Raw genomic sequence first — 72,089 nt, 5'->3', positions numbered from 1 at the left:
TTCCCAGATAGAGTAAATTTATTATAAAAATCAAGTGGATTTGAGTAGCACAAGGGATGGACTATAGTGCACACTAAGGCACTCCACCCACATCCCCTCTTCAGGATGAACACACTCACGGCCCAGCTGCTAAGAAGGCTAGGTGCTGGTGACTCACTGCTGAGTTCCTCCCTGGGAGCTGCCCTCCGCTGCAGGGATCTCCCTCATCAAGTATCACAGCCCCTCCAAGGGGATGACCTACGGTCAATGACTGGCTTATGAAAGGAAACAAAGGTCTGGTCCCCATGCCTCAATATGGGACAACGTTAAAGGGCCATCCAAGCTCCAGAGCTCCCTGTAGCATCAGCCGGGGCCCCGTTGCCACAGAAGTACAGGTCGGTTTCTTTCTTTTTTACTATTTCTAGGTTATTCCTTTATTATTGCCTTAATTGTAGGGGTTTTTTTTAACATCTTTATTGGAGTATAATTACTTTACAATGTTGTGTTAGTTTCTGCTGTATAACAAAGTGATTCAGTTATATGTATACATATATCCCCATATCCCCTCCCTCTTGAGTCTCCCTCCCACCCTCCCTATCCCACCCCTCTAGGTGGTCACAAAGCACTGAGCTAATCTCTCTGTGCTGTGCAGTTGCTTCCCACTAGCTATTTTACGTTTGGTAGTGTATATATGTCCATGCCACTCTTTCACTTCGTCCCAGCTTACATTTCCCCCTCCCTGTGTCCTCAAGTCCATTCTCTACATCTGCGTCTTTATTCCTGTCCTGTTCCTAGGTTCTTCAGAACCATTTTTGTTTTTTTAGATTCCATATATATGTGTTAGCATACGGTATTTGTTTTTCTCTTTCTGACTTACTTCACTCTGTATGACAGACTCTAGGTCCATCCACCTCACTACAAATAACTCAATTTCGTTTCTGTTTATGGCTGAGTAATATTCCATTGTATATATGAGCCACATCTTCTTTATCCATTCATCTGTTGATGGACACTTAGGTTGCTTCCATGTCTTGGCTATTGTAAATAGAGCTGCAGTGAACACTGTGGTACATGACTCTTTTTGAATTATGGTTTTTCTCAGGGTATATGCCCAGTAGTGGAATTGCTAGGTCATATGGTAGTTCTATGTTTAGTTTTTTAAGGAACATCCATACTGTTCTCCATAATGGCTGTATCAATTTTACAGGTAGGTTTCTCCCTCAGCCCAGTCCTGCCTTCCCCACTGCCTTACAAATGTCTCTCCTGAATACATTTGCAATAAACTTTCTGCATGAAACTCTGTGTCAAAGTTTATTTCCAAGTACCGAATCTAAAATAGCTATGCTCACACACATCATAACATGGCCGAAACAGACTGCACTGGAACAGATAACGGGAGAAGTTTCTTATCTTGGGTCCATCTCCTTAAGAAAGTTCACCACTTAATCAAATCTACCTGCCCTCTTAAAATCTGGAGGAGTAATTCCCCTTCATGTCTCATTCTGAATCTATGAGGCTACACAGATTATTGAATAAATCCACTGCATAGTATCCTACTTCTTCCAACATAAAATGTTGTACTTAGATATAAAGATATAAACCAAGTGTTGGTATAAAGATAGTACATTAAAGACATTTAGTGTCAGAAAGTTCACATGCTGGTATCATTGTAGACTAGTCTATGAGAAAAGGTTAAGAAAGACTAGGTCATTAAGGTCAAATAACCCTAAGGAAGTCATTTAACCTCCATGAGCCTGTCTCCTAAACTATGTTAAAATGTTCGGACTACCATCAGAACTGCCATGAAGATCTTATCCGTGAAGATAACATTTCCTGCCTAATTCTTAGAATGAGGATTCTTAGAAAGATTAAATGAGATAATATTTTATGATATCTGGCACATAGTAAACACTCCATATATGGCTAGTATCAAATGAAAAGAAGCTTGCAAAACTACTTTGAAACTGTGACATGGTACAAAAATGCCAGCAATTATGATTACAGAACAATATATTTAATATGTAATATTTCATTTTTTTCAGAGATTTGGCCTTGTCTCCTTAACAAGAACAGGGTCCTTCTCTTCCATTTCTTTCAACTTCAAAGCAACTAGTGCAGTGTTTGCCGCTGGGCAGATGCTTAAAATATTTTCCCTGACGTTCAAGACAGGAATCTGTAATACCAGGCCTTGGCACCCTATAAATACTGGCGAGTATAAATGCTTCTATAATACTCTGTCAAAGAGAGGTATTTTGGGGGGGGTATCAGAGTACAAAAGGAAAGGAGACACTACATTTCTCCAATCCACATGGAAAGTCACCCAAAGATTTCAAGTGTATTTCTGTTTGTCTGAAAGTACTCCAGTCAAGTTATTTCTAATCATCTGCTCTCTCAGGGTTTTGGTGTGTGCACCCATTTCCCTTTATATTTTATTAAATGAGGAATCAAGTATTACGTCTATCCTGTGCTCAGAATTTTTAATGGAACCAAAATCCTTTGAGGATTATCTTAAACCTGGGTAATATTCTTAAGTGGGACCTGAATGTAGCCAAATAGCTGCAAGGTTGGAAAGCCATCTATCCGTCTCCTTAAAGTGAGTCCATGAATTTGGATCCCTGAGTCACTGAACCACTTCAGTATTGGCATATGTATTATAAGGAAACACACAGATCAAAATTCAAAAAACACTCAAACAAACGCCAGATCAGGATGATCAATCCAACTCCATCAATCCGATCCATTCCATTTAATCTCACCTTTAAACAGCCCTAATCTCTGTATTCCCTTCCTATGAGTAAGGCTAACTTTTGTCCTTACCCCTCCTCTCCTTCTCTTTATCTATGTTAGTACCCCCAGTCTATGAATCAGCTTTCTCTCCCAGAGCCATTTCAAATCTTACTTCCTATTTATGCCTTTGTAATATGCATTAATTTCTAGCACGCCCTTTGTGAACCCCGTTTGTGAAACTTGGAATTTCCACCCCCCACCCCCATGTAAATGACCACTCCAGATGCCAGGCCAGGAACTTTGTTCAGCAACAGCTCCTCTCCACAGGACTGAGCCCATGGCATGAGCAGCCACTGGCTATCATGGAAACAACTGTTATAGTTCTCTAAGAATTCCCTAACACACCGCGTTGCATTTGGTGTTTGAATGACAGGTCTCCATTTCACAGAGGAAATATACTACAGAATTTAAAAACTCATTCTAATTATAAAATGTTGTTTCTTCACATTAATGATCTACATTGATATCACACCAGAAGACTCATAAAATTCACTCGTGCTTGACTAAGCTGGGACACTGACTCCCATAAATCTCAGAAGCCATGCCTTAACTCGGCTTTTGTTCAGTACCTGAAAACACCCTTGGTGGGCTCCATTCACTCAGTTGCCGCTCCACGCTGGAACAATACTATCGAAGCACTAGTGCTAAAGTCTCGGTGGTGGGTTAAGCACATATGTGCCTTTTCAGTGTGGCACCGCTTTTTTCACAAGGTCACTGGTGGCTGAACCTAAAGAAATGAGAAGAGATGGAAATTTCGGATGCCGTGGTGAGCCAAGAAAAGAATAATTGTTGAGCAAAAAGTTCAGAAACTATCAGTCCTTCAGATAATACCATGTAGATGGTCACTTTTCTGTCAAGCATATTCTGCATTAATTTAAAAATGTATAGATGTTGACTGTTCCTAGTCCTGTCCCTGACCAATGAACTGTATGCCCTTAGACAACTGAGTTAGCTTCTCTGTAACCTATACACTTCATTTGTAAGATGGGGATAATTATATTTTCCTTCTTAATGCAGAAAGCTAGGAGGGAGTGTAATCTTATTTTCTAGCTGAAAACAGACACTGAGGATAAGTGACTTAATGGCATAAAGCTGGTAAAAGGGGCAGGGCTAGAACCTATGATTTTAGGCTCAAATCTCTACCTAGTCTGCTGATTTATTCCAATACAACAAGATCTAAAATGATATGAGATAAGTTGGGTATTATAATCCTATTTGACGAAAAGATACAAGCAAGGCATGAAGAGGTCATGTGGTTCAACGGCAGAACATTGATCAAAACCCAGGCATGCTAATGTCTAAGCCAGTCTTTCTATACCATCCAGCCAAAGTGCTATAACTTGACTTCATTTATCTGATTGAAAAAATAAATGTAAACTTGCCCCCAAATAGGTATATCTTGGTGTAGCAAACATCCTAGAAGGCCAAATCTGAAACCTATTTCGATGATTTCTTCTTGTATTGTTTTAGTCCTTCCCCTTTATTTGAGCTTAATTTCCTGTTATTTTTGTACTATCTTGAGATGGATATTTATTTTTTAAGTTATAGTTGATTTAAAATATTATATTAGTTTCAGGCGTACAATATAGTGATTTGATATTTTTATAGATTATACTCCATTTAAAGTTATTATCAAATACTGGCCATATTCACTATGCTGTACAATATACACTTGTAGCTTACTTATTTTATATATAATAGTTTGTATCTCTGAATTCTCTACCCCTATTTTGCCCCTCCCCCATCCCTCTTCCCACTGGTAACCACTAGTAGTTTGTTCTCTATATCTGTGAGTCTGTTTCTGTTTTTGCAATATTCACTGGTTTTATTTTTTAGATTCCACATAAAAGTGATAATATACATTATTTGTCTTTCTCTGACTTATTTCACTAAACATAATACCCTGCAAGTCCATCCATGTTGTTGCAAATGGCAAAATGCATTCTTTTTTTATAGCTGAGTAATATTTCAGTATATATATATATATATATATATATATATATATATAAAATTTCTTCTGTATCCATTCATCTTCTGATAGACACTTAGGTTGCTTCCATACCTTGGCTATTTTACATAATGCTGCTATGAAGATAAGAGTGCATATGTCTTTTTGAATTAGTGTTTTTCTTCATATATATATACAGGAGTGGAATTGCTGAATCATATGGTAGTTCTATTTTTAGTTTTTGAGGAACCTCCATACTACTTTACATAATGGCTGCATCAATTTACATTCCCCCCAGCAGTGTACTAGGGCTCCCTTTTCTCCACATCCTCACCAACACTTGTTATTTGTAGACTATTTGATGATAGCCATTCTGACAGGTGTGAGGTGATATCTCATTGTAGTCATTGTGATTCTGATTTGTATTTCCTTGGTGATCAGCAACAATGTGGAGCATCTTTTCATGTGCCTATTGGCCATTTGTATGTCTTCTTTGGAAAAAATGTCTATTCAGGTCTTCTGTCCACTTTTTAATCAGGTTGCTTGGGGGTTTTTTTGATATTGAGTGTATGAGCTGTTCATATATTGATAGTTTGGATATTAACCCCTTATTGGTCATATCATTTGCAAATATTTCCTCCCACTCAGTAGGTTTTTATGTTTTGTCAATGGTTTCTTTGCTATGCAAAGCTTTTAAGTTTAATTAGGTCCCATTTGTTTACTTTTGCTTTTGTTTCCTTTGCCTGAGGGGACTGATCCAAAAAATTATTGCTAAACTATGTCAAAGAGTGTTCTGCCTATGTTTTCTCCTAGGAGTTTTATGGTTTCTGGACTTATATTTAGTTCTTTAATCCATTTGGAGTTTATTTTTGTATGTGTTATGAGAAAATGTTCTAATTTCATTCTCTCATATCTAGCTGTCCAGTTTTCCCAGCACCACTTATTGAATAGGCTTGCCCTTTCCCCACTGTATATTTTTGCCTCTTTTGTCATATATTAATTGAACATAGGTGCCTGGGTTCATTTCTGGTCTCTCTATTCTGTTCCATTGATCTATGTGTCTGTTTTTGTACCAGTACCATACTGTTTTGGTGACTATAGTCTGAAGTCAGAAAGCGTGGTACCTCCAAACTTTGTCCTTTTTTCTCAAGATTGCTTTTGCTATTTGGGGTCATTTGTGATTCCATATAAATTTTAGGATTATTTGTTCGAGTTATTTGAAAAATATCATGGGTATTTTGATAGGATTGCATTAAATCTGTAGATTGCTTTGGAAGTAGGAATTTTTTAACAATATTAATTCTTCCAATCCATGAACACAGGATATCTTTCCATTTCTTTGTATCATCTTCTATTTCCTTCATCAGTGTTTTATAGTTTTCAGAGTACAGGTCTTTCACCTCCTTTGTTAAGTTTATTCTTAGTTGTTGCATTCTTTTTGATACAATTTTGAACAGGATCATTTTCTTACTTTCTCTTTCTGATAGTTCATTATTAGTGTATAGGAAAGCAACAGATTTCTGTATATTAATCTTTTTTTCTAAAACTTTACTGACTTCATTTATTACTTCTAATAGTTTTTTGGTGGAGACTTTAGGATTTCCTATATATAGTATCATGTCATCTGAGAATAGTGATGGTTTTACTTCTTCCCTTCTAATCTGGATGGCTTTTATTTCTTGTTCCTGCCTGGTTGCTGTGGCTAGGACTTCCAATAACTGTGTTAAATATAAGTGGCAAGACTGGGCATCCTTGTCTTTTTCCTGATTTTAGAGAAAAACTTTTCAGCTTTTCACCATAGAGTATGATGTTAGTTGCGGGTGTGTCATAAATGGCTTTTATTATGTTGAGCTATATTCCCTCTGTACCAACTTTGATAAGAGTTTTTATCATGAATGGATGGTGAATTTTGTCAAAAGCATTTCCTGCATCTTTTGAGATGATCATGTGATTTTTATCCTTCATTTTGTTAATGTGGTTTTTCACATTGATTTATTTGCAGACCCTGAACCATCTTTTCATTCTTAGAATAAACCCCACTTTATCATGGTGAATGATATACACCATATATGGTTATGTCATATATGGTTGAATTTCATTTGCTAATATTTTGTTGATTATTTTTGCAACTATATTCATCAGAGATATTAGCCTGTAGTTTTGTTTTGTAGTGTCTTTGTCCAATTTTGGCATCAGAGTAATGATGGCCTCATAGAATGAATTTGGGAGGGCTCCCTCCTCTTCAAATTTTTGAAATAGCTTGAGAAGGACAGGTATTAGCTCTACTTTATATTTTTGGTAGAATTCCCTTGTGAAGACATCCAGTCCTGGACTTAGGTTTGCTGGGAATTTGCTGATTGTTAAAAGATTGCTGATTCAATTTAACTACTAGTGATCAGTCTATTCAGATTACCTATTTCTTCCTGATTTAGTCTTAGAAGATTGTATGTTTCTAGAAATTTACCCATTTCTTTAAGGTGTCCAATTTGTTGGCATATAACTATTCACAGAATTCTCTTATGATTTTTTGTATCTCTGTGATATTGGTTGTAATTTCTCCTCTTTCATTTTTTATTTTGTATATTTAGGTCCTCCCTCTCTTTTTCTTAATGAACCTGGCTAAAAGCTTATCAATTTTGTTTGTCCTTTCAAAACAACAGCTCTTCAGTTCACTGACATTTTCTTTTCTGTGGAGGGGGGAGGAATCGATTTTATTTATTTCCTTTCTTTTTTAAAAAAATTCATTTATTTATTTATTTATTTTTGGCTGCATTGGGTCTTCGTTGCTGAGCACAGGCTTTCTCTAGTTGCAGTGAGCGGGGGCTACTCTTCATTGCATTGCATGGGCTTCGCATTGCAGTGGCTTCTCTTTGTTGCTGAGCACAGGCTCTAGGTGTGTGGACTTCAGTAGTTGTGGTATTTGGGCTCTAGAGCACAGGCTCAGTAGTTGTGGTGCACAGGCTTAGTTGCTCCATGGCATGTGGGATCTTCCCAGACCAGGGATTGAACCCATGTCCCCTGCATTGGCAGGCAGATTCTTAACCACTGCACCACCAGGGAATTCCCTATTTCCTTTCTGATCTTCATTATTTCCTTCTTTCTGCTGACTTTGGGCTTTGTTGTTCTTCTTTTTCTGAATCCTTTGGATGGTATGTTATGTTGTTTGAGATTTTTCTTGTTTCTTGAATTAGTCCTGTATCTCTATAAACTTCCTTCTTAGAACTGCTTTTGCTGCACTTTACAGATTTTGGAAAGTTGTGTTTTTATGTTTACTTGTCTAGAGGTGTTTTCTGATTTCTTCCTTGAACCACTGATTTTTTTTTAGTAGAATATTATTTAGTCTCCATGTGTTTGGTTTTTTTCCCCATTTTTCTTCCTGTAAGTGATTTCTAGTTTCATACCATTGTTTGGAACAAATTTTTGGTATAATTTCTATGTTAAATTTGTTGAGACTTTTGTGGACTAGCATGTGACCTATCTTGGAGAATGTTCCATGTGCACTTAAAAAGAATGTGTATTCTGCTATTTGGGAATGGAATGTAGATATCTTTATTAAGTCTAACTGGTCTAATGTGTCACTTAAGGTCACTGTTTCCTTATTGATTTTCTGTCAGGATGATCTGTCCATTGACTTAAGTGGGGTATTAAAGTCCCCTACTATTATTGTATTGTTGTCAATTTCTCCCTTTATGTCTGTTAATATTTTCTTTTCTAAATTTAAAAAATTGTTTTACAGTAGGTCCTTCTTAGTTATTTTATTTATTTATTTATTTATTTATTTATTTATTTTTGGCTGCGTTGGGTCTGCATTGCTGCATATCAGCTTTCTCTAGTTGTGGCGAGTGAGGACTACTCTTCGTTGTGGTGTGTGGGCTTCTCATTGGATTGGCTTCTCTTGTTGTGGAGCACAGGCTCTAGGCACACGGGCTTCAGTAGTTGTGGCACGCAGGCTCAGTAGTTGTGGTTCATGGGCTCTAGAGTATAGGCTCAGTAGTTGTGGTGCACAGGCTTAGTTGCTTTGCAGCATGTAGGATCTTCCCAGACCAGAGCTCAAACCTATATCCCCTGCATTGGCAGGCAGATTCCCAACCACTATGGCACCAGGGAAGTCCTGGTTATCTATTTTAAATATAGCAGTGTGTATATGTCAATCCCACACTCCCAATCTATTTTCTTTATATATTTAGGTGCTCCCATATTAGGTGAATATGTGTTAATGTTATATCCTCTTCTTGTATTGATCCCTTTATCACTGTAAAATGCCCTTCTTTGTCTTTTGTCACAGACTTGTTTTAAAATCTACTTTGTCTGATGTGTTATTGCATCCCAGCTTTGTTTTAATTTCCATTTGCAGGAAATATCTTTTTTCCATCCCCTCTTTTTCAGTCTGTGTCTTTTGCTCTGAAGTGAGTCTCTTGTAGGCAGCAAATAGATGGGTCTTTTTTAAATCCAATCCCTATGTCTTTGATTTGAGCATTCAGTCCATTGACATTGAAAGTGATTATTGATAGGTATGTACTTATTCCCATTTTGTTATTTGTTTTCTAATTGCTTTTGTAGTTCTCTGTTCTTTTCTTCTTCATTTAGTTTCTTCCCTTGTGGTTTGATGATTTTCTTTAGTGGTATGCTTGTGTTCTTTTCTCTATAGTTTTTGTGTATATTGTAGGGTTTGGACTTGTGGTTACCATGGAGTTCACATATGTTGATCTACAACTACTCTACTTATTTTAAACTGATAGTCATTTAACAAACACACTCTAAAAGATCTACATTTTTTGCTCCCCTCCCCCACGTTTTGTGCTTTTGATGTCATATTTTATAACTTCACGTCTATGCCTTAACTATTTACTGTAATTATAGTTGATTTTACAATTTTTGTCTTTTAGTCTTTGTACTCACTTATGTAAGTGGTTGATCCACAGCTTTTATTACACATTTGCCTTTACTAGAGGAATTTTTCCTTTCCTATAGATTCTTACTTCTTATTGTTGCTTTTAATTCCACTTAGAGAAGACCCTTTAACAGTTCTTGTTGGGTCAGTTTAGTATTGATGAACTCTTAGTTTTTGTTTGTCTGAGAAGTTCTTTATCTCTCCTTCAATTCTGACTGATAATGCTGCTGCATTGAATATCCTAGGTATAGGTTTTTCCCTTTCAGAACTTTAAATATATCATGCCACTCCCTTCTGGCCTTCAAAGTCTGCTGAAAAATTAGCTGATAGCCTTATGGGTGTTTCATAATATGCAACAGCTTTTTTCTTGCTGCCTTTAAAATTCTCTCTTTAAACTCTGGCCATTTTAGTTATGATATGTCTTGGTGTGGGCCTCTTGAGTTCATCTCATCTGGGACTCTCTTTGATTCCTGTACCTGGATGTCTGTTCCCTTCTTCAGCTTTGGGAAGTTTTCAGCCATAACTTCATCAAATTCATTTTCTACCCCCCTTTTCTCTCTCTCTTCTCCTTCTGGGACCCCTATAAGGGAAATGTTCACATGCTTGATGATGTCCAAGAGGTCCCTTAAACGGTCCTCATTTTTTAAAATTTGTTTTTCTTTTTGCTGTTCTGATTGGGTGATTGCCATTATTCTACCTTGCAGATTGCTTATACATTCTTCTGTATCACATAGTTCCTTCTAGTGCATTCATTTCAGTTACTGTATTCTTCAGTGCTGATGGGTTCTTTTTATATTTTCTAGTTCCTTGTTAAATACATAAACTGTATCCTGAGCCATAAAGCAAACCTCAACGAATTTAAAACAACTGAAATTATAGAATGTGTTGTTTGTCCACAATGGAATCAAACTAGAAATCAACAACAGAATGATAACTGAAAATCTCCAAAATCTTGGAAACTAAACAACATACTTAAAAATACTCCATCAGAAAGTCTCAAAGGAAATTTTTTAACACATAGAACTGAATGAAAATGAAAACCCAGCATATCAAAACATGTAGGATGCAGCTAAAGAAGTGTTGAAAGGGAAATTCAAAGCATTAAATACATTAGAAAAGAGGAAAAGTTTCAAATCAATGATCTAAGCTCCTACCTCAAGAACCCAGAAAAAGATAAAAAATGAACTCAGAACAAGGAGAAGGAAGGAAATAAACAGAAGAAATCAATGAAATTGAAAACAGAAATGCAACAGAGAAAATCACTGAAACAAAAGCTAGTTCTTCAAAAACAGATCAATAGAGACTTCCCTGGTGGCACAGTGGTTAAGAATCTGTCTGCCAATGCAGGGGACATGGGTTCAATCCCTGGTCCGGGAAGATCCCACATGCCACAGAGCAACTAAGCCTGTGTGCCACAACTACTGAGCCTGCACTCTAGGGTCCATGAGTCACAACTACTGAGCCTGTGCACCTACAGTCCATGCTCCACAACAAAAGAAGCCACCACAATGAGAAGCCCATGCACCACAATGAGTACCCCTGCTTGCCGCAACTAGAGAAAGCCTGCGCACAGCAATGAAGACCCAACGCAGCGAAAAATAAAATTAAATAAATAAATTTTTTAAAAATACAGATCAGGCTTCCCTGGTGGTGCAGCGGTTGAGAGTCCACCTACCGATGCAGAGGACACGGGTTCGTGCCCCAGTCCGGGAAGATCCTACATGCTGCAGAGTGGCTAGGCCCATGAGCCATGGCCACTGAGCCTGCATGTCCAGAGCCTGTGCTCCACAATGGGAGAGACCACAACAGTGTGAGGCCCGTGTACTGCAAAAAAAAAGAAAAAGAAAAAAAAAAAAGAAAAAAGATCAGTAAAATTGACAAGTACCTAACAGACTGAAGAGAGAGGGAGAGAGAGAGAAGACACAAATTACTGATATCAGGAATAAAATAAGGGACCCTGTAGATATCAAAAGGATAATAAGTGAATACTATGAAAAATTCTACATATATAAATTTGACAACTTAAATGAAATGTACCAATTCCCCAAAAAGCACAAACTAACACCCAACATGAAATAGATAGAGCAGTGTTATAACTATTAAGGAGATTCAATTTGCAATTTATAAACTCCCAAAAGAGAACTCCCCAGGTCCAGATGGATTAACTATAGAATTCTACCACAATTAACACCAAGTCTACACAATCTCTTCCAGAATGAGGGAAAGCTTCCCAATTCATTTTATGAGGCAAGTATTATCCTGATACCAAAACCAGACAAAGACAATATGAAGAAAGAACTATGAACCAATACCCCTCATGAATATAGATGCAAAATTCCCTAGCAAAATATTACTAAATAAAATTCAACAGTCTATGCAAAGAATTATACACATGACTGTACTAGTCAGAGTTCTCCAGAGTAAAAGAACCAATAGGATATACATACGGAGATGTATTATAGGAACTGGCTCATGTGGTTATGGTGGTTGAAATGTCCCACAATCTACTATCTGTAAGCTGGAGAAACAGGAAAGCTGTAATTCAGTCTGAATTCAAAGGCCTGAGAATTACAGTGGGGAGGCTGATGGTGTAAGTCCCGATATGAGTCTGAAAGCCCAAGAACCAGGAGCACCAATGTCTGAAAGCAGGAGAAGATGGATATCTCAGCTCAAACACAGAGAGACAGCACATTTGCTACTCCTCTGCCTTTTTGTTCTATATGGGCCCTCAGTGGATTGGATGATACCTCAAAACTACACATCAGGATAAAATAAATGAAAGAAGACATAAGTGAATTGAGTGACATACCATGTTCATGAACTGGAAGACACAATATAGTAAAGGTGTTAATTATTCCCAAATGTATATTCAAGTTTAACACAATTCTTTTTTTTTTTTTTTTTTTTTTTTTTTTGCGGTATGCGGGCCTCTCACTGTTGTGGCCTCTCCCGTTGCGGAGCAAGGCTCCGGACGCACAGGCCCAGCGGCCATGGCTCACGGGCTCAGTCGCTCCGCGGCATGTGGGATCTTCCCGGACCAGGGCACGAACCCGTGTCTCCTGCATCGGCAGGCGGATTCTCAACCACTGCGCCACCAGGGAAGCCCCACAATTCTTATCAAAATCCAATCAAGATTTTTTATAGATATAGATAAAATTATCCTAAAATGTATATGGAAAAGCAAAAGAACTAAAATATCTAAAATATTGTTTAAAAGAAAGACAAAGGAGAAGGAATTAGTCTGATTTCTAGACTTATTATATAGTTACAGTAACCAAGACTATGTGACATTAGTGGAAAGACAGACACATAACTCAATGGAACAGAATAGAGAACTCAGAAGTAGACCCACATGTTTATGCCCAACTAATTTTTGACAAAGATACAAACATAATTCAATGGAGGAAAAATAGCATTTTCAATGAATGAAGCTGAAGTGACTGGATATACACAGGCAAATAAATAAATAAATAAAAATAAAAAGAACTTTGTTCTAAACCTCACCCTTTTACAAAAATTAACACAAAATGGATCTTGGATTTAAATGTTAAATGTAAAATTATAAAACTTTAGAAAAAATAAGTAGGTGAGACAATAGATCTAGGGCTAGGCAAAGCATTCTTAGCCTTGAAATCAAAAACATGGTCCACAAAAAGAAAAATTTACAAATCGGACTTCACCAAAATTAATATTTGCTCTGTGAAAGGTCCTACTTAAGAGAGGGAAAAGGCAAGGTCCAGACTGGGAGAAACTATTTGCAAACTACCTATCTTACAAAGGACTACTATCTAGAATATAAAAAGAACTCTCAAAACTCAACAGTAAAAGACAATCCAATTAAAAAATGGGCAAAACATATGAACAGACATTTCATTGAAGTGTATATACAGATGGCAAATAAGCACATGAAAAGATCTATATCACTAGACACTAAGGAAACACAAACTAAAACTGTAATGAAACATTACTACACAAATATTGACAATACTTAAGCTGGTGAAGATGTAAAGAAATTCAATCACTCACACATTGCTAGTGGGAAAGCAAAATGGTACAGTCACTATGGGAAAAAGTTTGCAGTTTCTTAAAAAAAAAAGGAAACATGAAACTACCAGACAACCCAGCAACTGCACTATTGGACATCTATTCCAGAAAAATGAAGACATATGTTCACACAAAACCTGTGCATTAATGTTCATGACAGTTTTATTCATAAAATAACCAAAAACTGGAAAAAAAAAAAACCTTCAACAGCTGCATAGTTAAATAAACTGTGGTACAACCATACCATGGAATACTATTCAGCAATAAAAAGGAGTAAATTATTAATATACACAACAACCTAGGTGGATCTCCAGAGAATTAAGCTGAGTGAACAGCCAATTCTCAAAAGGTTGCATACCATATGATTCCACTTACATAACATTCTTGAGATGACAAAATTAGAGAAATAGAGACTAGATTAGTGGTTTCCAGGGGTTAAGAAGGGGACTGGGACTTTTTTAAAATGGAGGGCAGCAAGATGGCAGAGTAGGACATCTCCAGCCCTCATTCTCCCACAGAAACACATTGTCCAGAATAGATCACATGCTAGGTCACAAAACAAACCTTAACAAATTCAAGAATACTGAGATAATTCTATGTATCTTTTCCAATCACAATGGAATGAAACTAGATATCAATAATTTTAAAAATGGAAAATGTAACAAATACATGGAAATTAAACAACACACTCTTTAAAAAAACTATTGGGTCTAAGAAGAAATCAAAAGAAAATTAGAAAATATCTCAAAGCAAATGAAAATAAAAATACAACACTACAATATAACAAAATTAATGATATGCCAAAGAAAACAGTACAGAAAGGGAAGTTTATAGCAATGAATACCTACATTGAAAAAAAAGAAAGATCTCAAATAAACCACCTAAATTTATACCCCAAGGAACTAGAAAAAGAGAAGAAATTAAGCCCAAAATTAGCAGAAAGAAGGAACTAATAAATATTAGAGCATAAATAAATGAAATGGAGAATAGAAAAACATTTTTTAAATTGATGAAACTAGAAGCTGGTTTTTGAAAAGTAAAACAAAATCAACAAACCCTTAGCTAGACAAGGGAATAAAAGAGAGAAGACTCAATAAAAATCAGAAATGAAAGAGGAGACATTACAACTGATCTCACAGAAATAAAGAGGATCATAAGAGACTATTATGAACAAGCATATGCCAATAAATTGGACAAGGTACAGGAATTTTTTTAGACACATACAACCTATCAAGACTGAATCAAGAAGAAACAGGAACTCTGCACATACCAAATAAAAAGACTGAAGGGGTAATTTTAAAACTTCCAACATATAAAAGCCCAGGACCAGATGACTTCATGGGTGGATTTTACCAAACATTTAAAAAGAATACCAATCCTTCTTAAACTCTTCCAAAAATTAGAAGAAGAAACACTTTCAAACTAATTCTATGAGGTCAGTCTGAAACCAAAGCAGACAAAGATACCACAAGAAAAAAAACTACAGGTCAATATCCTGCTGAACATAGATGCAAAAATCCTAAAAAAAAAATACCAGCAAACCAAATACAACAGCATATTTTAAAAATCATACACCACGACTAAGTAGAATTTACCCCTGTGATACAAGGATGGTTCAACATATATAAATCAATTAACATGATATACCACATTAACAGGATGAAGGATTAAAAATCACATGATCATCACAATGGATGCATAAAAAGCATCTCACAGTATTCAATATCTTTTCATGATTAAAAACTCTAAACAAATTAGGTATAGAAGGAACTTACTTCAATACAATAAAAGCCATTTATGAAAAGCCCACAGCAAACATTATGCTCAACAATGAAAAGCCGAAAGCTTTCCTTCTAAGATCCAGAACAAGGCAAGGATGCCCACTCTTACCTTTCCTGTTCAGCATAGCACTGGAAGTCCTAGCCAGAAAAATTAGGCAAGAAAGAGAAATAAAAGCCATTCAAATCAGAAAGGAAGAAGTAGAACTACCTCTGTTTGAAGATGACATGATCTTCATATGTAGAAAACTCTAAAGACTCTACAAACTGTGGAACTAACAACCAAATTCAGTAAAGCCACAATATGCAAAATCAACATACAAAAGTCAATTGTGTTTCTCTACACTAACAACAACCTACCTGAAAAGCAAATTAAAATAATTCCACTTACAATAGCATCAAAAATAAGAAAAAACTTAGGAATAAGCTTAACAAAAGAATTGAAAGACTTGTAGGCTGAAAACTACAAAACAATGACAAAAGAAAATTTAAAGGACACAAACAAATTGAAGGACATCTCAGGTTCATGCATTGGAAGAATTAACATTGTCAAAATGTCCACATTTTCCAAAGTGATCTGAGGATTCAGCACAGTTTCTATCAAAATCTCAATGGCATTTTTTACCAAAATAGAAAAAACAATCCTAAAGTTCATTTAGAACCACAAAAGACCCCAAATGGCCAAAGCAATTTTGAGCAAGAATGACAAAGCTGGAGGTATCACACTCCCTGACTTCAAAACATATTATAAGGCTACATCTCTAGATGATCTATCTCAACCAGTCCCATGGCTTTACACACCAGGCACACACATACAACTCTTAAATGTATATCTTTAGGGATTTCCCTGGCAGTCCAGTGGTTAAGACTCCATGCTTCCACTGCAAGGGGCATGGGTTCGATCCCCGGTCAGGGAACTAAGATCTCACATGCTGCACGGCATTTCCAATAAAATAAATAAACAAAACTATAGAAAAAAATACAAGAATATTTTTTAAAGTTTATATCTTTAGCCTCAACTTCTCACCTGAACACCTGACTCATAACCCAATTGCTACCCACTATCTTTTCTTGATTGCCTAACAGACATCCAAACACATGATATCCTCCCTCAACGTGTTCCTCTCCCAGTCTTCCCCACCTTTCTTAGAGTTCCCTAATACATGTTTCAAAACATGGGTCCAAATTCTTTGTTGTTCCAGAGTTCCCTCCTCTTTGAATCTGGATGAGCCTGTGAATAATTCTAGCCATAGAATACGGGGGGAAGTGACACAATGTGGGTTCTGAGACTAGGTCACAAAAGACCATGCAGCTTCTTCCAGGTTCTTTTGCAATGTCCAGCCTCAGGGACTGCTCCCTCTCAAAACTCAGCCATTATGCTGTGAGAGGCCCAAGTCAATGGAGAGATAATAAAAATGGCTGCTGTTTTAGTCCACTATTTTGGGGGCGATTTGCGGTAATAGAGAACTGGAACTGATGGTAGCTTTATTCTTTCATTATTCAGAACAAAAATTTTGAAGGCATCCTTGACTTCTTTCTTTCACATTCCATATCCAATGCCTCAACACATGCTGTCAGGTCTCTCTTCAAAATATGTCCACAATCTGACCAATTCTCACTACCTAGTCTATAAAATGGTTCTCTAAAGTTCCTGCTTGAAAACAACAGAAACTGACTCAGGCTGATGTTTGCAAACAAATTTAGTGAAAGGAAATCAGATGGTTCACAGAATAGCCCAAAAGGGATGAGAACCAAGTCCAGCAAATGGTCTGAAATCAATGAAGTTTAGGCATAAGGAATCATAGCCAAAGAAGCAGCTGACACTGCTGGACACAGAGTACACCAGCTTCACCAGCATGAATTCTAGGCTGTTCCCACTCCTTTGTTCTTTGGTGTTTGACCTTGAGGGAGGCATATCTTATTGACTGAGCCTGGTTGATGTTCCTGGGTCCCAACCGCCAGGGGATGGAAATGGGAGAGTTTGGGCATTTGGGTTTCATAGTAAGAAGTTGGAAGCCAATCTCCCATAAAAACTCATTTCACAATGCCTTCTCCAAACATAAAAAGTGGCTACAAATTCTGAGCAGCCAAGTAAAAGTAAAGTTGATGATAAATTTTGGGTGAGGAGAAGACACATTTTGTATGGTGAACCACAGGTCCTTAATATATGTTAATACGATGGAAAATAAGTAGTTTCTGAACGAAAGCCTTGGATTCAAGTCCTGTTCTACCACTTACTGGATGTGTGATCCTAAGAAAGTCACTTAATTTCGCTGAGACTCCATTTTTTCATCTTTAATGGGAACAATAATGTCTGCCTTGCTTACCTTACAGGTTGTTTTGAGGATCAAATTAGTATGTGGGCATATTAAGGATACTATTTTCATCTCATTCATCTTGTCTGTTGCCTAGTTGAGGGCCAGCCTGGAGTAGGTGTTCCATAAATGTCTACAGAATGAGTAATAGTTACAGAAATGATTGGTAAAATGAAATCCATTAATTAAGTGATCCTACTAAATCCTCCACCTAGGCCAGAAAAGTGTGATATTGTCACCCAGAGCCAGCCTTAAGTGATATCAGATATGCTGGGGAGAAGACCTTTGACATTGATCATTTTTGCCACTAACCTCTTCATAAAATAAATATGGAAACAGCAGAGCAACTTATCGTTTCATTATCTAGTATAAATTTGGCTTATAAAGCAAATTCCTTCTGTTACAAAGTTTAGGGACTCAGTAATAGTTCTTGAGAATCATTCTAGCATAGGTTAGTAATGTAGCTTATTGTCTAGATTTCTGGCCAATGGATTCAAGTTACTCTGAAAAAACAAGAACTCTCTAATTATAAGGTTAGTATGGATAATAATAACAATCCTTTAACCAAATCCTTTGGAGATAGATGGTTTAGAATTGAGAATTTTTCAGATATTTGAAACGTGTTAGCAGCAAAAAATCACATACTACATACCCCCAACAGAGTCTGGGAAAGCACCTTGTAATTAAACACAATAATATTTCTGCAGAGGTATGTACAAATGTTCATTCTAAGTGGGATAAAGACTGAAATAGTCTCTCATCAGTTCAGTTAAGGCTATTTCAACGTGGAATTAGAAAAACTTTTGATTTTCGGAGCTTTTTTTGGATTTTAAAAATGCAGACAAGAAATAATGAAGTTGTGTTTTTCATAAATAAGGGATTAGTTTTACAGCACTTTGAGACAGAAAATGCTCTACCATGTACATTTAAAGTTCCTACAAGCATATTAACATTAATCTATCTCTTAAAATCACTTGCACAATATCTTTAAATAATTAATTCAGAAAATTCTGGAATTCAACCAGAAAGATCACTTATTTCAACCTGCTGCCTAATTCAGCTGATCCCTATTAATAGCATCCTAGCCAGATGTTCACACAGCCTGTGCAGAATACTCCTGTGGATGAAGAATTCACTTTTCATGTGGTAACTTGCTGTACTCTTGGACAACCTTAATTATTAGAATCAAAGTCAACTCCCCTGTCACTTTTACCCTTTGGTCCTAACTCTGCCCCGAGGAGCAGGAAAAAATGCTCTACCCCCTCTGCCACATGACAGCTAGGCAAATATTTGAAGTGGCAATCATGCACCACACCATTTGCCTCTTCTCCAGCCGAAACATGTGCTCTAACTCTTCCACATATAGCATGGTTTCCTCTTCCCTCACACCCTGAGAGCCCACGGTAATCTTTAGCTTATCAATAGCTATATTAAAATGAGGTAGCTAGAGCTAGATAAGCCTCCAGTCCAGAATACAGGGAACCTGTTACCTTCTTTGTAAGCTATATGTCATATTTCTAATAGTTTAGCCTAAAATTACATTAGCTGTTTATGCAGCATAATACTTCTGTATCATTTTGCATTTAGAGTCAACTAATACCTCCATTTTTGCACATGCATTGTTGTGACAATCCAGGAACCTCCTTTGATTTATATTTTCAGCCTCAATAAAGGGCTTTCATACTGGTCTTTGTTCGATTAAATCATGGTGGTTTTCATTCCAACATTCATGTTTCATTTTGAATCTTGATTTTGTCGTTCAATATATTCGCTATGACTGCTAGCTCTGTGTCACCTACAAATTTGATGAGTAGACCTTCTAACCTTCAGTAAAGACTTCAAAAAAAATATTGAACGAGATAGGGTCAAGAGCCCTGTGGCATACCACTAGAGACTTACCTCCAGGAAGGCATCCTCAAGTGCTCACTATCTAAAATAGCCAATGAACTTCATACACAAATAACAATACCAAGCTTTAGATGATATGTACTGAATGAACAGCAAGAAAAACACACGGTATACAGAGAGGAAAAAGACACCTCTCAGAACAATCAGACAAGGTTCTAAAATTTAGTAATTAATTTCAAATACAAGTTTGGCTACAAAAGGGCACTTTAAAAGATGTCTCTCCTTCCTGAAATGTGCATATATATGTACTAGGGTTTCAATGTAAAATCCATTTCCTACTGTGGATATCACCCAGAAAGTTTACAAACACAGTATTAAAGGTTGGTAGGATTTGAAGTGTCATAAAGGGGAGAATAAACCAAGGGGAAAAATTTTACCCCGTCATGGATAAACTCCTATAGATGTAACTTCTTCCACTGCCTGCTTCACCCCACCCACCCCACCCTAACTACTCACTACTGTAAGCAACCCCAACTTACAGAAATGTATATTTTAAGCATATATATATAATTATGATTAATTGGTTTTCCAAGGGATTATTCACTTTTTAAATGGGTACATACAGAAGGTTCATTTACAAGGTAAGTGACCCTGGTTTAATATATGTTCATTTGATTGACACCCAATTTTTTTTCAGAATATCAAGAATACAAAATATCCAGGGTTGCTACTGTTTGCTTATATTGTGTAACAAACCTGATGTTAAACATGACCCTTGAAACTTCCCACATCTCTCCAGCCAGGATACTTTGATGATATAGTAAATATTGCTATGGTTCCCCTTTGAAAAAACAGGACTTAAACAAGCAATTTTTCCACATAAAACTTAAAATTCCCTTCAGAATAAATCCCTTAATCAAAAATTTGTAACATTTTCCCAAAAATGACGTAACTCTGAAGCAATTCTGGTCTCATGAATCACTTTAAATCATGACAGTTTCTGTTCTCTCATTCTGTTTTCTGTTCCTTCTGTCTTTCTTGGTCTGTAAATTAGTTACAGATAGGAACCAAAAAACCCAGAACCCACTCACTGAATTACATCACTTGGAATTAGAATTAAAAGAAAATTCATTTTTGAAAAAGAGAAGCCTGAAAGCTTTTGGAATATGAAGCTAATCATTACAAAGTTATCCCCATTTATGTCCCAATATCTAAATTACAATATTTAACAAAGGCAAGTTCTTCTTGATGAAAGAGTCAAGTAAAAAAAAGAAAATTTAACTAAACTAGGGTTAGTCATCATTTCTCCAAGTATGGCCACGATATCTCATAGCATTAGTTACCACTATGAGTGGTTTCACTTAAGTAATGAGTAATTTAATTAAGTAATAACTCTAAAAAGAGAAGTTTAGAATAAGAGTTTGGGAGAAAAACTAAAGTATGAGAAAAAAAAGAAAGTAAAAAAAAATTCCAAAGAAAATCAGATATGCAAATAGTTTCAAAAAAGAAGTAGAAAAATGGCAACTGAAACTTCAGATATGAGCTGATATTAGCCAAGTTCACTGGGGATGAACATAGTTCGTCACTGGGAACAGCATCTGCAAAGGCAAAAACTCTGTCCTCCCAAAACACAAAATCCTTGCCTTAATCATGAATCTAGGTAACCTTAGTCGGTTTGTGAATTCCTAAAAATATTTCCACTCACCCCACCTCTATTTTACTGGAGGTTGAAATTCACCCTAATTCACTCCCTCCCTGACAGTCTCCTACTTAAAAAAAAAAAAAAAAAAAAAAAAATTGGGAAGGGAGCGACCTACTAAAAACTGCAACCAGATCAAACATCATAGTTTTGTAGCAGATGTATATAGAATATTATTGAAAGGATTTCCAGAACTTTCAGCAAACCCAGGATCAACTTAATGGAAAATTTTAAGGATTTTCCACATTTAAAATTACAAAGCATGTTTGAAACCTGGTGTTTCAAAACATGATGTTTCAAAATTATCCCAGAAAATTCCATCATCTTGTCATGGATTTATATTGATAAGGTAAAGAATTTGACATAATGCACTGCATTTGGTTGATGTGAAAACAATGCCCCCAAAACAGGTTTCCCCAGTCTGATAGTTGGAAAACCATTACAAAATCCATTAAACCATCTCAGTAAGCAAGAGAGGAAAGGCCATTTTGTGTTCAGTGACCTATACTCAGCCCATGGATTATGAAGCAGGCAGTGCAGTGAGAGGGCCCTTTTTGAGTCTATATCTGATCTCCAGGGAGCCAGTGCTCAACTCTTTCCAGGATAAAGTCTGAAGCACACATTCCTCCAACAAAGGAAGACAATAAAATACTTAAGAGCAGTTTTAGAAGGAAATAGAAAAGTGAAACATCGGGAATGAGGAGCTTTATATCTGTAATACTTTTGCTCTACGTAGCCTACATATTTCTTGTATAATTTAATTCCTATAAAATATCGTATAAGAAAATGATTTCAAATTGTAATGGAAAACCGCATGGTTTTAAGACGCCCAAAGAAGCGGACATAAAATGTATACGTCAAAGGACTACTCTGGCTGCCAGTGCTTTTCTGATATAGATACAAGGGTGAGGCGGGGAGAGTGGGTGATTCTCGTACGCTATGTATATACACCAAATCTTTCTACCTTTTTGGGTCGATTAGAACCATAACGGCTTCTTTAGCATGTATTCTCCATGTGTGTCAACTCCTTGTTCTGAGGACACACAGACACTCCTCCTCAGGACACACATCTCTGACTCAGTTTGGTACAAAGGAGAGGGAAATGGCATCCACTGCCTGCCCTCGGGGTGCCGCCGCCTCGGGCCCGCCTGAACTTGTTGCTCTGGCGGCGGCGGCGCGAAGTCTCCACTCTCCGCCGAACGTGGCCCGCCCTGCCCACGAGGAGGGCGGCCTCTGCGGGGAGCCGGTGCTCCGGGGCATCCTGGAGCCGGGCGGCGGCGCCGGCCGCACGACGCCCCACAGCCGGACGTGCGGGGACCGGAAGCGCCGCCGATGCGCCCTTCCGCCTCCAGGACGCGGGGCCGGCCCGGGAGCCGCGCCGAGCCTGAGGCCCCCGCCGCCCCCGAGGCAGTCCCCGGAGAGCCCTGAGGGAGCGTCCCTCCCCCGGTCCTGCCCTTTGTCTTCAGTTCTCCTCCTTCACCTCCGCAGGAGGCCAGCGAAGGCCCGAGGCGGGTGGACCAGGCCTGTCGGCCCCGCGCGCACACAAGGCGGGCCCCGGCGGGCCTCGCGCGAGGAGGGGAGCCTGAGGCTTGGAGGCCCTACGAAGCCGCGTGCTCGGCGGGGGCCAGGGGGCCCGGCGAGGCCGTCCGGTCGAGGGCACCCGAGGGCCGGAGCCGACTCCCCGCCCTCCTCCTGCGCCCCGCGGCCTCCCTACCCCCCTACTCGTTCCGGGAATCAATAGTGGCCGCTGATTTTTCACAATTGCAGCTGTCTGATTCATCAGTGAATAATTAAATCAGAAGCAGCCAGGCCGGCCTGAGCAGGGCCGGGTTTGGCGTCGGAAACTAGGGGTCTCCCCTTCCGGATCCCGTCAAATTGGGGGTCCAGTTGGGAGATAGAAGGGCGGTCTGGGGCAGGCCTCGCCACGTGCCAACGCTGGGAGAGCGGCCCGAGCCGGGGCGCCATTCAGGGTGGGCGAGGGAAGCAGGAGCTCGGGTTTAGGAAACAATGGGAGAGGGGGGCGCAGCCTGAGGAAAAAAGGAGGATGAGGAGGGACGAGCGGCTCAGGCCCGCAGTTTCCCTCCATGTGGGTGCTTATTGCCAGATCCGCCCCCCCCCCCACCTCTCAGGGACCTCGCGCGGCGCTGAGGTTTCAGTTAAGTGCGGACGCTCTCCTCTCCCCGACTTCGCGAAGGGAGAAGAAATCCACCCTTGGGAGGCGATCTGCCTTTGAGAAAGATGGAGAGAAGTAGAGAGAAGCGCCTAGAAACGGCATTGATTTAGACATCAATCCTGGCCGGCTCCCTCCGCCTCCTGAGCCGCGGGGCCGCGCAGCCCCCTCTCCGAGAAGCGGCTGGGCGCGGGCCCCGGGGCCTCCGAGCTCCGCGGGGCCGGGAGGGCAGGACCCGGGCAGCTGGAGGGCACGGTCCGACAGGGGAGCCGCTCGCAGCCTCCCGCGCTGCCACCCCGCGCCCGCGGCCTCGACGCCGCTCTCCGCGCCGAGCCTGCCGGTCGGCGCAAACGCCGCTTCCTCGAGGCCAACAGGTCTCCCCGGGGTCAGGGGCGCCGCGGGCATCTCTCTCCCAACCCCGGCGGCAGGACGCCCTCGGAGCCCGGCATCTTTGGAAGCAGCCAAACCACCTGTGCCCGGCCAGGCCCGGCCCGGCGCTGGATGGAGTGGCCCGCGGGGACCGTGGCCCGCTCCTCGAACGACCACGGCCGCCTCTGAACCCTACGGTTGGCCAGAGTTGCTTTTTCTTTACACGTTTGGAAGCGAAACAATTCAGAATTTCTCAAAAGTGGCATCGAAGCGATTTTCCAAAGATTAAATGCTCCTAAAATAATCCGAGTGTGTTTTCTATTATACTTTTGATTGTATCACCTTGAAAAATCAGCTCGGACTCCTTGGTTATTTAATATCCTTGGAAGCTGATATCCCATGAATCTAAAAAATATATATCATGCGATTTTTAAAAAAAAGAAATGGTCTGATTCGTATAAATATTTTATACTCCTGGGTTGGTTTTTAGTTTTCCAATAGAAACATTATCTTTGAAATCGGAAATAATATTTTTCAAGTTTAAAATCTGACCAACTCTTTTTTTAATACTCTGTACTTTTTTTAAAAATCAACTGTAGCTTGACGATTGAAATTATACGAAAACAATTTTAAACCCTCCCATTTTCATAGAGAGGGGAAGTGCTAGGTATCTGTATTAATGTCTAAACAATATTGAATCCTCAATCAAAAATTGTTACGTCCAGAGCAAATAAATGATCGTTTTAAGAGGGTAATAAATAAAAGCGACGCCCGTGCTTAGTGTCTCAGAGCAACTTGAAAACAGCTCCACTTTCAGAGAGTTAAATTCGTCCTTTTTAAAATCAACTGCAACTTTTGCCTTCCTTTGAAAGGACAACAAAAAGATTTCACGCACAAGTTGACCTGAACAAAAGGACCTCAAGCCAGTTATTCTTCTGTGGGGTGACAACTGGAGGAGAGGAAAACTTTAAGTATACTTGGACGGTACTTTTGGAAACCCACTGTAGAAAGAAGATGAGACCGAAGCTCCACGCGGTTTAAAACCAAGGCTTCGGGGCTGTTGGGGGAGAGAAATCATGGGACAGGAACTGAAGGCTGGTGAGGAGAAAATTCGTCGTGGTTTTCAGATTAACAAGTTGCTTTCTTAAAGCTCAACGTTCTTTCAGGGGGAAAAAAAAAGCATTCGTAGTTGTGAGAGTCAGGCTTCCGGCTCCCCGCGTCCCCACTCCTCCCACTAAATAAATAAATAAATCAGCGTTCTGATCTTCGCAGCTTTGAATCCTCAAATTCCCCTTCACTTTTTAAATTTCCTCCAAGAGTCAAATTATTTCTCCCACCAGCTTCCCGAGTGGTAGCAGCCTCTAAAACAGAACTGGAAGGGGGGCCCCCAGAGGAGGGTCTGTTGTGAGCCCCGAATTCGAAGGAAGGAAAGTGCCCTGGCAGGGACTGCAGTCCTGGCACCCAGACCTGGCGACAGTCATCTCAGGTCCAGATCAGAGGCCCAGGCACCCACCCCGCGCAAACTCCTCCCGAGAGGGGACCGGGGAACCCAGAGAGGGCAGGGAGAAAGGACAGAAACGTGTGTGTGTGTGTGTGTGTGTGTGTGTGTGTGTGTGTGTGTGTGTGTGTGTGTGTGTGTGTGTGTGTGCTCTTGAGGACACAAAACTCCAGCAGTCCCGTCTCTGAGGGAGTGGAGGGAGGCGATCAAGGTCGGCCGACCTAGTCCCAAGCCTTCTTTAAAACTAGGCAGGCGGACGCGCTAGAAGCTTTGCTCTGCGGACGTCGGGATTCCGGCTGCCGCTGCCTGTCCAGACTCGCCGCCCCGGAGCAGGTGCCAAGCTCCTTGAGGTGGGGGTCTCCTCCGCCCCTCCCCTCCCCCAAGCTCGCCCACTCCCCACGCCTGGACTACTGAGGCTCGGTAGGTTAAGCCCAGGCTCCGACCCCCCGCTGGGTTCGCCCTCGCCCCGCGACCCTACTCCCCACCTTCGAATCCAGGCACCAGGGCTTAGGGCACCGAGAGAACGCTCCCCCGGCAGGGAGGGCTCCGGGAACTTCGTTTTTCTTTTCCTAAGAGGCTAGCTGAGGGTGGGAAGCACACTAACAAACGCCAACTCTCCCCCGACCCGGGCGCAAAGTGTCTGTCTGTCCACCCACGAGTTCAGGGCAGTCGCCCACCAGCTCTTCTAACTAACTTGACCTTTTCGATTTTAACAACATCCACGCAGAGCCAGAAGCAGACGAAAAACGACCGGTTCGGCCTCAACACCTAGAAAACTTTGTTTCAGACTTTCCTAGATTCATCTGGAAACTGAGAAGTTATCAGTGAATTTCTGAGCTCAGAGGCCGAAGGGAGTTAGTGGGGCTAGGCTTCGGTTTTGGTTTTCTTCTCCCTGTGCTCAACCAGCCCGAGCTTTCAGGCAGAAGAAAACGACAGCTAATGGAGATATCAAACAGAGCCACAATTCCGAAGATGCCTTTTCCGCCACTAGCACCCACCGTCCATCTGCAAGTGTAATCACAGACTTGCGGCGTCTTCATCACCAGGGGCTGCGAGAAAAGGGGAGAAAATCCTCCGTCATTAACAGGAACCCTCAATTATCACTATTATTGTTCGTGTATAGCAACATAAGAATGTCCCCCTCCTCTTAAAATTCCCCCACAATATTAAAACAGTATTTGTCGTCAGATTCCTACAAACGCTTGAGGCCTTTCTGGAAAACCATTACCATTCAATGGCTAGAAAATTGCTCTCGTTCCTTTAAAAAAAAAAAAGGCACAGCAGCAGATACAACAGACAACAAAAACTTTCTCCTGCATAATCCCTGCTCATGGAATGACAAAGAAATGATATTGACTTACCCCTGAACGGATGATGCGTTTGATAAGTGGGGGACTTTTTCGAAGATTTCTGTTCAGGAGCTGCACAGACAGCTGCAATTCATGGGCGACGCTGATTGCCAGAAACGCTATGGATTGGCATGGGGTCTGCAGCTCACAGATCCTGATCAATACCCCTACACTCACACGCCAGATGGTTTGGGGAAGGACAAAAATAAAATAGTCCAAGTCAGCCCACCATTATGTCTTTTTGTATTGCTCTGATAAACCTAGTTGTAGCGCAAATGCGTTCTGCCCAATACAAAACCTTCTTCGGAATTTTGAACATTTGGGTGGAAATAAGCAGCCCCCGTTCTACCCAGGGTTTGGGCTGTGGTTACAGTTGTTTAGTAAAAATAGAGCTGTTGGACCCCTTATTCAGATTGGGTTTACTTGTGGTGTGTTTATTATTTTTTCGTGAATAATTTATAGGGTCTCTGTTTTAATTGAATGTTCACGTCTCTCTCCCTCTCAGACCCTTAAAATTTTTTAATGTGAAAAAACATATGAAAAGTCCAGTAAAATTTTCCAGTCTTTTTCTGCACCTGCTCAAATTCAACTTTTTTTTCTTTTACAGTACAATAGCTTATATTTGTTGTCAAAGCTGCATTTTATTTACAGGCTTCTTTTGAATCATTTAAGTGTTTAGTCTTGAAGAAAATCGGCCCTGCGAATGGGGTATTCTAAGTAATGGATATCCTGCTCCTGATACAATGGCTGGTGCAACTGTTTGTCCAGATTCTAACAGTCGTGAAGTAGCACTTCTGCTGTCACATTTCTATGCGGTCAGTGTGAACAGGAGTGTAACTTCAAATTAAAAGAAAAAATTTTGAGTCGTAGAACTTCCGAAGGTTAGAGCATGTGTGCTTAACAAGGGGTGTTTAGAAAGCAACTCTTCCTTTTTATTTTCTCGAAGAACTATAGAGGAAAAAAACAAAGATATTTCAAAACATACTTGAAAATTGTATTAGTACTGATATTCTTAAAATGATCTTCAAGTAGATACTATTTTTCCGGTTTAAAAAGAAAGGGAGAAAACATGCAAACTTAATTCAGTAAAAATTCGGATGCTGAGTAAACAAGCCCATTCATTTTTCTTTTAAATGGGTTTTGGGTTGAAACATAAAACCTCAAACCACTAGCAGAAAAACAACGTGAAAAGTCTGCTTTAATCTAGCCCAATGAAATTATACACAAAGAAGCCAATACGATTTCATGATTTCCCTGAGATCGCCAATATTGATCGAGGGAAGGGAAGGGGAGGAGGGAGGGAGGAAGGAGCGAAGCAGCGAGAATATGCAACTCACCTTTCAACTCCCCGGCACGTGACTGCTCCCAGGCACAGCGAGGTGGAATACCCACGAGCAGATTTATCCTGGTAGCCTGGTAAATGAGTTTATAATTTTGAAATTTTATTTAAATGGAAATTTATATGCCTAGGTTTCTGAAAGGAGGCAGTGCCTACCAGATGTCCCAGCCTGGGGTCACTGGCCACTGCTTGAGCCTGAAGCCAGGGCAGAGGAAGCTGCCTTCGACACTGGGGCACATCAGACAGATTTTTCCCCTGTCTTGCTCCTCTCCTACCTTATTTCAGTGTCTCAGCACTCCTGGACCAACGGGATTGCACTCTTGTGAACTTTTGTTCAACTCGGTGTGTATTTCAAACATTAACTTTCAAATTATCCCAAATGTCCAGCTGCCATATATAAGGTGGGGAGGGTGGAGAGAGTTGGTAGGAGAGGTGAGAGAGAGAAGAAAGTCAGAGAAACAGAAAACTGAGTGATTTTACCTGTCTAGTACTGTGACAGTAAAAGATGTGAGCATCTAGAAAAGTATGTCTAGCAAAGCAGGGGATCATCCACTTTCTTACTCAGGCTTTGATATCACAAGAAGAGGCTATTTGAAAGAATAATTGGCAAGGTATTAGCCAGAACTCAATAAAGTTGATCTAGAAATAGTGTCACTGTACGTTCATGTGACAGCATGATGTGGGAGGAGGTGGATTTTTTTACTCTGTAGCTAGAAGAGAGAGGAGGGCAGCTGTAAAAGGTCACCAAGACTAAGAACTGTTTTCCAAATGAATAAAACCTTTCTCTAGCGCCAGGGAGGCATATACAGTATTCCAGACTGTGTCCTTGTTTTCTTATCAAGTTTTCTCTAACAGCTGGAAGTTGTTGGAGGGGGCTGTCTTAAGGAGACCCCCTGCTCTTCTTTTGACAGCTGATCAAAAGAAAATAGGTCACGCTTCTCCAACTTATGTCCACCCTGTCCTTAATTACTGTCTCTTTAAACAAAGGCAACATCTGCGCAACCTCAGCTAGCTTGAATCTTCGCAGGCAAACAGAACGCAACCTGCTTCGGAAGAATCTGTTTCTTGTACGGTTTTCAATGCCGAGCGGCTCTCTGCCTTCAACTACCCCAACCCGGGCCGCAGAAATCTCCACCTTCTCTCTACACCCCCGCTCCACTCCCAGTCGCCGACCAGGGGTTACTAAACAACGGCAATCCTGGGTAGATGAAGGTACACTTTTCAAAGCTGCGGCTTGCGAGCGTTCTAGAACTCACCAGGGCTCTGGTCTTTTCAGAAACAAGGTTTGGATATTCAGATATGGGCTCCATGTCATCTGTCCACTGCCGTAACCCAGGGCGTTCCTCTCCCGGGATTCGAGAGACGTGTGTGTGTGTGTGTGTGTGTGTGTGTGTGTGTGTGTGTGTGTGTGTGTGTGTGTGTTAGGGGAAAGATCCGCGAGTAACGTCCCGGACGTTTACATACTCCCTACCCCCAGGAGAAGTTTGCTAACTAAGGCATCGGCAACAACCCTGCTGTACACTAGCCCCCACCAGCCCCCGCCCCCTCCCACCACTCCTTTCCAACTCGCTCGCGCAGCAAGCATTTGGTCACCCTGAAACCGTAGCTCCTGGTGTTCTAGTTTTGTTTTGCAATCTAGCAGGGGCTCTTCTGAAGGCTCATAACTGAGAGATTTATGGGCTCGCCGGGTAATTAAATGATGTTATTGTGTTAACTTTGCAGGCATTACTGCGGCCCGCGCCGCGGGTGGGCTTGCGTCCGCCGGCCGCAGCTCGCAGGCAGCGAGGGCGCTGGAGTTCCTTCGCCCCGTAGATTCCGCACTCCCCAGTCTCGGGAATTTACCCTACATTAGAATACATTAGCGCCTGCATTTTAAAAGGCTAAACTACTGGCTCCCAGCTAGGGACTCTTGGGAAGTGGCTTGTTAGGAGACGTAGGATTGTTTTTACACCAGCACGTAGCTGGAGTCTTTCCCTCCTGGCTTGCCTCGATAAAAGCTTTGGAGTGAAGCAAGGGGAACTGAAGCAAAGCCCTTTAGCCCAGGTCGCAGCAGCTCCGGAGAGACACAGAGTGGCATCTTTAACGTAATTTCTCTCCCTTGCTCGCTCTCTCTCCTCTCTCCCCACTACCCTCTCTTCCCCTCCCTCTCTTCCTCTCCTTGACGTTTGAGTCCAGTGGCAAAGGAGGAAAAAAAAAAAAAAAGGCACAGAACCGTCAGCCAAACCTGAAAGGCGCCGCCCCGCCCCCTCCTCAGCCATTCGCAGCTGTGCGCAGGAGGCCCGCCTCCCGGAGCAGTCGCGGCCACGCAGTGGCTGCTCGCGGCGCCCATCGGGCACTGCCCCGCCCCGGGTCCGGGAAGGTAGGTTGGCTGCCCCGGCGAGCGGCAGAGCCCTTCTGGACAGCTCCCGCTCACCCAAACAGAAGACGTCGGCACCGGAGCGGGCTCGGACATGGCTAGGCAGCGCGCCGCCCTGAGCGGCGGGACTCGGTGATCCCTCCCTCCTTCCCCGCCCCCTCCCGTCTCCCGCACACACGCCCCGTCCGCCCCCACCCCACCCCCACCCCGGGCGCGCCCGCCCGCCCGCAGCCCGGGGCGCACACCCGCACGCACGCTCCCCCTCCACACGCTCACGCACTCCCGCGCCCTCCCTTGCTCCCGCGGCAGAGCTCCGCCACGCGCGCCTTGCCAGCCCGCCGGCCGCCCCCGCCGCCCCCGCCGCCCCCGGGCCCCGATGGACTGAATGAAGGCTGCCTACACCGCCTATCGATGCCTCACCAAAGACCTAGAAGGCTGCGCCATGAACCCGGAGCTGACAATGGAAAGTCTGGGCACTTTGCACGGGCCGGCCGGCGGCGGCAGCGGCGGGGGCGGCGGCGGGGGCGGCGGGGGCGGCGGCGGGGGCCCGGGCCATGAGCAGGAGCTGCTGGCCAGCACCAGCCCTCACCACGCGGGCCGCGGCGCCGCTGGCTCGCTGCGGGGCCCGCCGCCGCCGCCAACTGCGCACCAGGAGCTGGGCACGGCGGCAGCGGCGGCAGCGGCGGCGTCGCGCTCGGCCATGGTCACTAGCATGGCCTCGATCCTGGACGGCGGCGACTACCGGCCCGAGCTCTCCATCCCGCTCCATCATGCCATGAGCATGTCCTGCGACTCGTCCCCGCCCGGCATGGGCATGAGCAACACCTACACCACGCTGACGCCGCTCCAGCCGCTGCCGCCCATCTCCACCGTGTCGGACAAGTTCCACCACCCGCACCCGCACCCCCACCCCCACCACCACCACCACCACCACCACCACCAGCGCCTGTCGGGCAACGTCAGCGGCAGCTTCACCCTCATGCGCGACGAGCGAGGGCTCCCGACCATGAACAACCTCTACAGCCCCTACAAGGAGATGCCCGGCATGAGCCAGAGCCTGTCCCCGCTGGCCGCCACACCGCTGGGCAACGGGCTGGGCGGCCTCCACAATGCGCAGCAGAGCCTGCCCAGCTACGGGCCCCCGGGCCACGACAAAATGCTCAGCCCCAACTTCGACGCGCACCACACTGCCATGCTGACCCGCGGTGAGCAACACCTGTCCCGCGGTCTGGGCACCCCGCCCGCGGCCATGATGTCGCACCTCAACGGCCTACACCACCCGGGCCACGCTCAGTCCCATGGGCCGGTGCTGGCGCCTAGCCGTGAGAGGCCACCCTCGTCCTCTTCGGGATCGCAGGTGGCCACATCAGGCCAGCTGGAGGAGATCAACACCAAAGAGGTGGCCCAGCGCATCACCGCCGAGCTGAAGCGCTACAGCATCCCACAGGCGATCTTTGCGCAGAGGGTGTTGTGCCGGTCTCAGGGGACTCTCTCTGACCTGCTCCGGAACCCCAAACCGTGGAGTAAACTCAAATCTGGCAGGGAGACCTTCCGCAGGATGTGGAAGTGGCTGCAGGAGCCCGAGTTCCAGCGTATGTCTGCCTTACGCCTGGCAGGTAAGACCAGAGGGTCTCCTGGAGCCAGGGTGCTGGGAGAGGGCTCCAGGGTGCCTGTGGCCCCGGGTGAGGGCTCTTAGCCACATCTCTGGGTTCTCGCCTCCTCTCCTCTCCACACTTCCTATTTCTTCTCTACTTTATTTCTTCTTCTGTTTCCTCTTTCTCCTCTTCTTTCTGTTCTCCCTTTCTCTTACTTCTCTTCCTCCCTCCTTGTCTCCCGGGCTTCCTGACCGACCCCCACCTGCATTTTATTCGCACTTTGGTCAACGTGCCAACTCTGCCCTCTCCTTCCGACCTTACCCAGTTGTGGGAGTCGCGATGGGGGTGCGCCGTGTCCGCTAGGAGCCCTCTCTTTCCAGGACTCACAGGAAAGGGGGATTGCCTTTATTGGAAACCCTGTGCACTTGAACTCTTGCTTAGACAATACATTTCCAAGCTTGCTTAGGCAATACATTTCAATTTTCGAAGCTGCCTGGTCTCCCTATATGGAGGCAGTTGGTGGGCGGGTGGGTGGGGAGCGGGAGGTAAACTTGTTTGGTCACTGACAAGAGTCACAGCCTTGCCCACGCGGAGAACGGGTGACCAGGATACAACAGCGCTTCCCGAGCCCGTTTCCGGCCTTGACATTGGCACAGGGACTTTATGATCGAAAGAGCGGGCTGGGGCCAGCTCCCTTGTCACTGCCCACAGTGAGGGGAGGGTTCAAGGACGAAGGTTGGGACTGCCACATCCACCTCTCTGGGAGGACGGGAGAGGAGCAACTAAGAGTAGAGAGCGTCCTGCCTCACTCGCGGGCCGCCCTTGCCCGGCTCCCAGCGTCTGCCAGGATTTGCCGAGGTTTGGGGCCTCCGGGAGAGACTGGGAGCTCGCGGGAAAAGGTGCAGAAACATTAAGATGCAGGTTAGTTAACGCATCTTGGCCGCGGGCTACAGGCTCCGCCTTTGTATTAAGCGGACGCTGATTGTGCGCGTAGCTCGGCGACGCGGGGCGGGGGGGGGGCTGGCGGCCGGCGGGAGAGGACGGGTCGACGCATTGGTTACATTGTTCTGTAGCCGGCTTGCTCTTTGTGCCTCCTCTAGCGGCAGAGCCGCGAGGTACAGCCCTCTATTGTTCTAGGAGCGCAGAAACCTCCTGTGTGGGCGGCGGGAACCAGAGAGAAAGGCGCAGCCGTGGCTGCGACCGGCACACAGTTGCGCGCACAGTTGCGCGCTTTAGTGCGCACAGACCCAGCGCGGTGCGCGTGGCAATTGCGCTGCCCCCAGGACCCTGCCACGGGCCAAGAGGGGCAAAGTGTCCAGGCACCCCACTGGGGAGGACGCACGGTACCCGACTGCAGGCCGAGATGGGCAGCTTCTTTTGGACTGAGGCTATTTCTCCCGATCGTCGGATTATCTGGCGGACAATTCGTGGTGGCAGTGATTTACATAGGTGCGGGTAGTGGGTAGCGCGCGGTTCCGAGCCGCACACAACGCGCTTCCGGAGCTGTGAGCTCAGGCTTCCTCTCCGGCTCCCCGGGGCTTTCCTCGCACGGCTGAGCCTGGCTTGTAGGGTGCACTGTACCTACGCCGGACAGGGCTGGGGGGGTGTGACAGGCAGCGTGTTCGCCCAGGCTTGGGGAGGGGGCGTTTCCACTCTGACAGCCTCCGCCTTTGCCCGCTGTTGGAGGATTCGGATCTCCAGTCAGTAATCTCCCCGCAGTGTTGATCTGAAAAGGTAAAGAAACTAGCCCCCCGCCAAGGGCTTCCCCACATCGGTGGACTCCAAGTAGTTCTGCATGGATTTAGAAACCTACTTTTATCTTTCTCCTCATTTAGCTTACTCTTCATCCTCTCCTACAATTTTCTCTGATTGCTCTTGGTTCTTCGCAAAGATTAAACAGGGACTAGAGAGTATTCGTGAAAAACTGGAAGCTTACTGACAATTCCAAACAGCGTGGTACCCCTTTGTCTTAGGCCCCTGAAAATGCCTTTAGTCCCTTACGGGTGAGTTTTAGCAAGGGCTGGCTTCTTGGGCACAGGCAGCCAGAAGAAACTTGGCAGCTGGTCTTGAGGAGGGGGGACCAGGGTAAGGTAAAGGCAGGATGACAGCTATTATACTCCGGCTGATCTCAGAGCGCTGCCGCCCCCTCACGCCTGTCCCGAAAAAGACAGAGATTTTTAAAACACGTGCCCTCTGCCAATGTATGTCTGAAAGTGATTTGGAAAGTAATGCTTTGCTGGCTAGCTGGTCTCAAGCATTTTTGCCACAGCATTGCTGGGATGGGGGAGAGTGTGGCGTCCCTGGGGGACCTCAGTTCCACCACCCACCACGGGAGAGTCCCGGGGCCACTCCTCAGGGGCTGGCCTCAGGCAGCATCGGGGATTTTCAGAGCAGGAGCAAGAGAGCCCCCTCAGTGGGAGTCTGAAAGCCTCCTTCAGTGACTGGGAATTTCCTGCGAGGGACCCCCGCTTTGCTCAAGCATTCAAATGTGAGTCTGTTTTATTACCCAGAGTTGAAAAGGGACACGAGCTTTGGCCTTTTTATCTGGCCATTTGATCAGCAACTGCAAGTGTGTTGCGTGGTTATTATTACATAGGAAGCTTTTCAGTTTGGGGTCAGTAGATGAGTCTTTTCAAACCTGATGCAGAAGCTGGTACTGGTATTATGTGCTTGGAGCACTAGGGGACAGGAGCAAATGGAGAAGAAAAGCTGAGGCCTTCTCCTCTAGGAGTATGGATCGGAATCTCGCCAGGACGCTGCCGAGGGCCCACGCCGTTGAGCTCTGGGGGTTAAACAATCCCAGTGACTCTACAGGGCAGCTCTGCCTGACTCCCAGACCCGAACCTCGCCGAGACCGACCAGCCCCCCCCCCTCCCGCGGTCTCATCCTCAATCTCTCTCTCCCTCCCCCCCGCCCCTCGCCTCTCTCCCCTTTTAATTTCCCTTTCTCTTTCTCTTTTCGGGTCCTGCCAAAGGTAAGCAGATATAGGGGTTTGAGGGGCCGCAGAGTTAAAATGCCTGATTTGGGCCAGAGCCGGCAACCTCACCCTTAGGCGAAGTACACCCCCGTCACAACAGAAGCGCCCACCGCCTCGGTGTATCCCCAGCCCCGTGATAGCATTTCAAAAGGGAAGGGAGAAGATGGGGGAACTCAGATTGCCTCAACAGTAGATTTCAGAGCAGCGGGCTCCAAGTGCACGACTTCGTTCATAACGGGTGGCGAGGGCCGAAACTGTTTGCGATCATGCGGGCTTGGGTCTCTTCCGCGGTCCCGGGGTCTGGCTCCCGCAGATCAGTTTTTATTAACCCGGCAAGAGGCGGCGAGGACAAACTCCAGCGTGTTCGAGCACAAACCCTCACTGGCTTTGAGCCCAAGAGGCCTCTGAACTAAGCACACACGAAGCAGGAGGGACCGAGAGAACCCAGGCAAGAAAGTGGATGGGCGCCTCTCGGAGGACGATCGAGGCCCCGGTGGCGGCAGTGGTTTCCTCCAACTTCTGCAGGACAGAGCAGAGACCCTCCGACGACACACCCTGCCGAGGTTTCCGCCTTCTGTGAGCCGGGCTCCCGGGGCGACCCGCCCCGAGCCTGCCTCGCGTCCCCGCGGCCAACAGACGCCTGGGCCTCCCCAGGCAGCAGCTCCCAGCGGCCAGTCTGTAGCCAACGCTTGTTGAGGCAACGGAGGGCCCTTAACCAACCCAACGGGATGCCGCCTGGGCCACCTGACGCCCGCGGCAGCGTAGCGTGGCCAGGGCAGAACGCTTCCGCGCCTGCCAGGGCCACCACGTGCGTGCGCGGCTCCTTTTGGCGCCAGGGGACGTCCTCAGGCCACCCTAAGCCTAGGGACGAAGGCGGGGACCTCATCCGCAGAGACCCGCACCCCGACTCCCACCCCTCCCTCTGGTCAGCCTCTCGGCCGGGCTCAGCCGGTCTCTCCCGAAGGTTTACTTCGGGATCCGAGCCGGAGAGGCCGAATGTAGCCCACGTCGGTACGGAACACAAGATGTTTTCTCCTGCTGGCTGGTCGGATTAATAATTGAAAAGCTCGCTACCATCCTTGCGTGGTCAAGTCCCCGGTGCCTCGAGAACACCTTCCCAACTCGCAATAGGGTGGGCGGGAGCTGGGCCGAGCCGGCGGGACGCGAGGGAGGTTAGTGAACCCGCGGGCGGGAAGTAGCCTGGGTCACCGGGCGCCCTCGACGCGAGAGGCTGCGCATTTATTTTTATTCCAGGCTTTCCACCATGTGGTTATGTCACTTTCTCAAACAAATGTGTATATGGAGGGAGATCGATGCTGATAATGTTTAGAAGATTAAAAGAGCGTTAATGCTGGCAACAATAACGTTAACGTGTGGACCCAGATTTCATTGATCTGGAACTTGATCCGGCGCGTTTCCAGTAAGCCCGACGGCGCCCTCTTCCCAGCAGAGCGCTCGCCAGCGGCCTGGCTCCCCGGCGCTCCCGCCGCGCTGCTTCCCCAGCTCCGGGCGGGTTCTCGGGTCTGCCCGCTGCTTCACCCCGCGCGGCCGCAGCCCGCCGCTTCCTGCTCGAGGTCTCCTGCTGTCGCCAGGCTGCCCGCCCTCCTCCCCGAGTCCCCGCGCGCGCAACGCCGCTTTCTGCGCTCCCTGCCGCGGGCTCTGCGGGGGGTTGGTACGCCGAAGGCGTCGCGCGGGACGGCGCCCGAGTCCTCCCGGTCCTCTCGTGCTTAGGGTGCCTTCGCCTCTGCCCCGCGCGGCCCGCATCTGGTCCAGCAGGGCCGGGGCCGACTTCTTTCCTCCAGGGAAACCATCCGGGAAATTTGGTCTCCTCTCCATAGGCGGGAACGTCCAAGCCGAACTTTAGAAACGACGTCTCTAAAGAAAAAAAACAAATATCATATATTAACGCATATATGTGGGAACCTAGAAAAACTGGTACAGATGAACTTCCTTGCAAAGCAGAGATAGAGACACAGACGTAGCGAAACGACGTCTTTACAGCTGCCTGCTAACCTCACAGCTTCCTGATCCGCGGATCCGCTCCATCCTTGTTTTCATTAAGAAAGAACATTCTCATTAAATGTTCCCATTCGCAGACTTTCTACACTGCTGCATTACATGGACAGTTAAACGCGGGCCCAGTGACAATGGCCTGGGCTTCATCCCTCAGAATGGTCTGCTCTGGGCTAATTGGGTCAACCAGAGAAGAATCTTGTTTCTTGCCGGGGCTGGTAAGAAACACCAGCCTGGGGAACTGCCCCGCCCCAGCTCCCCTTCCCACCAGCTGGAGAGATCTTCCCCTCTGAGACGGGGGACTCAGGCCTGGCCCTAGTAGAGAGGTTTTCTCTGAGACACCTGCCTTGACGGGAAAAGAAAGAACTTCAAAGCTGTCCCTTCCCACCGGCAGGAAGACCTCCACATCCTGCCAACCGCTCCTTTTGCCAAATGGCTTATTCTTTCAGAAGGAACACTAAGGGAAAGAAAGAGCTGGGATGGTAGTGGGGGTGAGGTAAGAACTAAACTGTTCAGATTTTTTGAAATTATAAATTCTCCAGTTTCAGAAATACTAAGCTTTTCCTTCAAGGGAAGGTTTCAACCTGGACGAAAAGGAGTGTTTTCCTTCCTTCTCCAAAAACGAAGTGAGAAAAAGGAGGAAGGAAAGGAGAGAGAGAAAAAAACAAATCTTGCGTTATTCTGCTTTGCCATGTGGCAGAGGGGAAGCGGTCATTTCTTTCTGTCCTCCCCAGAGATAGGGGTCATCTTCCTTCCAGTGGGTTTCCTTAGAGAAGGGAGCTTTGATACAGCTCCTTGATTCCTGGTCAGAATGAGCCCTACCCCTCTTCTGAAACCCTACAGTGAACTAGGTCAGGTGATCAGATACAGAAACCAAAAAGGGGGCGAGGTTTCCTTTCGGTGAGGAAGACAGCGGGCCCCTCCCCTCAAGCTCCCGGTGAAGGGCTCTTAGGTTCTGGGAGGGGCGAGTGGGCCTTTTGGAGGGTGGAATCTTAGACTCTCAGCCAACCCCATCTTAGAATCCCAAAACAGGGCTGGATTCCTGGTGAATGGTGAGGGTGGGGCAGAGGGGAAACTGAGCCCCCCAGATTCTCTGTGTCTCTGAGAGCGGCCCCACTTCTCTCTAGAGACACATGTCTGCCCAGAGGTAACAGGGGACCCTGGGCAGGGTTTACCTTCTAAAGCTCCAGGCCTGAACCCTGAGGGGGAAAGAGGCTGCCTCTCCAGCTTTCTTCCAACCAAAATTTCACTTCAGGGTCGCATCTTGGTTTTCTGGGTTTTAGAAGCTGTTTCTAAAGGAAGATCAGAGGAGGGGGGTTGAAGAGTTCTCAGGAAGAACGTACTGGACACGACCAAATTATTGCTGGTGGCTGGTGTTGGTAGAAACTGTCTTGAGGGAAAGTGGTATCCTGTCGGGGTATCCCTGGGGGGATGAAAACCCCAGAAGAGGAACAGAAAGATTTAGTTTCTGGGCTCTTTTGCCACAGGAAGGAAAATGAGGAGGGGATACATAGAAAGAATTGTCTGGATAAAGGGCCCTGGGGAAAAGGGTGAATATTGAGGAACCCTGGGCCTTAAACTTCATCTACAGATTCTGGATTATACTTGTCCCCAACCCTCTCAGAGATCCTTGTTTTTCCTGACCTGGGGAAAATTGCTTCCTCTGAGTGGATACTTTTCTTGGTGGGGAGAGACCATTATGAGGGAACCCACCAGGGCTATTTATACTGTCATGTACAGAGCCTGCTCAAGGTGGGCTGGGGGCCCATCAGCACCCCCTTTCATCACCCAGTCTGTCCCCCTAATGCACTCCAGTGCCTTTGGGAAAAGCTTGATTTTTGATTTCCAAGTCTCACTCCAGGTGAAGACTCTGAGAAATGTACACAGGTTTTTGTAGGGACAGGGAGGAGGAGCTGGGGAGGTTGACTGGGTAACTCAGCCCATCTGAGGCACGGCAAGGCGTGGAGGCAGGCTGTGGGCTGTGCAGACAGAGCTAGTCTCACTGGGGGAGACGTGGACATTGTTGTGAAAAACTGTCCGACACAAATTGTCCCAGAGGGAAGGGAGGCTCTGCGTTCCACCTTGGCGCCTCTCTCGCCATTTGAAGATCCATTACTCTTCTGTAGAAAGCAGACTTTGTTTGGGTTGGAAGCACACCTCCAATGTAATTTAATCAGCATTGGACTTTGGCTCATGTAATCAAATATACATATACTTTCTCCTGCAGGAAGAAAAATAATTTCTCTGTAACTGGTATTGACTTGAAGTCATGTAATCTCTGGAAAGCATCACGTTTTTAAAAGGGAAAGGTAAAATTAAGGGGGAAAGAACCCACGGTTTCAGTGGTTTGCCTTGTAATAGCTAAGAGAGCCAGTTACCACCTGAGAAAGGACAGAAAGAGAATTCTAGAGCTGAAATGCATGGGCTGCTCCAACTGTAGGCATCCCACTCCAGCTTCCTCTGTGTAGTCAACCTCCCAGATCTATACTGGTAGGAAACAAGGTTGACTGGCTCACCAGATCCTAGGAATTTGGGCTTTATGTTTACGTTGGGTTGAGGCATCTTTGGAAGAGTCTGGAGCTCCATTGCTCCATTTTTTTCTGTCCTCTTTGAAGAGACCACAGGCGGCAGCAGCAGCACGATCCCAGTGGGCAGCAAGCCCACCCCACCCCCAGGGCCTTGAGCTTTAAGCTCTGCCCTAGAGCATCGCCTAGAGCAAGCTTGGACTCCCCACCCCCAGGGCGAGGCTCTGGGCTTTACCCAGGTTGGGTCTGTTAGGGAATCTGTTGTAAACACAGATCCATTGATTTGCATTTGTCAGAGAGTAAAGTTAAACCAGTGAAAAGAGAAGCCCTTACCCTTTTATGCAGGGCCAGGGAAACCTTTCATATTGATCCTATTGATCCAACCTTTCCCTTTAAGGAAACCACATAGTTAAAGACCCTCATTCAATACATGTACCCTTTGCGCTTGTGATATTCCTTTAAGTGTTCTCATCTAGGATAGCTGGGCATTAAGCCCACAGTCCAAACCAAACAAAAATGAAAAGCGGGTAGGAGGGGAGGAGTCAAGAGGCAGAATTGTGGGAAGTGAAACTGAATCAAACTGAAATGTGTAATGACTTGGTTGGGGAATGTTTTTCTCATTCTTCTAAGATGGCATGCAGGGATAAGGACAAAATAGATGCATTTAGCGATCTCCTCTTTTCTCTTCTCTCTCTTTCCCTCCCCCCAAAACGAAATCTGTTTAGATGCCAGAGTAACAACATCACAGGAACATCATTTTCTACTGTAAAATTATTGCAATCAAGCCACTAGCTTGGTTCATTTACACTGGTTCACTTAAAGGCAGTGATACTTCCACAAAAATTATTTTGGTTCATTTGTAGCAAATTGGGAATAAAATTATCCCCAGAAATGCAATATCTCGGACTCTGTATATAAGCATGAACACTGAAGTCACTTTTGAAGAGAAGGGCTTGGAGTTGTGTGTTCTGATGGAAGTAGGTAGAAACCAGACCGGGAGTAGGGTACAACTTTTTCTTATTGAGCAGTGTAGATGGAACAGGAATTGCTAAATATTGCCCAGTACCCTTTGTGTTTGCAGAAATGAAAATGAAAGTCTCCTTTGTTTCCAGAACTGTTGGCATGATCCGTTTTATTTCCTCCTTGACCCTTTTTGTTCTGTAAATAACATCCATTTGTGATTTTTTTTTCAACATGTTCCATGCGCTATTCCTAATTGGCTATCTCTTGGGTTGTGTTCAGACATTCATGTTTGTTTTATGTGATTGAAAAATATTAATGATTCCTTAGGTGAGCTAATGTATTTATCTGCTGAGTGAGTTCAAAGGGCAGAGTTCAGCTACGGTTCAGGTTAATTGAACAGGAAGCAGTGAGCTTTCCAGTCTGTGTTGAACAAGGGACCAGTTCCTTAAAATATCACACTCAGCAAACACACAATTTCAGTGTCTTCATCCTGGAGTCTGCTGTAAGAGGCTCAGATCAACTTGGATTGCTTGTTTAAAAACCCAAAGCAAAGCACAGCAACTGCAACGAAGCCCCAGAGTCCCCCTCAGGGAAGAAGAGTTTTCTCATTGGCTAATTGCTTTATTGGTAGCACTGACCTGCAGAGCAGCTGCAGGGGCCTGGATGAAGGCTTAGGCCTCAGAATAATGTGCTCCATTAGAACAGGGCAAGGCATTTCTTGTTGACTCAATTGGAGCTCCCTGCAAAGTGCCATTAACGCGGGCCCAACCGCATGTGTGTTGCAAAAGGCAAAGGTCACGCCAGTCAGGCTGTAGGCACAGCCAGCTCTGCCCTGGTGGGAGGGAGGGCATCCTGTTGGCATTGCCCTCTTCAAGCTTGGCCCAGCCCCATGGGCCCCTCCAGGGCTTTGACCAAAGCAAGCACTTGCACAACTTGTTTACATTTCCCAATTGCTGAATCATGTTATTGATGATTACACAGTTTTGATCTGAAGTAGCATCAATCACACATGAGAAAAAAATCCTCCCCACTGACCCTCTCTTTCTTATGTATGTTCCCTTCATCATTGTGTATTACAGTAAATAGAATTGTGTGCACGGTGCTTTTTAGCAAAGGGCTTGGATCGAGAGGAAGACAGACCTCCAAACCTGGCTAGGGGGTTGTTTAGCAGAAAGGAAGTTTGAGGTGGAGCCAGGAGCACAGTCAAGGCTTCTACCAAAAGCACCTTGAGCTAGAGCGCCACCTGCCGGGAGCCTTCTAACTGCAACAAGCCTTGCACCTCCAAGGCCCAGGCTCTTTTCTTCACTTTGTTCCTAGTGTCTGTGTCTCCATTCCCCACCCTACTGACCACTAGTGACCCGTATTTTCCTAGAAATTTCTTAGGGGACTTTCTCCTGGTCCTTTGGAACTCTAACCTCTGCCTCTCCGAGTTCGTTGCCAAGGAGAAATCAGCGGTGTTGCTGTGATGGGTAAAGGTGTTTCGCCCACCCTGCACACTGAGGTAATAATAGTCTCCTGCTTGAGAGATGAGGGGCAGAGAAGGCAAAAAATATCTGTGGGAGAGAAGAGGAATGGTTACGTGTGTAAGAGAAACGGCTCAGTTGATGGCGCCAGTGAGGGCTGTACCAACTGTAAGGTGCTCTGCAAAGGCAAAGTACTGTACGAAGGAGAGGGGGTGAGAGAATTAGTATGGGCAGGGAGGACATCAGGAAAGAGATATGCCAGATCGGTGAGCCAGAGGTGGGCTCTGTGAAACCCCCCGGGAAGAGAAAAAGTGAACCAGCCATTTTGCAGTTGCAAAGAAGTAAGCTACACTTGCAGCCAAACTGTGGCGCTGGCTGTAGCTCTGTGGGCGGCAGCTGTTTCCAGACTTGCCTCACGTGGATCTGGGCCCGGAGCCCCTGACAGCCGGTCGCCTGTGCGTGGGTTGCTGCCTCCACGCCTCGTTGCAGGCTTCAGCACCACGAACAGCGCCACGCGGGGCCCTGGCAGCCAGCGCGCCCAGTCCGGGGTCTGAGCAAGTTTGCCTCTCACCCCAGAGAAGGGAGATGGTGGGTCCTCTACCGGGTTAAATCCGGGCAGGACCTCGATCAGCAGCTCCAGCTCTCTAGGTCTCGGAGCCCCAGACAGAACAGGGCCTCAGATTTTCCTCCCTCGGCCCCGTGGCTTCGTTTCTCTGTGGGAGGTCAGCGATAATAAAGGGAGAGGAGGCGATGGCGGTGAGAGGACAAAAGATGCTAAAGGACCCTTTCCTTTCCAAGAGGAAGAACATTACCTCTGTCGGGGGCGGAGAGAATGAAATGTTTTTCTCCATGTTCCTGGCTTCCGCGAGGCGCTGACTGCTACGCTCAGCACGGTATTTCAGATCGAAGGTTTCCTTTCAAGGTTTACGGTCTGGCTGCCCTACACACAAATATACAAAAACGGATTCCCCCCCCCCCCGCGCCTCCACGTGAGTTTTGCAAACATGGTTTTCATGATATGAAGCAAGATTCTCACATTATATCAGCAGTAATGTTGCCAGGCTACCTCCAATAAATCTAGAAAGTGGGTTTGATTTCTTGAGAGTTTTCCTTGATGGGGCTCTCTTCAAGAGGAACCTCTCCACCGCTTCTGTGGGCCAAGGGTTGTGTCACTTCCACGAGGCCACACAACGGAGTCACATGGCCCTGGCCACGGTGAGAGCTGACATTAGGCACTGACCCGACTCTGGCTGTTTTCAATCAGTAGCTCTGCTTTATTTGTGTTTTTATTACAGAGAAAGGAGGCAGGTGGGTCCTTTTGGTCTGTGATTAAGCACAACTCCCATCTCTTTAGGTTTCTAGTAAAATGGCCCTTGACTTCCCAAAGCTAATTAAAATGTAAAACTTTTGCTTTATATCAAGAAACTTTAGTTCAAGCCTAATTTATTGTTAAAGTGGTTCTCGGGGAGTGGAGCATAGGAACAGACAAGTGTATCCCCTTTAAACAGAAAGTCAAGGACATGATAAATGAGATTTTCTTCCCTGTGACAATTCATCTTTAAATTCCAAGTGGCTCTTGCATGAAAGGAAGAAAACGCAGCCCCAAACAAAACAAATCTGGTAGAGCATTCACTCTCAATGTTGAAAAAAATCATTTTCTGTGTCTAAATACCTAAACTCTTGCTCTATAAATGAGCAGGAACATATTTGAATTAGATCTAAGAACTGGTTTTAAATCTATTTGATAAACACTGATTAAAGCAGTTTCTTCAAGTCCTATGATCTTTGAATTTGCAGGCATGCATTTCCTAGTAGTTGTTGGGTTACACTATCAAAACCTTTTCCGGTAAAACATGGATTTGACAGTAAGCAAAGCCTTTTTTTAAAAGTCTATTTTATATGCATCACTGCATCTTATTAAAATAAGGCCGTGCACTCTGCAAGGCCTTATACTAAATGCACTTTCCTTTCTAGTGAACTCAATGTGGTTTTTAAAAGATATTTTGACAAGACTGCAATAGTCTTCTTTGACTCCAAATACTAAAATAAAAAAGTGTGGATTAAAAGAACTTTTTGTGCTTCTGAAACAGAGCGACAGATTTCCAAATCTAAAGGGTTTTTTTTGTTTTTAAGTCTTAGATTCAGATGCCTCCTAACATATACCAGAGTTTATATCAGTTCATGTTCAAGGCATGAGAGTGAATTCTTTAGTCACTCTCGATGTTTAACCCTTCTCATCCTTTTTTAAAAATTATTGTTCTGAAAAGGAAGAGACACTCTTCCTGTTGAAAACCACTTCTTTGACCTCATTCTGGGCCCCTGCCTCTCCTACCTTCTCAGGACCCAATCCCTTCCTGTGTTTATAACCTCTTCTTAGCATTTTCCCATCCGAGTTTTTGTGCTCCAGACTCTCCTATATTTTTTTAATGCTCCCCCAACACCTGTTCCAACTTTAGCTCCTCCCTCCCTTCATTTCTAGAAAGAGTTGCTATAACTCAGTGTCTGTTTTTCACCTCCCCTTTCAGCCCCAGCCCTTTGCTGTCTCATTTTGGCCACTCCTGTTTGCTAAATCTGCTCTTACCAATGTCACTGTTGAGGTCTCTGTAGCTAAATCCAATGGATGCTTCTCAGTGCTTACCTTAACTTGGCCTCTCCATGGCATGTGACACACTCCTGACCACGCTTTCTGAAATACTGTACTCTCTTATTTTCCTTTTTGGAATTCTGGCTCGTGCTTCTTGGTCTCCTTTCTGGGCTCTCTCCCTCTAGCTCAGCATTCAGGCCTAGGCTATTCTATTTATTCATTCATCATACTCACCCCAGAAGATTGCATCTGTTTGGTTGTCCTCTCGCTATGCTGAGGACTTTTCGGTCTCTCTCCAGCCCTGAGATCTCTCCTGAGTTCCAGGTCCCTATTTCCTTCTGCATCTGGACATCTCTGCCTGCGTGTCCTCAAACTCAGTCCATCTCAAAGTGAACTCATTTTTCTTAACCCCCAGCCCCCATCATCACCACCACCAAATACGAGTCTCTTCTTTTATTCTCTCTTTTTCAGTAATATCATCTTGTACACAGAATCTCAAGCCAAAAACCAGGAAGTCAGCTCAAACTCTCTCCTTTTCCCCCAAGTCAGCCATACTAGCCATGTGGATCATACCTCCTAAATATCTGTCTCCATCCCCCTCCACTGCTGCCCTCGTTGGAGGCGTCACCAATTTCAACAGCCTCCTGTCTGGTCTCCCTATCTCCAGTCTTGCCTTTTCCCATCCATTTTCCAACCTTAAGCCACAGTGATTTTTCTGGAACCCAAATCTGACCACCGTTCACTGTTGTTTAAAACTCTTTGTTAGCTCCCTTTGACCATTGGTGAAGGTACAGATCCCTGAGCAGGACAGACTAACGCCTGCTCACCTCCAGCCTCATCTCCCATCACTCTACCCATTTACTCTGCGCACAAGACATGCTGTCCTCCTAGCTCCTCAAACCCACCAGGCCATTCCTTTAGCCTAGAACACTTTTTCCCTCACTCAACTCACCTCACCTCAAAATCTTGGCCTAGAGTTCCTTGTCTTTAAACGAAATCTTGGCTTAAAGGTCTAGGAAGTTTTCTCTGGTCTCCTACGTTGGGATCTCCCTGGACTACCTATCCCATTTCACATAGAACACAGATAGGGATCACCTGATTACGTGTCGGTGTCCCCGCCCCAGATTGTAGGTTCTGTGACACCAAAGATTGGATAGAGCATGTGATAGGCAGCCAGTAAATATCCATGAATAAATTAATGAATACCTTTATATGACATTGTTTCTGCCCATTTTACTCCCCCAAGTTAGTGGATGGCATTCAAAAAAGAATCACCAGTGTTGGGGCATCATTTGGAGATAGTATTTCACATTTCATGATATCGAGTTCTCATTGATGTCGTTTTCCTCCTAAGCTAAGATACTACAGGTATGTATGAGTTTTAAAGGGAATCTTGAAGTGGGGTTAAATCTCCTATCCAGAGTTTCAGACTAGTATCTCCAGTAAGGTGAAGGATGTGCAATGATCCCTAAACACTAGACTAGGGTGTTACCAGTTGACTCTAGTCTGCCAAGGGAACCTTCTCGAGCAGGTAGTTCTTGCTGTCCTGCTTATACGTTGCCCCCTTCGCCGCATCGATGTCCCTGCACGCTCCCTTCCTGCGGCCCGAAATGCCTCAGCTCATCTGTCCCTCTCCAGATCCTCCCCAGCCACCGCCTTAGGTCCTCCATCTCTGAACGTTCCCAGCAAACTCTAGCCCATTCTTTTTTCTCCCTTTGTTCAACTCTGGTTGCAGTCATCTGTTCCAAATTGCATAGCAGCTTCTTAGCTGGGGTCTTACCCCCCTCTCTAGATCTCTCCTGTATCCCTTCCCTGTGGCTCTGGACGGGAGCTGCCATATCCTTGTGCCTCCCACAGCCGCTGGTCCATGGCTGAGCGCAGAATAGGCTGAGCCATTTTATGCCATTCCTGCCTATTTTTATGGACTCCCCTAATCTCAGTCACTCGGTTGGGGAGGTGCGGGAGTTAGGTTTTGTATGTCTACTTATAGCTGGCATTCTTTTCTAGCCTCTACTCTTTTTCTTTCTTTCTTTCTTTTTCTTTTTTTTTTTTTTTTTTTACATCTTTAGCCTCTACTCTTCAAATAGGAATATTCTTTTTTGTAAATATTTTGATCGTTGACAGAAATACTTGCTTACACAGTCAAAAATAGATTCCTGGGCTTCCCTGGTGGCTCAGTGGTTGAGAGTCCGCCTGCCGATGCAGGGGACACGGGTTCGTGCCCCGGTCCGGGAGGATCCCACATGCCGCAGAGCAGCTGGGCCCGTGAGCCACGGCCGCTGAGCCTGCGTGTCCGGAGCCTGTGCTCCGCAACCGGGAGAGGCCACAACAGTGAGAGAGGCCTGCGTACCGCAAAAAAAAAAAAAAAAAAAAGATTCCTGAGTTAACCTGAAATGATACCTAAGCTTAATATGGGGAAAACAGTGCTCATGATGGCTTGGTAAATAACAAAGGTGGTTCTGCTTCCACACACAGCTGAAAATGTTGCCCATTTTAGAATATTTGAGTCTGCAAACACATCAGCGAATCAGAGGGACTATTTTCCTCTTTTAAGTCATTTTAATTATCAGTAAACCAAATTTGTATTTAAATGGCAGTAACTTGATACGCTACAAATTCCTAGATTTTTATTGACTTAAATTTACCTGTAAAGAAAAAAGCCAGAGGTCAACATTTTTGTAAGTTTACCCTTTTTCTTTCTCATTTCCTTTTATTTTGGCAAATGAGTACATAAAGTTATTTGAGGTCTTTGAAACCCAGTAGTTCAAAGGTTTTCAGGGATATACACAGTTCTGCCTAGATAGTACTGAACTAAATAATTACACATGGACAAAAATTAACTAGCTTTTTTCACCTTTGATTTTATTGGAATTAAGATTTGAGTGGATAAATCTCACTTATCTTCATAATATCCATACAGGATTTAGTGAAAAGAGGTTTTACCATTATCTCAACTTTAGCGAGAAACTGAAACTAAGATAATTTGCTGTACCTCTTAGGTGGAAATTATACATTGCCTGGAGATTTTTTTTTTTTTACAGTTATGTTTTGACATTCATATTACATGAGTTACAAACTATGAAGACCAGGCATATATGAACAGAATGTTTAAATTAAAACATTCCAGACCTTTTTTTAAAATGCCTTTAATTGAGTGCTTTGCTGTGCTGCATGATAATTAGGTATGCTTGGTAAGCACTTGGCTTCAGTGACTGTCATCTGTGTGCCTTGCGTAGCCAAACCAAGTTTCCACTGACACAGAGGCAGAGACAGGCAGGGGTGGGCAGGGCAGGAGGCAGCTCTGAGGCCTCTCTGAAGAGCCTTGAGCCCTTATTCAGAGGCTGCCCTCTTCTCTGGCTAGGGTACCATTGCCTGGATATGCCTGGCACCAAAGAAGGACCACACAGTCCTTTTTCCCCTTCTTCCTGGCGCCTCATCTTCCTCCTCTGCCATCCTCCAAAGGAATTAGCCGGGACCTGGAGGAGAACTGCTGAGTTCACCCTCCCTGACCAGTTCTCCACCTAGAGCCTCGGACTTGGGCTTCCATAGCCAGATTTTGGAAAGTCAGTTAAAAGGACAGAGTTGGGGGTAGGTAGGGATTGGATTGAAGGGGAGAGGGAGGAAAATCTACAGTAGAGATAGGTGGGCTTTTCTCCTAGAAGCCACACCAACTCAGAAGCCCAAATATTCTGCCTCCTTAGAGCTCCAGAAGCCCCTAGGGGTATGAGCATCCCTATCTGAGATGGGGAAGGAGCCCCAAGCTAAGATAAGAGGGAGTCTATGACAGGTCCTGGGAATAGTGTCTGTAGGACCCAGATCCTTCTATCCTAGGCTGTTGGGAAGGAATTGGAGGCACCAAGCATTCTTTTCTCCCTCCCTCTTTCAGAGCTGATCTTATAGAAGTAGCAGCAGGGTAGCACAGCAGAACAAACCATCTTTGGCTTTCAAGTCAGACAGGCCTGGGTATTAATTATAACTCTTCCATTTACTAGCTCTGATTTAACTTCTCTGAGTCTCAGTTTCCTCCTTTATAAAATGGGAATAGTATGTCCATCTCGGAGAATGATGTAAGTATGAGAGATGATCTGTATAAAATCATTGTTAGGTAACAGGCTGATCAGCTCTCTTCAGGACTTTCCCACAGAATTCCTTGCCTAGAGTGATGACCTGAGGGATAAGATGGCCTTGGATGTTGGGGAGGAGGAGAGAAAGGCAATAAGTTACAGATTTTATTGAACATCTATTATGTGCTATGTATCAGTTACCTATTGCCATAATAATACTAAGTAGCAAACCACCCCAAAACTCATTGTGTTTAACAATAAACATTTTCCCTACCCCCCCTTCCCCCTTGGTAACCATAAGTTTGTTTTCTACATCTGTGACTCTATTTCTGTTTTGTAAATAAGTTCATTTGTACCATTTTTTAAGATTCCATATATAAGCGATATCATATGATATTGGGGGGGGAGGAATAAATTGGGAGATTGGGATTGACATATACACACCACTATATATAAAACAGATAACTAACAAGAACCTACTGTATAGCACAGGGAACTCTACTCAATACTCTGTAATGACCTATATGGGAAAAGAATCTAAAAAAGAGTGGCTATGTGTATATGTATAACTGATTCACTTTGCTATACAGCAGAAACTACCACAACATTGTAAATCAACTATACTCCAATAAAAATTAATTTTAAAAAACAATAAACATTTTCTTCTCACATATCTGCAGGATTCAGCTGATCTAGGCTGATCCCAGCTGGGTTTCCCTTTGTGGTTTGCCTGGCTTGATCATGTGTCTGTGGGTGACCTTGTTCCATGTTTCCTATCCTGGGACCACTGGGGTGGCCTGGGTATGTCCTTACAACGATGGCAAAGGGGGAAGCACAAGCAATAGCATACTCCGTAACATTCCATTGGCGAAAGCAAGTCACGTGGCTGAGCCTAGAGACAGAGTATGGGGGCACTACCAGATTCCATGGCGAGGAGACTCGTACAGGAAAGGGTTTTGGGTTTTGTTTGGTTTTTTTGCCATCTACCTCTTACCACATATTTTAGCATACTTCCATTCTTTTTTTTTTTTTGGTGGTACGCGGGCCTCTCACTGTCGTGGCCTCTCCCGTTGTGGAGCACAGGCTCCGGACGCGCAGGCCCAGCGGCCACGGCTCACGGGCCCAGCCGCTCCACGGCACGCGGGATCCTCCCGGACCGGGGCACGAACCCGCGACCCCTGCATCGGCAGGCGGACTCTCAACCACTGCGCCACCAGGGAAGCCCCCATACTTCCATTCTTGCAGGAAGCTATTCCTATGGTTGGGATAGGATAAGGACAGCAGATTTGGCAACAGATAGGAAATACGTGTGGAAGTATTTCAAAACCCTTTATTACTTTATACTTTATACAATGCCCAGCTTGTTAGAAGCCATGTTTCTTTGTACTAGGCTGATCTGTGGCCATACCTGACCTTCCCTCTAGATGGTAGCAGGCAGGGAGCCCGGCTTTGCTCTCCATCTTCCTTCTAGTGCCATAGTTGGCACTCAGTAAGTGCAGGTGATCCCCGGGGGTACACAGCTCTGGTGTCCTAACAGGAGGTCCCTTCTAGCCCCACCAGATGACCACATGTACCTCTACATGTATTTTAAAATAAGGCTTCATTTTAAACTTTTCTGGTTTTTTTCACTGAAATAACCGCCAACCATCTGAGGAACAAAAGTCCAAATCTGTTGCCTGTAGAAGTTAAGCCATCCGATCCAGATCTCCATCATTCTGTGCAGACAAAATCCAAACGATGCCAGCACTTTATTCATTTTACCAATGGATACAGAAGCAATTTGGAGGTGATATCAAAAAGATCAAGAGCTTTACTCATTTGTGACTCTAACAATGTCTAAGGCTTGTTGAAGGTGGTTTTTCGGTTTTTGTTTTTTTAACCTTAGGTTCTATTTCTGGCGTGCTTTTATATTTTTAAATCATAAGCAGTGTTAAAAATACTTGACAGTTTTGTCTTGGTTCTTAATGTGGGTGTTAAGAGATGCCTTCCATTAGTGAGTGTGCCTCAGATAATGTGTTTATTTGCACCTTCCTTCTTCCCTGCCTGTCCCCTAATGGTCTGGTACACAGAGGGCTACTTGAGCTGATTTATATGGATCTCCGTTGCTCTCATTTGTGCATACTTAATTCAGAGAGGTGATCATATTGATTTCCCAGGCCCACTTTTCAAGACATTGTACTAACATAGATATCTTAGCAGCTCTAACTACATTGTCTGAAAAGGAAAACATTTTAAACCTTTGGAAGCAATTTTGATGGACATTTCATTGTTCTCTATATTACTTACCTAATTAAATTTCCTTCACATCGAGGTCTGTTTAAAATTCAATTGAGAAATATTTTCGAGTTCCATTGGGCAGATAACTTTGTTTAGCTGGATTTGTTCTGCATGCATATGAAATGGCATCCTATGAATCAATACCCAGTGCTTATACTTCCCGTGGATGTGAAGAAATGACACCCGTGTAGGCAAATGTAGTCTCCTGTTATTCATAACGAGCTGTCCCTGGTTACTGAACTTGTTCACCCTGTAATTCCAGAAAGTCCTTGTGTTTTTGTGCCTGTGGATTGGCAGGCTGCTTTATTCCAATTCTGAGCATTGTGAACGAAATCTGTAACTTCTTTCATGGATTAGCTGGAGTCCCGGAATTCCTGTTTGCAAGTTCAGAGTCCAGCTCAAGGCCACTTGCCCCCTTTAGGGCATACAAAAGTCTTATTTGCATAGCGGAGGTGGGTAGAATTCCAGATGGAGTTTGAAAGCAAATAAGGTTATCGGTCTGAGGAGTCATCCCCAGTGGAAGAGGTGAGATTCCTGATGTTTTATATCTTTGGAAGCAAAACCCAGGAGAAAGGCCTTATCTCTTAGTTCCACCCACCTGCCACTGAAGACAAGAAAAACAGACCCTCCTCATCTTTTATCCTGGCTAGCCATCCCATTCAGTTCTGTGGCAAAGGACCCTGCGGTAACAGAGCTGTAATTGGAGAGCTGGCATTCCATAAGCACTGCTTTAATATTTAAAAAAAAAAAAAAAAAGTTCCAAAGGTGTACTTTTTGTTGCATTGTTAATTAGCCTGTAAACATTGCAGAATTAATTAGAATCTTCCAAGTCTTCAAGGTTTAGCTTGTTTATCTCTGTCTTAGTCTACTGTACCGAAATACCACAGACAGCTTATTAAGGACAGAAACTGCTCAGGGTTCTGGAGGCTGGAAGAGCAAGATCAGGATGCCAGCCTGGCCGGGCGAAGGCCCTCCTCAAGGCTGCAGACTCCTCATTGTATCTTCACATGGTGGAAGGGGTTAGGGAGCTCTTTGGAACCTCTCTTATAAGGGCACTAATCATATTCAAAAGGGTTTTCTACCCTCATGACTTAAGCACCTCCCAAAGGCCTCACCGACTACTGTCATCGTCTTTGGAAGTTAGAATTTCAACATATGAATTTGGGCGTGACACAAATATTCAGTCTATAGCAATCTCTGTGCCTCAGATAATAGTGGGTATCTCATAAGGTTATTGTGAGCCTTAAATAAGCTAATGCATACAGATGCTCAGAACACCTGGTCGATTGTGAATACTTGCTAACTTAGTTGAATCATTATTATTACTATTAATCGATTAATATTACCTTTGTAATTTCTCCATACATAAGCAGGAGACTTGGCCTGAGTCACCAACTCTTCCATATTTTTTACATATCAAGAGTATTGCTTGGGACTTCCCTGGTGGCGCAGTGGTTAACGCTCCAAGCTCCCAATGCAGGGGGCCCGGGGTTCAATACCTGGTCGGGGAACTAGATCCCACATGCATGCCACAGCTAAGTTAACATGCTGAAAGTAAGGAGCCTGCCTGCTGCAACTAAGACCCGGCACAACCAAATAAATAAATTTAAAAAATTTTTTTTTTTAAAAAAAGAGTATTGTTTGGCGTTGTCAGATCCAGTTTAGGTCCCAGCTACACCACTTACTAGCTGTGTGACCTCATCCAAGTCATTAACTTCAGAGAGCCTCAGTTGCTTCCTCTGTAGAATGGGGATAAGGTTGGTGCCGACTAGATAGTTGGTGTGCGGGTTAAATGAGATACCATAGTGTTTAGCACTGCACCTGGCACTTTTACATCTTATTTCCTTCATACCCAGGATAATCCCCTATTTCACCTGGACAGGTCTATCCTTCAGCATAGTTTTTGTCCCTTTCACCAGTGGCATTTGTGACGAGAGAGACTGCCAGACACAACATCGGTCTTTGGATGCTCTCCTTGCAAATCGGTCGAACATGCAGCAGTGTTATTCACTCCTGCCCCCACTCCCTCTCTCCCCCACCCCCATGTCCTTTCAAGACTCTTTAACAATTACAGGCATTTCGCTAAGCTCGTGCTTAGGGTAGGTTCTGACTGCATCCTTATTGACTTAGGCTGGGATAAGGTCCCTTTGGAGAGTGTGGTAGGTGATGAGCGCAAACTCTACAGTTGCTAGAATTGTACAGTTGTACATAGAAAAATTACCGCTCCGCCGGCAAGGCTCAGCTCATCTTGTATCTGCATCACGAGCGCAGGTTTGGGAGTCATTTCAGAAAGCTGTTTTCTCCCACATCCAGGTAGCAATGAGGCAAAAAGTGCCGAGTACTGTTCCCTCTTTTCTGGTTTCAGTATGGCTGGACCCTGCCTCTCCCTCCTGTTCCCCAGATCCACCACTTAACTGTGCATTCATTTGGTTCTCATCTAACTCCCTGAAGGCTCCTGTTTTGGTTCATGCTATCATCTTTATTCCCAAAACCAGGAGCCTTAACATGGAAAGGAAGGAAGGAAGGAAGGAAGGAAGGGAGGGAGGGAGGGAGGGAGGAAAGAAAACCCACAGACACCTCGCTTTTGCTTTTCCTGAAGTAGCAACTTACCTGCTAATAGAAGATTTTGAAGCCATGGGCTTCCTCTGAATTCTCAACACACGATTGTTGAGACTATTTAAACAGTCTCTAGAATCCTTTTCTGACCCCAAATTACTCCGAAGCCTTAATTGTCTTAGTGGTTTCTTGGCCACATTATTTCATATTCATTAGTGTTTTCATGAAAAATGATAAAACTAATTAGAGCGGCCACCGGTTAATTCACTTGGTGATTCATTACTCCCTCCCCTCGTGGTGTTCTGCATGTGGTCATCTTGGAGAAGGCATCCAAGGAGTAATTGCAGCTCTGTTCCCTGAGTGATCGCCTAATGCCATTAGTTCTCATCCACAGGCACATCTTCAGCGGCTCTGAAGGGGTCTGGTTACAGCTGCACCCTCGTCCCTGCCCTTTGGATGCAGGGAGACAGGGGAGCCTGCACTCAGGACTGGTCCTCTGGAGGGGGGGTCCAAGGCAGCAGAGGGGGCCGAGTTCCTGGTGGGAGGTGAGCATCACTTTAGCCTCTTCTAGACCGTGAGGTAAGGCCAGGATAGCGCTCAGAGAAATCTGCCCTGAGAACTTGTACTTGGGAAGGAATAAGGAAAACAAATTTTCTCCGGTTTTAGCGGACGTGTGGCCAGGCGCTGGCTGGACGCTGGAAGTCTGGTTCCCTCTCAGACCTCTGCCGGCCACTTCTCTTCTTAACACGTTTATTTGTCCTCACATCCACTGGGATGGCAGCTATCAAAAAGCTCAGGGGGTGTGCCAGCCTATGATAGCATCTGCAGTGAGGCAGTCTATCTAGGAGCAGAATTTGTGGGTCACAGCGCATGCATATATTCAAGTATATCAGATACTGCCAAACCGTTTTCTAACCTGTTATGCGAATTTACACTCCCACTGGCAGCCTGGGAGAGTTCCCATATCTTTGCCAGCAGTTGGTATTGACAGATTTTTACATTTAAGCCATTTAGGTGGATGTATAATGTTGTTGTTTTAAGTTTACAATTCCTGGATTACTAGTAACTTTGAGGGTCTTTTTATATAATTGTGGGAAGTTTGGATTTCTTCTCCTGTAAAGTGCCTGTTCAAGTCTTTGCCTGTTTTCCTATTGGGATGTCTTGACTTCTTGTTGATTTCCAAAAGATTTTATATATTCTGAGTTCAGGCCCTTTATCAAACATATGTGCTGCAAATATCCATGGCTCTCCTCTCTCTCTCTCTCCCTCTCCACTCTCTTTTTTGTGTCCTTTGATATACAGATTATAATGTAATGTAATGTAATGCACATTAATTGTAATGTGCTCTAATATTTCAGTCTTTTTCCTTTGAGTTAGTATTTTTTTTAGTCTTGTTTAAAAATTCTTTCTTGAGATTATGAAGATATTACCCTATATTATTTTCTATAAGCTTAATTGTTTTGCCTTTTACACTAAGGTCTGTGATCCATACAGAACTTATTTTTTATGTATGACATGAAGTAGGGGGCCAAGAATTAAGCCCTGCCCCAATGCCTATCTAATTACCCTAGGCTCCATTATTAGAAAGAATACCTTTCCTCATGTTCTGACGTGCGAATCTTCTCATTAAATCCCATATCCACAGGTGTATGGATCTGTTTGTAGGCTTTCTGTTCTGTTACACTGGTCTAGTTGTATATCCTTGTCCCAATACTACACAATTAGAGTCTTATTAGAGGTCTTGATAGTTAATACAGCAAGTCATTCCATCTGCTCTTCTTCATCAAGAATAGCTTGACTAGGGAATTCCCTGGTGGTCCAGGGGTCAGGACTCTGCACTTCCACTGCAGGAAACCCAGGTTCCATCCCTGGTTGGGGAACTAGGATCCCACAAGCCATGCGGTGTGGCCAAAACAAACAAAACCCCAAAAAGAATAGCTTGACTGTCCTTTGATTTTTTTGCATCCTCACGTTGATTGTATTTTTCTTTTTTAATTTACTTTTGGCTGCTTTGGGTCTCTGTTGCTGTGCGCGGGCTTTCTCTAGTTGTGGCGAGCGGGGGCTACTCTTCATTGCGGTGCGTGGGCTTCTCACTGCGGTGGCTTCTCTTGTTGTGGAGCACGGGCTCTGAGCCCACAGGCTTCAGTAGTTGTGGCACATGGGGTCAGTAGCTGTGGCTTGCAGGCTCTAGAGCGCAGGCTTAGTAGTTGTGGCACATGGGCTTAGTTGCTCTGTGGCATGTGGAGTCTTCCCAGACCAGGGCTCGAACCTGTGTCCCCTGCATTGGCAGGCAGATTCATAACCACTGTGCCGCCAGGGAAGTCCTCACATAGATTTTAGAATCAGCTTGTCAAATCCCAAAAACTGAAAGGAAAGAAAGAAAGGGAAGGAGAGAAATCTGCTGGGATTTTTATTAAAGATTTCGTTGGATCTATAGATCAACATGGAGAGAATTAAACTTTTTACAATATTGAGTCTTCCAATCCATTTATTTAGTACTTTTTAATTTCTCTAACAAAGTTTATAGTTTTCTTTGTCAAAGTTTTACATACCTATTGTTAGATTTATTTCTATGTACTTGACATTTTAATCCTATTATAAATGGTATCATCTTAGTTTTCTGTTTGTTGTGTTATATAGAAATACAGTTGATTTTTGTCTAAGGATCTTGAGTCTAGGAACCTTGCTAAATTCTCATGTTAATTCTAATAGTTTATCTGTGTATAATCTTGGATTTTTTATGGATGTTAATCAGTATTGATGTTTATATGTTCATCTTAAAACTGACCACCTTATTGAGCTTTCTTATTAGTTCTAATAATTTGAGTATTGAAGCTTTGGGGTTTTCTAGGTTAAAAAATCATATTAACTTATTTTTATAAGGGTTCTGTTTCTGCCTAGAGAAGCAAGATAGGGTAGCTGTTAGGTACAAGGAGTTTGGAATCTGACTACCTGAGTCTGAAACCCAACTCTATTACTTTCTATGTAATCTTAAGTAATTTGCTTAATCCTCTGTGACTCAGGATAATTAATTGTAAACCACCTCATAGGTTGATTTTAAAAATTAAATAAGTTACTACAACTTCAAAAATGCCCATCAAATCATGAGCACTCAGTTTATGTCGAATTTTTTCATTTTATCAATTAGTTTCATTCCTTTTAAAATTCCTACTTCTTATTGTTTTTTCTAATTTTATTGCATTGGCTACTTTTCCAGCATAATACTGAATGATACTGGTGCTTTCAGGCCTCACCTGAAACTTAACACATTGAAATGTTCCTTCTAGGTTTTTTTTTTTTTAGTTGTTTTGTTTTTCATAATTTGACATATATGTAAATCATCTTTAACTGCACTTATGAATCTGGTATTAAATTCTGCAAGGGGGAGATAATTTTCCAGTAGAATTTACTTTTTTCAAACTATGCTGTTTACATAATGATGAAAATCATTAATAATGGAATTATTTCTTTTTAAACATCATTGAAATCCTGTTGCAAAAGGAGGCACCGACCCTTCTACCTTCCTGAAGATTCATTGGTATAGCCTTTCCAAAAAGGTGCTGATTGTTTATGTAATGATACCCCTCTGGATGTTTGGGATATGTTCAGGAGTATTCATAGCCACATAGAGCTGCTGGCCAGTCCTTTTTTAGGACAGTATCACATTCTTGAGCTTTTAATTTTGCTATATTCCAAGGAAGCTGGAGTATGTCTTCAATTTTCTTTTCATAAAGAGTATACAGATACACTTTTTGAGTCATTATATAACTAAGAGTGCTTCCCTGCATGAAAGACCACTTGAACTGCATAAATTCTAACATTACAACTGTGGTATCAATTTTGCTCTTAATTTCCTCCAATGCTATGTATTTCTCATTTTCCGACAAGAGTTTTATTTTGTCTTTCCCATCTTTTATCTTAATTGTGTTTTCTTTATTACCTACTATTATTTATAGAGTTCTGTCTTGTTTTCTTCTTAATCATTTTCTGTTCCTGTTTCATAGAAGCCATCTCTTTTTGCATTATCTTGAGATACTGAATTATTCTCTAAAATGTTCTTTAAGTTTCAATAAGATATTTTCAGATGAATTTTCTCTGATTTCAGATGGTAGTCTTTTTTTCTGTTTTCCAATGTTTTCCATCTCTTTCCTTTTGTCCTATGTATTCATACTCAAGTGAGAAAAACCCAGTCAGGCCTGATATAGTTAATAGGAAGGGTGTGTGTTGTCCTCACAGACTCCTTTCTGGATGTTGGTGCACTCACCCTTGTAGACCTACACTAAATTGCCAACTGATATACCTAACCCAGCTCCTACAGTCTAAACCAGTTTTCTTGTAATTTGGCCCTGCTGGACTGACATGGATTCATCTCCTGCATCCATTCCTCAGCTGCTGACAAGCTGGTCAAATGGTGTATGTGCATCAGTCCCCAAGATACCAAGCATCAAATCTTCCTCTCGTCCTTACGCTCACCTGGAGCACTCTTTGGAAACTATACCTCCCAGGGTTTGATCTACCACTGGAGTCCCTCTTCTACCCACCCCACCCTCAATTTTTTTTGCCCAATTGTTTATTGAGGGTTGCAGTTCTCAATTAGTAGGTATAAGGGAGTAGACAGCACTCTGGCTGTTTCAAAAGGCATCACCTATCAAGTTGAGTGATGGTTGCTTAATTTGAGTTTCTGAACAGCTGGAGGACTCAGGTGTTATTTTTTCAATCCAATTCCATTGGCCTTGTGTTTAGGTGAGAATTCCTCAGAAATGGCCCCGTGCAGGTTGACGGCAGTCCTAGTGTTCAGTTTGGTGAGTTTTACCTTTCATTCTAGGTCTTCGAGATCATTTTAGTGGGAAGTTAGGAGAGGCTGTACTGGGTTCTCCTAACCACTTTTAGTGAGATGTTCTATCCAGAATTAAATGTTTGTTTTAGCAACTCACAACTTTCTGGATAGCTTGCCGAGTACAGATATGTAGCAGATCTAAAGGTCTGTCTTTGCCAGGCTTCTTCGTAGGCAGAATAGATGACCGGGAATCGTGATTTCAAAGGCTGAGTACCCCCTGAAGATTTATTCTAATAGCCAAGGGAGAAATAAAAACACCACTGAACTAGTAATAAGGGAATCTGGGTTCTCAGGGCTGGGTCACTGACTCCCTGTGGTCAGCGCTGGGCAAATCATGACACCTCTAAGAGCCCCAGACTCCTTATATCTAAAATAAAAGATAGGACCAAATGGTCTCCAATGTCCTGCCATTCTAGGACTCGGTGGTTTTACCAGCTGGCCTGGAACATCTGCTGTTAGAAACCTGTTCCTTGGGGCTCCCCTTTTACTCCCAGAGTTTCTGCTGAAAGGGAAGCCGAGGAGGAGAAGGCACATCCACGCTGGGTGAGCAAGCCCCAGCTACAGGCAGAACCTGCTGGGAGGGACAGTAGGAGGAGCAGGCAACTCGGGTGCAGAGGAGTGGCGACCCTCTTCTGGAGATCTGCCTTCTGGGGCCACACTGGGCCTCTATATAAGCAAGTTTCAGGCATCAAAGGACCCCATTTGCTGAGTCCCCTTCAGTGACTTTGTGTGGAAGGGAAAATAGGGATAGGAAATTAAACTTGTTTTCTTCAGAGGATGTCTTTGAGGCAAGGGAACTGCGAATGGTGACCGGATGGCTGCCTCTCATGTGACAATAAATAGACCTGGGAGGTGCTGGTTTGTCACAACCATCGTGTTCATAACCTAACCCAAGTGAAGTCACGGGCGGCGGGGTTTTGAGGGAGCTCAGAGAGTTAGCACTTACCACCCATGATTTCCAAATGGGAGGAAGGGGGCACCACAGGGATACCCAGATGGGCAGAGACGTGCCCCAGGTCAGAAGTGAAGTTTAAGGTGGGGCTCAAGCATTCCGGGCAATGCCAGGCTTCCTGGGGTTCCTGACTTTTCTGCACTTTGGATGCGACCCCTTCCAGAGCCTCCAGGATGAGGGGTGTGTGCTCACGCATGCGTGGTCCCCTGCTCTCTTGTTTTTTCTCCCTCCTCTCTCCTTTCCCCCTCTCCTCTTTCCCTCCTGCTCTGGCATCTCCCGCCTGTAATATTTGCTCTAATAAGCCAGGCAGCAGCTACGTCACTGGCACATGGGTTGTTCAGCCCAGAGTGCCTTGGCTGTCCAGGATAATTTGCTAAATGGTTTAGAGGTTTTTTCTCGCCACGGAAGGCCAGTTAGAAGGGAGTGAAAGGAGGGATAAAACCCCAGGGACCGGGAATGACTCCAAATCCATTTGCGCAGTGCAACTTCCCTGTCTCTGCTCTTGGCCACCCAAATGGACGCTGGTCTGGATGTCACTGGCTCTGCTGCCTGAGCAGATGGGCATCTGGTCTGTGAGAAAAGCCAGCTCCAACCTGGAGACAAAGCCATTAAGTTTCCCGTTTGACTCAGGCCAGGGATGTTTGGAGAAACAAGAGGGAAGTTGGAGTTTAGCTCTCAGGGGCCAAGTTCACCCTACCGGCCCTGTGACCATCTGGATCAAGGTGGCGTTCAATAATAAGATCAGGAATCAAAGAGAAGCAAGGAAAACTGTAAAGCATCTAACTGCAAACTACTTATAGTTTCCAAATTTTAAAGAGCACAAGATAATCAAATGATGATGAAAGATCTTGTCCATTGCAGCTCCTCCCCTTTCATCAAGCCCTCCCGCCTCCCCGGTGAGTGATTGGTGCGCCACCTTCTGGCCTCAGTGGCCAACGCTCAGAGCCTGAGCCCCGAGTCCTGTGTGTCACACCCCTCCTCTCCAGGTCCCTGTAGCAGTGTGCCGGCACCTCTCCCTTTGCTGGCCCGAGAAGCCTGCATTGATGGCATTGTTCAGCACCGATGGTTTCCTGAACATTAAATAGGTACTATCAGAGTATGTAACTCTTCCCTATTTGAATGCAAGGGATGCTGTTATTATTTTAAAAGCTCTTGAATATGCAAATTAGTTCCAGAGGAAGGGAGCCTTCCTGGACGCCATCACTCCTCCCATCCTGACAGTAACAAAGGGAAGTAAAAGGAGTTGATTTCCCTCTTCTTACCTCAAAGCCCCACAGAATTCTCCGAACGAGGCTGGAGGTCCAAACACAACCTTACTTTCGTAATTGATTTTTCCAGCATAACCCAGTTGGTTGCCTCAGTTGATCTTTCGAACCTGACTCCAGCCCCTGTGGGTGTGCCCCTGTGGCTGGAGAGGGTTACTCTCCAGCTCTGCACAGCCCTTGGAAGACGGCAGCTTCAGGCTTTCCAGCTGAAATCTGGAAACGATTCTCCTTCGGCATCGTTTTCAAACCCATATACTCGGAGGTTAAGTGACCACGCTGAAAAATGCACACCCCGATGACTTCCTTCCCCACCCCACCCGGTGCCCTGGCAAGATCACACAAAACAATTCAGGGAAAGTATTCACTGAATGCAAGGAGAGTAGAGCATGTCTGCATTATTTATTAGGGGCTAACAATACCCATCATATGTAGAATGTATTTAGACATAAATTAGTGATGTTAGGAAACACCAGGGGTCCAAAACCTATTAGGATCTCTGACACGTATGTAAAAAACACATCACAGTCTTACCTTTTCTATGAGGCTGGGAATTGGCTCTGAGACAGCTTCACAAGGAAAACAAAAATCTTTAACCTTTTGTTTGCTATAAGCTCTCTGGACAGGTCATCTACCGTTGAGTGAGTCTTGGCAAATCATTTCAGGCTATGAATTCTTAACCTCACTTTCTCACCCCCCCCTTCCTCTTTCTTCTTTCTCTATGATGGAAGGAAAGATATTGACATTTACTGAGCACCTACGGTGCACACCATTACAGCTAGCCGCTTGATGTCCCGAGGGGTTTGCATTAGTATCCCCACTTTATAGATAAGGAAACTGAGGCTCGAGGTCATGCAGCTGATAAGTGGCCAATGTGGAATTTGAAACCAGGTCGTGACTTCAAGCTGAGACTTCGTACCCTACATTTGACTCCCTGCCTGGGCAGGAAGGCAACAGCTGTTCTTTGCTTCTTTGTTAGCTGTACATCACCACAGGAATGCCACGTAACACAGAACCACAAAACCAGTGGCATAAAGCCACGAACGTTTATTTTTGCTCAGGAGTCTGTGGGTCAGCTGGGCAGTTCTGCTGGTCCAGGCCACGCGTGTGGGGTCTCAGCTGGGCTCGCTGCAGTCAGCTGCTGGGGCAGCTGGGGTGGGCTGACCCAGGCTGGCCCGGGCTTGTCATGGGGCGGCCAGAGCTCCAAGAGCATAAACAAAGCACTCTGCTTCTCGAGGCCTGGGCTGTCCCTTCTGCCACATTCAGTTGGCCGAAGCAAATCGCCAGACCAGCCCAGATCCAGGAAAGACAGACAAAACTCCATCCCGTGCTGGAGGGGAGCTGCAGACTGACATTGCAGGAGATAGGGATGGTGGGACAGGAAGAATTGGGGCCAATTTTGCAATTAGTCAGCCTCACTTCTCACTGTGGGGCTGCCTTGCTTCCTTGGGGGCACCTTTTTCCTGGAAGCCTCAGCTCCCCCATCTCCAAGCCTGCGCTCAGAGCCGTTTCTCACTTGTACTGAGGACATTGTACAGAATGACTGTGGAGGGGGATTTAAACGGCCCTCTTCCAAAGGGGAAGGGGTGCAGTCAGTCTGGCAGGGGTTAAGCCTTCCACTGACTGCATTGAGCTGAAGCAGGAGGCTTTCAGCATCAGCCAGCACAGGAGGGGAGCCTGGGCGCGGGGCAGCCAGCCTGGGGGCAGAAACCACACGGAGAAAGATTCTTCTAGGCCCACACCTGAGACTTTGGCGCTTCTTCCCGATACCCCATGGAGGGTGGCTTTCCGTTGCCCATCCTCGAGCATCTCTGGACATGGTATCATGTTCGTGGAGCCAGAGTTCCTCTCCTCTGCAGGGGCTCGGCCCCTCACCTCCCCACGGGCCTCTGCAAGGACCTCTCTTCCGCCTGTGTGTTTGCGGTTTCCAGGGAGGAGGGTTGGAAGGAAAGGTCCATTTCCGCAGGACACTGGGGCTAACTGGCCGACACGGGAGGTGATGCTGGGCTGTGAGGGAGGAGGAGCGTGGAGCTGGGGGGCAGGAGGCGGAAGGAAGGGGGAGCACGGGGGCAGAAGAGGGAAGGGCTGCTGGATTCCTGGAGGACTGGGACAGGCCAGAAAGCTCATGAGAAAGAGACAACCACTGGAGAGAGAGCAAACAAATCGGCAAGATCAGAGACGAGAGGACAGTCCAAAGGGGGCCGACGATTCCAGACCTCGACACCACATTGCATCACGACTGCCCTGCCGCTAACTCAGGCTCAGCACCTACTCAGACCACCTTCACCAGCAGATCATTCATGACCCCTGCGAGGCGGTGCTGGAGGTTAAAGACACAGAAGCTTCAAGTCCAGAAGGAAAGAAAAAGCCCCGATTCCATTTCCCACTAAGGCAGGTGGGGTTAAGTATCCCCCAAAGAGGCACCTGCCCAACATGGGACTTGAGAGGCAGAGTGGATTGTGTATAACAGCTCGCAGGTTAACAGCCAACGATGTCCTTAATTCTTCTGGCCCCTCCCGGAGATGTCACTGAGGAAGACAGCATTTGTACGGTACCAGGCAGAGGCAGAGGACCATGGAGGGCAAATCCATCCGAAGGATGGAATGGACCCGGCATTCATTTCTGGTCCAGTCACCACAAGGGCGAGGGAGGCCCAGTGCTCATACCCGGGTCACACGGCTAGTGCATGGCAGAGCTGAATTGGAACTTCGGTTGCATGGAAACTGCCCTGCCCTCTTCCATTTTAGTCTTCTCCCCCCATCAGTTGCCTGGAGAAATATAAAACTACAAAGGCTTTTGTTTCAAGTCTGTAATTCATTTCCATGAGAGTTTCCTTTCCTGTCAGTTTGTTGACAGGAGCCCGAGGGACCCTTCCGGTACTTGTAACTCTGTAGCAAATCATGAGACGGGGTCGGATTCTCCAAAAACAAATGCGAGCGTTCAATACAGCAAAAGTTGTTCAACGGGGACCTGAATTCTTGGGGCAAAATCCCAGTAGCGTGGGTAGTTTCAGCTCCAGAGCAGGGAGGACCGAGGAGTCGGGCCGGTGTTGGGTGCCTCTTACTTCCCCGGCCCCTCAGGACCGAGGGAGGCTGGGAAGGGGTTTCCAGGCCAACGTCTCAGCCCCGACGCTAGTCGTGTCACCCTAAACAAGTCACTGAACCTTCAGCAACTGCAAAATGGGAATCCACACCTCTGCCCCACGTTCCCGTCAAAGAGCCTGTGGAAAGTGCTGGGTTAAGATGCGCCAGTGCAGGGGGCACGGGTTCGATCCGTGGTCGGGGAACCAAGATCCCGCATGCCACGGGGTGCGGCCAAAAATTTTAAAAAATAAAATAAAAATAGGGCTTCCCTGGTGGCGCAGTGGTTGAGAGTCCACCTGCCGATGCAGGGGACGCGGGTTCGTGCCCCGGTCCGGGAAGATCCCACGTGCCGCGGAGCGGCTGGGCCCGTGAGCCATGGTCGCTGAGCCTGCGCGTCCGGAGCCTGTGCTCCGCAACGGGAGAGACCACAACAGTGAGAGGCCCGCATACCGCAAAAAAAAAAAAAAAAAAAAAGGAGGGTTAAGACACTGTAGCCCCAGTAGGTAGCCTCATTGTGGGCAAAAACAAATGATTTCTCCCTGTCTTTGAAATAGAAATGAGCCCTCAAACCTCCATGACCCACACGGACCACTTCCCCAGGAGAGGAAGGAGGATGGAGAATGAGGTATTTCTCTCTCTTCGCGTCAGGCAACACACACAGCACCCCATGGTACGCCCTCCCTGCTTCCTCCCTAGAAGAGGGAGGAGAAGCAGGCCCCAGTGCCTGCAGGAGTCTGGACTAACCTCTCACCCTCCTGGAGCAGAGTTTATCGTGAGTGGCAGGAACGCACTCCGTCCACGCCACTGATGAACACCGTCTGCTGGGTTTCTAACACACATTCCTGGGCCGTAGGGAGCTACTTGGCATTTCCTTAGCTGTTTTGGAAATGGGCATTTGTAGCGTGTAATGTTCTAACACCAAAACCATTTACACTCTGACTGTGCCTCTGGGCAAAGCTAGCTGCACACCTTGTCTGAGAAATTCTGAGGTTCCCACCTTCCTGCCAGCTTCTAGACATCATTCAATCTGTCTACTTTTTCTTAGACTTTCAAAGCAGGTGTTTGCCCTCTTGTTTGTATTTTCCTTCAGCTCCTGACCAACTGCTTTTGTAAGAATCATGAGGTGGCAACTGCCAGCTGTGAGGACTTGGGGCAGGTTATGGACCTGCAGCCTCATTATTTTGGGCTTTTGGACTTGCCGTACATTGGCAGACCACAGGCTGCAGCTTTGCATTTGTTGGCGTAGAGTCTGTTGGCTTTGGAGAGCTGTTGGGAAGGCATTTGCAGGATCTGATGATCTGTTCTCTCTCTGCAGGTTGCTGAATGTTAAACTTGTAACATTTGTTTCTTAAATCATATGTAGATATATCTTCAAATATAACCTGACAGGCCAACACGGACCTGCATCAATACTGTCTAAACTCCCTATTAAAAGTGCAAATACACCACCACACCGGTCAGAAGGACCATCATTAAAAAGTCTTCAAATAATAAATGCTGGAGAGGGTGTGGAGAGAAGGGAACCCTCCTACATTGTTGCCAAGAATGTAAATTGGTGGAGCCACTATGGAGAACAGTGTGGAGGTTCCTTAAAAAACTAAAAATAGGACTTCCTCGCAGTCCAGGGGTTAAGACTCCACGCTTCCAATGCAGGGGGTGTGGGTTCGATCCCTGGTCGGGGACCTAGGATACCCCATGCCAAAAACTTTAAAAAAAAACCTAAAAATAGAACTACCATATGACCCTGAAACCCCACTCCTGGGCATATATCCAGAGAAGACTCCTTTTTTTTGCGGTACGCAGGCCTCTCACTGTTGTGGCCTCTCCCGTTGCGGAGCATAGGCTCCGGACGCGCAGGCCCAGCGGCCATGGCTCACGGGCCCAGCCACTCTGCGGCATGTGGGATCCTCCCGGACCGGGGCACGAACCCGTGTCCCCTGCATCGGCAGGTGGGCTCTCAACCACTGCGCCACCAGGGAAGCCCCAGAGAAAACTCTTAATTTGAAAAGATATATGCACCCCAATGTTCATAGCAGCACTGTTTACCATAGCCAAGACGTGGAAGCAACATAAATATCCATTGACAGATTAATGGGTAAAGAAGATGTGGTATACACACACACACACACGCACGCACACACAGACACACAAACACACACAATGGAATACTATTCAGCCATAAAAAGAATGAAATAATGCCATCTGCAGCAACATGGATGGACCTAGAGATTATCATATTAAGTGAAGTAAGTCAGACAGAGAAAGACAAATATATGATATCACTTATATGTGGAATCTAAAAAGTGATACAGATGAACTTATTTACAACAAAAAATAGACTCACAGACATAGAAAACAAACTTACGGTTACCAAAGGGGATAGCAGGGGATGGGGAGGGAGAGATAAATTAGGAGTTTGGGATTAACATATGCACACTACTGTGTATAAAATAAAGAACAGGGCTTCCCTGGTGGCGCAGTGGTTGAGAGTCCACCTGCCGATGCAGGGGACACGGGTTCGTGCCCTGGTCCAGGAAGGTCCCACATACCGTGGAGCGGCTGGGCTCGTGAGCCATGGCCGCGGAGCCTGTGCTCCGCAACGGGAGAGGCCACAACAGTGAGAGGCCCGTGTACCGCAAAAAAAAAAAAAAAAAAAAAAAAAAAGGGCTTTAAAATAAAGAACAAGGACCTACTGTACAGCACAGGGAACTATATTCAATATCTCCCCAGATTCCAGAACACTGGCCCTCCAGGTAAAAGTCAGAATCTCTGGGGGGTAGAACCTCTGAGGCTGCTGTGCAGATAGAGTCCCTCTAAGGTGCCAAGGCGTGGGGTGCCATTTCTGTAGGGGAGAAAGATGGACAGACCCAAGGGCTGGATTCTTGCCCTGGGTCTGCAGCCAACTTGGGATGTGACCTCAGGTCAATCGCTTACACCCTCAGGTCTCCATTTGTTTCATTTTAAAATGAGAATAATTCTGCTGCTTATCTTCCTCAGGATTACTGGGGTTATGCAGCCAGAGGGAAGGTGGGGAGGGGGCATTCACACACTTTGTCTCACGTAAGCCTCTACAGAGGTGAGCACCTTATTTCCAGTATGCAGGTGAGGAAGACAAGGCACTGAAAGGTTAAGTCATTTACCGAGGTCCCAAGTCTTGTAGGTGGAGGAGCGCAGGTGAGAGAATCCAGGCGTCTGGTTCCAGAACATTCCATTCCATCAGGGTGATCCTCTGAGATTTTAGACATCAGGTAGATGCTTGCTAGTCAAACCGAGGCATATGGACCACCAGCAGCAGCAGCAGCACCTGGGAGCCCGCTAGAAATGCAGGTTCTCGGGCCCCGCCTGGGTTGACTCCCTCAGAATCTGCATTTGAGCAGGCTTTCCAGATGATCCCTGTGCACCTTGAACTTTAGAAGCACTGTTGTAGAGGATTGCACAAGAGAGAGGAAGTCTACAGATGAGGTTATGGTACATATCCAAAAATCCAACAAAAGTGTAAGCTCCTCCCAGGGATAATCAAAGGAGAAGTCATTACCGGCAAATTCCTGTGGGAGAAGGGTGACTGTAAGCCGTTTCAGCCCTTTCTCTCTGAGTTCCCATTTCGGGGGAAGCGCCCCTTATCTGAAAACATCCAAACCTCCCGAGAGAATGGGGTTTTGGAGGGAAACATATTGTTTTTATAGGTGTGTATGTGTGTGTTGTGTTTAATTTTCAAAGGTAATATGTTTACTTTTAGCAACAAGAGAAGGAAAAATCAGGAAGGGAGGGTTTGGCAAAGCTGACATAGCCCTACAGGGTTCCTTTCTGAGGGGCCTCCCGTTCCTGCCCTTTTCATCATGGCTTTTCACTTATTTCAGGAGTGATCCTTTACGGCAGATAGCATCCACCAGGGAGGATGGCCAGCTGGGTAGGGGGAAGTTCAGCTTCCAGAATATCTTTTCTATGAGTGTTGGTCCTTAGGTTCAATCCGAAGACCCATCAGTTTGAAGGATGTTCCCCTGATACTCAGTCTGCAGCCAGCGGCCCCACTATACCGAATGCTCCCTGCAGAACGCAAAGAGTAGAAAATGGCCTGACCCAAAGCTCAGAAGCAAAACTCACAAATCAGGGCTTTGAGAAGTATGAAGAGGCTTCCAGACAGCACTCCAGACTGCTAGCCTTAGGGGAATGTCAGTTGAGGACAAAGAAATTCTCAACCTGGAGCCAGAACGTCCAGTAGGATTTGATCCAGGGAAGGATGCTCAAAGCCCGCCCTCTGCTCCCTCCTCGCCTTTCCTGGATTAGCTCTGTTGAGGCGGCACAAAATCCCGGGGTGAGCTGCGGTTTCTGTCCAGTGATTTTAACACGTTTCCCATGTTTCAATTTGTGATTTGTATGCACAATGTTATTTGGACCTTAAAAGTTACTTTTCTGAGACCCAGTCTGTCTGTGAAGTGTGCAAATTCCTGAAAGAGTCAAGACACCACTTGTCATCAGCATCCAAAGCATTCATTTATGTCCGTGGCTCCAAAAAGAGCCAGTCGGAAATACCACACAGACCTGGTCCCTGCCTTCTAGAAACTTGTAGGGTAAGGCAGAGGTAGTGACACATAAATTAGTGTCCTGGCTGCATATGGCACCCCAGATGTGGATACCCATGTACTGAATCAGAGACTCTGCATCTACTAATTGACACATCTAGGGCCCTAAAATAATCCACTGTAAATTTGGGTTCTTTTGCCAACCTCAGCCCTGGTCTTTTTGTACTGGCTTTCCTTCAGACCAGCCAAATTAAAACTGGTTAAACCATTTTTTTCAGTCTTTCCCTCCCTGTTTGATTTTATTTTTTTTTCATTTTTCAAAAAAGTCTAGAAGAAAGGGATTTGGGGTCGGGATGATACCATCACTCTGTCACTTCTAATTTCATTCTGTTAACAATTCTTTGAGTCCCGAGGGTGGAAGCTTTGCTTCTGAGAAATTATGCACTTTTAAGTTTTGACTTCAGAAAGTCCTTGTGGCTCATCTGTAAACAATTCCAGAGGGTGACTACAAAAGAGGAACTTAGTAACCAGGCTTCCCCCTGGGGAAGTCAGTGATACCTTCAGAGCACCTGGTTTCACAGATAAAGAGTTTTAAGGGGGTGGGAGTGGGGGGGTAGGGAGTGAAAGAGAAAGCGTTTGGTTCAAAACCACACTGTGTAAACAGCCCTGCTCTTTTCTCCTTTCTCCCTTCCCCTGCTAACCGATGCTTTCCATCACCCTTAGATGAACTGGGAAGGCTGGTTATTGACAACTGGGCAATTTGCACAATAAAGTTTAACGGTTTACATCCCCTTTGACTTTACATCCCCATCGACTTTGTCAATGTTCTCAATGGATCATCACGCTCGCTCGCACTGACTCTCTCCTTCTTCTCTTCCCCTTCAAGCGTGCAAACGCAAAGAGCAAGAACCAAACAAAGACAGGAACAATTCCCAGAAGAAATCCCGCCTGGTGTTCACCGACCTCCAACGCCGAACGCTCTTCGCCATCTTCAAGGAGAACAAACGCCCATCCAAGGAGATGCAGATCACCATTTCCCAGCAGCTGGGCCTGGAGCTTACGACTGTCAGCAACTTCTTCATGAATGCCCGGCGCCGCAGCCTGGAGAAGTGGCAGGACGACCTGAGCACAGGAGGCTCCTCGTCCACCTCCGGCGCCTGTACCAAAGCGTGAGGGAAGGACGCTCAGTGGGGCACAAGTCACCTCCAAATGAGGACAACAGATACCAAAAGAAAATGCAAAGGAAAAAGACGCTGGATTCTTAGCTGGGGCCCTTCACTGGTGATTTGAAAGCACAATTCTCTTGAAAAGAAAATTCTACTCTAGCTGTAATCATAGGCCAGGTGTTCTTTTTGTTCATTGGTTTTTAGTGGCTATGGAGTCCAAGTGCAAGCTGAAAACTAATCTCTTTGAACCGGACATTGTCCTCTGAGCGAGTGTGCTAAGCACCTCAGAAACCCAAATGGGGCCTTTCTGCAGCAAGTCAGTTTCAGTGTGGCGTCAGTCAAGCTCAGGATTGCTTAGAATGTCAACGGTCCCACTTTGAGTCCTGTCAACCTCTTGCAGTCGAAGTTCCCATGAGTAATAGTGGGACTTTGGCCTGTGTAAGGACTCTGAGTTTGGGTTCCCAAGATGCTACAATAAGAGAAGAATCTAGCAACAAGAATGACCTCATTTGCTTTCCAAGTGCTTAGCCTCATCATACCATAGTTCACCAACGTTCACAGCCATAACATAAAAAAAACATCAGAATGACAATTACTGAGCACAAGTTTTAAATATGGAAGTTAAAAAAAAGAATCCGAGGACCTGTTTTTCCAACTCAGGCATCTTTTTCATTGAATGGTTTAGAAAGCTTTAAGTTGATCCAGTTTACAATTTTCTTTTCCTTACCTCCTGGAAATCTCACGTAGTCTTGGATCCATCAAAAAAAAAAAAAAAAACAGATCAGTTCACTTGAGCTCAAAGTATCAAGCACAACGAAGATAAACAGAGAAGTAAGGAAGGTTCTGGATTCACCGCATCTCAATTTTCAAGACACCAATTAGGAAGTCATGAGGGAATCATTGGGAATATGGCTTCAAGCACATTTTGCAGTTTGCTACAAATTCTGTTTGTACGTAATGCAGACGCACACTCAGGAGGCCAATTTAACTGTTAACAGTACACGGAGCAAATGCAGCATTTTAAAAGATCTAGATTTTTTTAGATCACAAATGTATCCTTCTTGGTTATCTGCCACCTGGTTCCTCCTATTGTGCATTATGACCACCACATAATACATTCTCACTCTTTCAGATTTGGGTGTTCCCTTGTCCATCCCATCGGTAGGGACGTTTTCAGTGTTTCGTAGCAAGGAAAAAAATAAATAATTCAAACCACCATACGTGTTACTCATAACCGTCATCTAGTCCTGAATCTCTTCCATTGTTGAATCATCTAGCAAAACAACTGAATAAATCTGGACAAAACACAGCACACCAAAGAAGCAGAATACTGCAAACCAAAGACATTTGTTACTTGCCATTTTCTAGCCTGAAAAATACTGTGATTACTTCTTAGAAGTCAGAAGACCTCTGCAACTCCGAATGGCATTCAGCTCTTGCATTTGGTTCATCACCGGGCTGAGTAGAGCGGCTACACCAAGGATGTTAGCCAAGCCACCCAGCGAGTGGCTTTCTGGTTCCTGGCTGTCACCTTCCCACGGCAAATGGAAGAGCGCCCACAGAACCCTGGGAGATTGCAAAGGTCACCATGTGCATATTTACCAGTGAATGGCCCCAGGTGGGCACTGCGGGGCTGTTCAAAGCAAGCCAAACACTGCAATGATTCTTTACAGACACTTGAGACTGACTTTTTTATGAATTACTTAATCGAAACCAAAGAAACTTTTTCTGCACCTAACTTCTGCAACAAACAAAACTGTCCCATTAAAATGAATAAATAAATAAAAACGTAAATCACCAAAAATCACCACCAACGAGAAGGAAGCACGCCAGAAAAGAAAAAAAAAAAAAAAAAAACAGAAACAGAAAAACAGCGAGACACACTGTGTTCAAACAGACCTCTTGGGACATTTTTTTGGAAGCAGATTTTAAAGAAAGGGTTGAGACAGGAAGAGAAATAAGGAAAAGCCTCCGTGGCTGCTGCTTCATTTGACAACTCATGCGGTAATCTTAAAGTGGAAGATTGTCTTTAATTTGTGCCTATGCAGTTTTTCAAAAGAACACAGAACAGAGCAACAGAAACCTCAACAGCTACAATACCAAAGATGAGGATTTCTCACACCTTTGTTTCAGTTCATTATCTCCTCTTGCCTGGCTTAAATACTAATAGCGCCATTGATCTGTGTAAAGGTAATCAATTTTGTTTCTGAGCAACGAAAGGAAAGGGTCATTTGTTTGATTTTATTGTTTCCCTATCATTTTGTTTTATGGCTTTCTACCCAACATGGAATCTCTCAAAAGATTCCATGGAATCCAAGTTTAAGATGTTGGGATACTGAACAGTTCTCCTCTCTGCTCAGCAGAGCGTGGGGAATAATATTGTCACTTGAACGTTCTATGCTTAATCCTTAGTCTTGGTTCCTTCTATGTTCAGAGTCTCATCATCAGGGGAGGGAAGGGGAGTGAGGGTCAGGGGTAGGGGTCTTGGTGACACATCCTCTCCCAAGCCACAGAACCAAAGAATTTATAGAGGAATTGACAAGTCTCGTCTTCATGTGATCGCTACATCCTAACAGGGCTTCATTGGGGGTGGGGGAAAACGTGTAAAAATAATTGTCAGTTTCTACTTTTCTATTAGCTTTTTAAAAATCAGCTGTAAAGGTTGCATTTCTAAAGAAAGAGATATATATAATATATGAATACGTATATAGATTCAACTTGACACTGGTGATAACCCAAAGTCATTGCTGTTCAAATTCACGTCTTGTTTTTGTCAAGTGCTTCATTTCTTAAGTATTCAGTTCAGACCTTTGCTCATTTCTCATGCCATCCCAGAGTATATTTGCTGCTGCGGATGATTTAGAGTATTCAGATTTCTGTGA

General features: G+C 45.0%; 1 protein-coding gene across 1 annotated transcript; it reads left to right on the top strand.

Moving 5' to 3' along the window:
- Positions 1 to 30,755: 30,755 nt before the first annotated feature.
- On the top strand, positions 30,756 to 69,239 carry ONECUT2 (one cut homeobox 2). Its single transcript, XM_059040443.2, has 2 exons — positions 30,756 to 31,986; positions 68,928 to 69,239. The coding sequence occupies exons 1-2, from the start codon at positions 30,756 to 30,758 to the stop codon at positions 69,212 to 69,214; spliced, it is 1,518 nt and encodes a 505-aa protein (XP_058896426.1). The 3' UTR covers positions 69,215 to 69,239.
- Positions 69,240 to 72,089: the final 2,850 nt, after the last annotated feature.

Source organism: Kogia breviceps, chromosome 15 (assembly GCF_026419965.1).
Source record: "Kogia breviceps isolate mKogBre1 chromosome 15, mKogBre1 haplotype 1, whole genome shotgun sequence".
NCBI lineage: Eukaryota > Metazoa > Chordata > Mammalia > Artiodactyla > Physeteridae > Kogia > Kogia breviceps.
This window is presented reverse-complemented; position numbering and strand designations above follow the sequence as displayed.

What these genes read in the sequence shown, in the direction of transcription:
- ONECUT2 (XM_059040443.2), top strand. Translation starts at nt 30,756, where the DNA reads ATGAAGGCTGCCTACACCGCCTATCGATGCCTCACCAAAGACCTAGAA. An exon ending in GTCTGCCTTACGCCTGGCAG is followed by an intron (nt 31,987 to 68,927) that starts GTAAGACCAGAG and finishes TTCCCCTTCAAG; the next exon opens with CGTGCAAACGCAAAGAGCAA.